The sequence below is a fragment of the Pelecanus crispus genome, chromosome 7, assembly GCF_030463565.1.
Source record: "Pelecanus crispus isolate bPelCri1 chromosome 7, bPelCri1.pri, whole genome shotgun sequence".
NCBI lineage: Eukaryota > Metazoa > Chordata > Aves > Pelecaniformes > Pelecanidae > Pelecanus > Pelecanus crispus.
The window spans coordinates 22,607,665-22,666,355 of NC_134649.1; the positions used below are offsets into that span (position 1 = coordinate 22,607,665).

Below are 58,691 nucleotides of genomic sequence, written 5' to 3' on the forward strand. Positions count from 1 at the left end.
TCTTTGCCATTGCAAATCACCTGAAGTTACACATTTCCTTTGATTTTTGCTGCAATACAAACCCACTTACCAGGTATTTTCTTGTTCAAGTACTTTGATTGCACCATCCCAGTGATTATTGGTATTGAGAAGCTGCTGGAGAGATGTGACTGCTGCTGGAGAGGGCAAGTTTCAACCAGCTCTGGCTTTGCTCTTCATTTCTGCCATTATATTCCTGACACATTTCTGGCATGCTCAGTGTCCCTGTGCATGCACCCGTATGGTAACCATCCCCATGTCCCCATCACGCCAGGCAGGCAGGAGGTGGATGCACTGGAATTAACTGCAGCCTTGATAAGGAGCTGTGTGCAGGTCCTGGCGAGATGTCACCTAGGGCCAAACAACGTGGGACCATGGCTGGCTGGAAGGGCTGCTGTTTTGATGCCCCATGAGGGTGTTGGGGCATGTTGTGGGCACCCCAGTGAGCACCCAGGCAAAGCCGTGGGAGATGCATCAAGCTCTGGCAGTGGAGCAGCAGCCTCCTCTGCTCTCACCCACAGCCAATCAACAGCAGCTATCAACACCAGGAGCTTCATCCCTATCACCCCTGGGGGCTTAGCCTCGCTGATGGTTTGAAAGCTGCTGGGGAACATTGATAATATGGCTATGGAGATGCCTTTGACTTAAGAAATGGGGTCAAAAGCCGTGGAGAGATGGCGTACACACAGCCCCTGGTCTCTGGCTGCTAAAACATAAAGCAGAACCCCTCTCTGCCACCAGAAGGATGCCAGGTCTCCCTGGCGCACTCTTGGGAAACATGATGCCACCCAGGATGGGGAAGTCCACAGACCAGATGCTAACAAAACCCAGATGCACAAGCTTTGTCCTCAGGCAGGCAATTAGTGGGCTGGGCTTTGCTTATGCCGCTTGGAGAAGCTCCATGGCCTCTGCAAGACATGGCAGGTCCTGGGTTTTCCAGACCTTTCATCAGCTGACTGGTGGCATATGTAAATCCCAGCCCAGGGAAATTTGAGTGAGCTCTCCCTGTTCTCCACGGTCACAAAACCCAGCACTTTCCCATCAAAGCTCAGCACCAGCAGAAGAGCTACGCTCAGTACATGGTCCCGTCTGCTCTCCAGAAGGTGATTCCTGTTTCAGAAGCCCACCAGGCCTCCATGGGACCTTCTAGCCCCAACAGAACTTTTCAGCCCCAAGGGACGATGAATTTTTTGGAGAAGGCTCCATTGCCCAGTGTAGCAGTGGCTGTCCCACCACCACTTCATGATACATTTTTTCCCCAACACCCTGCAGCAAGAGGGCAAAATTCCCCATAGCCTTTGGTCTTCCCATCACACCTCAGGGCAGCACCACCTCGGATGCTTCCCGGATGGCCAGTCTGACATCCTCGCTACTCCAAACATCTCTTCCACACGTGCCAAGCCAAGTGGGTCAGAGGGTGGCCTGGGGCTGGGTCACCATGCCCTACTGCATTTGCCTCCAAGGGTTGGGGGATGAGCTGGGAGGAAGCACAGGATGCCCTGTAGCCAACCTCATGGCCATATGGACCAAAGCTTGGAGACACTATCATGGCCTCCACACTAGGCATGGGATGGTCATAAGATGGTGCCACCCCCAATGTCCTCATCATCTTCCTTCCCCCCAAAAAAGCGTGGGCAGCACCTGGGGAGTTCCTCCATGTCACCTGGAAACACATTTTGGCACCACCTGTGAGAAGCAGTTCAGAAGTCCAGGAGAAAAAAGAAATCCCAGAGGCTAAATCAATAAACTGCTCCCAAACATGGTTTTAATTATCATTATTAATGCCAGCTTTGATGGGAGGAAGGAGAGAAGAAGAGCTGGCCATGTGTGATTGGCAAAGCTGGGGGAGCGGACGTAGCTCTGATTTACAGTTAAGCAACATGCATTTGTCCCCAGTTGTTTGCAGGGAGCAAAGATTGAGAAATGGATTGATTGCGCAAAACAGGGGTTAACACATTTGTAACCCAAAAAACATGAACAATCCCCCCCTAAGCCCCCGCATTCCTGCAGTGACACCCATCAGTACCTCCCAAACACACGTGGCCGCTGTTGACACTGGTTCAGTGCGCACGGGCAGGAGCTGGCAGAGGAGCAGGCAAGCCACCCTGCCAGGAAGATGGGCATCAGCCACAGAAACTGGGAGGTTTTTTTGAGCAAACCTGCCTGCCTTGGGCTTCCTAATTTCAGGGGGCTCTTGCCAATGCCAGCTCATCTTGGGTGTGACCCCCCCCCCCCCCCCCTTTATCTGCGGCTTCCCCATCAGCCCTGAGGCTGCTCCTTCCAAGCTCACCCCACTGCTCTGGCTGTGTGGCTGCTCCTTATCCGCATGGGCCAGAGAGCATCGCTTCCCTTCTCCCCTCTGGGGAGGCATGCGGAGTGAGATAAGGATCCACTGGCTCCAGCGCTGGGGTGGCGAGGGAAAGAGGCCCCCCGAACCACACAAGTGCCCCCCAAGGATGAGTTGGAGGACACCGTCTGCCATCAGACACCTGCTCTGCCAGAGACCCTGAGGGCACCTCACGCTGCAGCCATCCGCCTACATGGCTGTCGGGCGCCCATTGCCCGGGCATGCCTGTGAAGGCAGTGCCACAGCTCATGGAAAGGCGAAAATTAACATAAAATGAGATAAAACCAAGAAAGGAGGCACAAGAAGAGCATTGCACTTCGCCAGTTGTTTCCAAAGGCCTTTTCTTTAGAGCTGCAGTGGAAGAAAACTGATTTTCCTCCAAAGCTTTGTGCAGATTGAGACCAGCAGAGAACAGAGACCTTACTACACGCTTGGTAAAAACCAAACTTGTAACCATGGTGTTTTGAATTTCATCCTCTGCTGGGCCTGGCAAGGTGCTCAGGAGAGAGGGAGCCCCAAAAAACAGCTGAGGGGGGTCCATCTCCACCACCTCCACAGCCAGGATGGACCCTGCTCCTGTTTTCCATCAGCCTGCCCACAAGGGAAAGGAAGGGGAGATGTTGGGGTGGTGGACCCTCATCTGGACCATCCCACCCACACACCTGCAAGAGTGTGATGGGAGAGATGCCAGCTCCAGGGGGATTTGGTGATGCCTGTGGAGCGGGGCTGGGAAGGGCTCCTGGGGAAGCACCGAGGCTCACCAGGTGAAGCCGAGGAGCCGGAGCTGAAAGGCAGCCTCCCCCGGCACACCGGCCAGGCTGGGACGCGGACGGCCAGGATTTTCAGCTGCTGAGTGAGCCAGCAAAGCAAACATTAGCAAAGAGCTCCCGAGTCATGTAAACAAACAACCAATTAAAAGATGAAATAAATCTCCCAGGTACATAACCTTTCTATTTAAACACCGGCCAGGCCTGGAAGAGCTCCAGAGCATCTGACCCAGTGACGCCTGTGATCTATCTGCCGAGCTCCTGCGGGATGAAAGCGGTTGAGTTTCAGGGAGTGGTTTTAACTTCCTCCCCCCCCCCCCCCCCCCCCCAATTATACTAGTCTTTCTTTCTTGTGTTGGTTTAATTTGGAGGGAAAGCCCCTATCCCCTTTCCTTCTGCAGCCCCTTCCCCGTGCAGAGCAGGACCTGGCAAGTCACTGCCTCCCTCCTAGTCTCAGTTCCTCTGCCTGTGGAATAGGATCGACTGCGTTGACCTATTAATTATGGAATTTAAGGCTGGTATATAGGAAATGCAGGGGCCAAATTAACCCAGCAGAGTTAATGGATGAGTGGGAAGAGAAAAGCAAGGCTTCAAATGGAGGGCAGACATCCCTGGGGAGAGCTCAGCACGAGGTTTTGCAGGGATGAGGATGCTCCTTCTGCAGCAGGAACAGGCCCTGGGCGTTTTAAAGTCAGAAGTCCTGAAGTAGGCTAAAAACAATGGGTGTATGTGGGAAGGATGGTGTTGTGTCCCCCGCCCCAAGCCCTGTATTTGGGGAATACTTATCTTCGCCTTAAAGGTTTAGGTGGTTTGGCCTTCATGTCTTACACTAGCAGGACAGAGCAAGCAAGGAACCATTGTCTACAACTGGAGCCAGGAAAAATGCCAAGGAAAAAGCAGGGTATTTTGCAAAACTCACCTTTAGGCAAGTCAGGCTGGGAGCACAGCTTCATGGCTGTGCCAACCTGGAGCATCCTCACCAGAGCTGCTCACCCCTCACCATCACTGTGTCCCCATCTGTAACGACGGGGCTGGTGTGAGCAGCCCGCAAACAGCTCCCATTGCAGCAGGGCCAAATAATCATTGTTCACTTAGTTGGTAGCCAAGGGCGATGTTCAGTAGCCACATGTTGGGAGGTGATGGTTAGGGTCCAGGCTCGGGGCTTCTGACCCACCCCAAGGTGCTTGTCCTGATGCTTGCCAGGGTATGTAATAATAAATATATAATAATTCCCCAGCACCCAGGAGAGAAAACAAACCTGGCAGTCTGGAGGGCTGCATCGTCCATCACCAAGGACTTGGTCCAGCCAGTTGTGAATGGCGACACCACCCTAAGGATTTACCCTAAAGATTTTACCATGGTCTCTGTCCTCTACAGCTTAGCTGATGGCTGCAGGGGACCAGCTCACAGCTGGCCATTGAGCCCTGCAACTGGCTCCCTCCTTTCAGCATCCAACATCATGCTCCCTGTGAGCCACCAGACCCCTTGTCCACTCTCAGTCTTCCCCATGCAGCCACTCTGCTGATTCAGGACAGTGGGGGACTCACCCCAGCCAGCTTCAGCACAGCCTCTAATCCCAGGCTTAACTTTAAGCCCAGGTTCAGGTCCCACAGATGACAGCAGGCTTCACCCTGGGCAGAAAGCTGTCAAACACTCCAGCCAAGTCATGGCCAAGTTACACTGACCCTTTCCAGATGTGGTTGTAGAAGGGAATGCACTGTTTTAATTAGAGTTGCTAACTGGGCTTAAATCCATGCACCTGCAGGCTTTCATTGCCCAAAACCAAGCATGGAGGGTGCAGCAATAAGGACGGCTAAGGGGGAGCTGGGGAGCATCCCTGCTTTTCATGGCTGAACACTTATTTTCCACATCAGCCTGATGCCAGGGCCTCTCCATGCCACCAGCACATTGGGTCTTGGCCATCCCTCATGTCTTTTTATTTTTGGAGAAAGAAAACACTTGCTCGACACCAGACTGGAAGATCTTTCAACCCTCAGTGACAGTGTTTCATCTTGAATAAAAATGGTTTTTATTGAGGTGCTTGGTGTAAGGCAGGGCAGCTACTAAAGCACCCTGCTCTGCCCCGCTACCAGGCCTGCAGTCCTGCACAAAATATTTGAGGGCAGGGACCAATGGGAGATACAGTCTGCTTAAAATATTAAAATATCCCCTTATTTAGAGGCCAAGCACACGGATGCAGCCTGTGCACCAGGGATCAGCGGCTGTCCCCCTCCAGAGAGGGGATGGAGGGTGGTGATGCTTGGACACAGTTGCATCTCCAGCAGGGAGCAGGTACCCCCAAAACCTACCACAGCAGGGATGCTCGACAGTACCCCCCAAACCCCACTGCAGCAGGGATGCTCGGCAGTACACCCTAAACCCCCCACTGTGGCAGGGATGCTTGGTGGCCCTTGGCTTCGGTCCTCTCCGAGCCCCCACAGCAGACGGGGCACCCACCTCTGGCAGCACCAACCCCACCCACCCCAGGGAGGAATTTATGAGCAGAGAGCAGGGTAGGGGGAAAAATAGACTGAAGCCAAGAAAACCTGCCCAGACAGGGAAGTGAAAGCCCCAAAGATAGTGCTCCCACTCTTTCACATCGGGGCTTTCAGTAATCACAGCTGCTTTCACTTCTCCTTCGCCCCTCCGCCTGTTCCTCTGCCGGTGGGTTTTGGTTCCTCTCCGCTCCCCCGCCACCTTCCTCATTTTGAGGCCGAGCCTTCAAACCACTTCAGCTTTTATTTCCAGTTTCTAAACCGCAGGGGTGCCGCCGGTTCCCATGTCCCGCGCTGGTCTCTGCCCAGCTCCTGAGCCATGGTCCCCTCCGAGGAGCTGGGGACACAGTGGGGATGGGGGATGATGCTGCACCCATGCCAGGATCTCTCCCTCTGCGGTGGTCCAGCTCGGATTGATGCTCTGGGGGAGGATTCATGCTGGCTAAGGGGAGGCAGAGAGGGTTGAGAAATAAGAAGCAGAGCAGAAGGTGGAGCACTCTTTCTTCATGGCTTTTCCCAGATCTTTGACTTCCAATAAAACCCCAATAAATACAACTATTTTATTTTGGGTTTTTTTTAAAGAGTCAGCGAACAAAGCCAGCACTGGAGGGAAGCGTGGGTCTTTGTTCTGCTTTTGGTAATTTTAGTGCCGAAGCATGCAAACGCTGGCAAAGGGTCAATATTGACTTTCTGCTGAAGCGACCGGCAGGGTTCATTGACTGGAGGTGTACAGGCACTCCAGCTCCGGGCCGCACCCTGGCTGCACCCTGCCTGCACCCTCCCCGCATGGCTGGACCTTTTGCCCTTGCTGTGAAAATCCTCTATTTGAAAGCAATTTTGTATCAATGCGAAAATGCTGCCGTGTGTAATGTCCCCCCCCGGGGCATCTAAGAGCCAAACCTACCCCCAGGGATGTGCAGGATGCAGGCATTCCCTGGGGATGCTGCGAGGGCAAGCTGCAGGCAGGAGCTCCCTGCCCTCGGGCAGGGCCAAGGGGTTATCCCCCAGCAGAGCAAGGGGCAGAGGTCTGCCTGCACCTCGGCACCCCCATCCCGGAGCTGCAGGTCTCTCCGACATGCAAATCCATTCTGCAAGCCCACAGCTTTATCTGCTGTGATCTCCCCTCGCAGTGGTGAGCAGCCAAATTTCGCTGCCTTTATAAAGGGGCCACGTTTGCCAGGTCGAGGCACATTTGCACAGGGGTCGATGTTCGCAAGGGCAGAGGGAACCTGCCCGCAGGCAGCCACCAACTCAGGGCTTTCCCCGCCACCCCCACTACCATCGTCGAAGGAAGCCTCAGCACAGTGTCGGCTTGCCTAGCCACGCGTCCGGCAGGCACATGGCACTGCCCAGCAGAGCGAGGGGATGAAGGGACAATGCTTCCTTCGCTTGCCACTGATGCAAGGTTGCTCCCAGACCCCACGTTGGCTTCTTGTCCTCGGGAAAGCGATGCAGCGGTCTGGAGGGCGGCTGCAGTCCGGGGGGGGGGTGTTGCAGAGCACAGTCAGCACCGTGTAAACGCAACAGCAGCTGTGGCCATAAATTATTCCCTGTTACAAAACATCCCCCGGCTCGGCTGACCCATGCCTGTGGCCTCAGAGCTGCAGCAGATTTGGGGGATGAGAGACCAGGCAAAGCAAGCTGTGCTTTCCTGCAGCAGGGATGGGCAGTTTCCAAGCTATTTTTTCAGGCACATTACCATTTTGCCCCTTTTTATGCCTGATCTCCCCTCCCGGGGCTTCTGCCAGCCACAGGCCAGGCTCTCTACTGGCTGCATTCCTTTGGGTTGACGTGGCTTTTCTTTCTTCCCCCATCCTTATCACGCTTGAGTTCGTGAATCATATTTCTCCAAAGCTATAAACCACCCAAGCGACCCGCGTAAATCAAGCGAGACAGAAAGCAGAGCCAGGCACAGGGGCTCGGGCTGCTCCAGGGGCATGGCTCTCCTGGGGAAAGGCTCTTCCAGCCATGCAAGGAGCCATGTGAAAATCCCTTCAATAAAGGTTTTATTACTGCACTTGGTCCCCCCAAGGCCACATATTCTGCTTTCCCTTGTTTCGGTGGTGGTGACAGGAAGACGGGGTGGCACGCTGCCTGCCCCGGCATGCTTGCCCGCCTCGCCAGCAGCACTGGAGGGAGGATGTGAGGGGGGTTTTCTGGCTACCTCTGCCATCGGCAGGGCTGGTGCCAAGGGGGCTGAGCGGGTCCCTGGGATGCTCATCCCTCTGCGGCCCTGTGTGGGCAGCCCAGAGCTGGCACTGGCTGTCAGTGACTTGCCGGAGGCTGCACCCTATCTGCCCAGGGGCTAGGAGGACACCAGGCTCTCCCGGCTTTGAGGCTGGGGTTTCTTTGCAATTGCACTTGATGGAGCCTGATTTTATGAGTCTCCATGGCAAAGCCCATCTCTCTGTACTGCCTCCAGAGAGCCCAGGAGCCTGCAGTCAGGAGCAGATTGATTTTATCTTAACTGCGATGACTACACGCCTATAAGTCGCCTTTATTCTTCATCTCCCTGGCCAGCATGAAGGCTTTCTGCTGGTTCTGTCTCCTTTATCCTCTGTTTTCTCCCCAGAGAGTTGGAAAAATGAGGTACAACACCAAAGCCAGGATTCCCAGTGAAACAGGTCTGTCTCCATCTGAAGGACAACACGACATCCCAGGAACAAAGACCCAAGCAGGGTGAGACCTAGCAGGGAACGACTGTCCTGATCACATTATTTCTCTCCCCGCTCTGTGCATCTCTGAGCATCTTCAGCCCCTGCATGACTCCTGACAAGTACAGAACCACTGAGCAGCACAGCCCAGGGGAAGTCAAGCTTCTAATTAAGCTCAATTACTCCTGGAAACAATTTTTAAACTATCCACCAAGGCTGCTGGCCAGGGCAAGAACACTGCACCTGCAAGTTTTAATTGCAAGGTTGTCACCGCCGAAGCCAAGCTATCAGCATAGTTGGTGCCAAGGAGTCTGTGTCGAGCGGTGCCGGGTCCTTCAGCACAGTCCTTATCACAGGCTGGGGCAGCTCGGCTGCTTTCTAACGTCTTCTGACTTGGGAGGGCTGGAGAGGCAGAAAAACTGATGCAGATGGAAAACAAAACCATGAAGGCAGGGGCTGGGACCGCCACGATCCCTTCAGATCCCTTCCTCCAGCTCTGCTTGCAGGAGAAACACCTGACACCCAAGGGGAAGCGGAGCAGGAGCCTCGATGAGCCAGCAGAAAGGAGACTGAATCCAAAAACCTCAAACCATCTCCCTGACAGAGATACAGTGCTTACCCCTCAGAGAGCCCAGGAGATCCTCGGGGCTGCCGATGGCATCTGTGGGGCTACGGGACCTGCTGAATGTGACCAGAGAGTCACAGGGAGCAGGACTTGCAGCTACCCCGGGTTTAGTCTAGGAAAAGATGTTGGGGAGATGGGGGCATCATTCCCCTGTTTGACACAAGCAGCTGTCCATGCGATACCATCCCGTTGGGGTAAGACAGCGCTGCTGTATGCCTGAATCAAGGGAGGATCAACGGGGAAGCAAGACGGTGGCTGACACTGTGAAAGGCTCTGCAAAGGCCCTGACTCACCAATGGGCAGGTTAAAATCAAATATAAATGATTTTGGAGTGATCTCTCTCCCGCACCCGGTGCTCACCCTGCATCTTTCTCAGCCCCCTGGCCCTGCCACAGACATCATGGGGTGGCTTTGAATGGGACATGCTATGAGCTCGGGGTGGGCGGGATAAACCCCAAAGCTGGCTTTCTATAACCCAGCAGGTTACAAATAGCTGGATCAGCAGTTCCTTTGCTAACAGCAGCTGTTTGGAGCCTGAGACCTAGGAACGACCTCCCTTTTGCACTAAAAAAGTACTTGCCCATCACTCAGAGAGAGCTTGCGAGTCGCTATGCTGTGGACAGGGAGCAGGGCAGGGCTGGGGGCTGCAGCACCAGTGAACCCTGCAGCTCGCCAAGCTCACCACGGTCCAGCTTTGCAAGAGCATAACACTAATCCCACGCTGCTATAGCCTTGCAATCTCTGTATAATCAATAACTGGTCTTGCAATCACGGTGTAAACTTCACAGGAGGAAGATTCACTTATCAAGGCTTTATTTGGGTATTTTTAATTCTGCCAGAGCAGCAAAAGCCCACCTGTATGAGCACCCCCAACTTCTCACTTGCCGCCACCAATTCATCACCCTCCAGTGGCCACCGCCCTCTCCCAGCACCCGGCCCCGCTGCGGTTGGGGAAGAAAAAACACTTCCTGCCGCCCTGCGCTTTCGAAGATACGAAGCAGGCAGCATCCCCGCTCACCAGGCGGGCAGAGCAGCCGGCAGCACCGCCGAGGTGTGAACCCCGCCACCGGCTCGCTGCAGGCAGGTGTCATATCCGGAGCCCCGGGGTGCGAAGCTGCTGCACGCAGGCTCTCGAAACCAGGCGCATCACAGAGACATGACTGCTTAAAGTCTAAAAGCAGGGAGGTGTTTTGTTTTGTTTTTTTTTTTTGAGTTTTCTCTGCAATCTGTTCACATGCCTTTAACTCTGGCTGCAGACTCCCAGGACAAAGCTGTGGGATGGGACAGGCACATGGGATGACGCAGCTCCCCTCCCAAGTGGCAGTGGGGACCTGACATCTGGGAAGCCAACTACTGACCACAGCACCGCACTCAGAGCCAGACCATCCGGATGCAAGGCAGCACCACGGCATCTCCATCCTCCTCTAGTGCCCCATGAAGCCAAGCAGCAAAGGGATCACATGGAATTTGGGATGGGGGGGAGCAGCCGGAGAAATGGATGCTCAGAGTCACGTCCAAGCCCAGGCGAGGCTGAGTCTAAGTGCAGGAAAGGAGGGCTGCTGCCTTAGCTGAGCTTTTGTCCCAGCTGTTTATCGCTCCCAAGCCAGTGCTGAGAGAAACAGTTTTAAGCAGCATGAATGAAATTGCAACGCAGCAGGTTTCATGGGGATGCTGCCTCGGTCATCAGAGAGTTTCATGGGAAAGCAAAACAAAAAATAAGCATGCAGCTCAAAAAGAAGAGATGAAGGAAAAGAAAAAGCATGCTGGCAGCATCTCGGGCCTCCCCTATGAACCTGAAACACACACAAAACTGCAAGGGATGGAGATGTCAGTCTGCGTGCCTCGAGGAATTCATCACTCGACACCTCCTGGCGACCTCGGTGGCCAAGCGGAGCCCAGCTGTCCTGGTTTGGTGGCAGCGAGGCTGGCAGAGCCTATTTACCGGGCCCGCACAAAGGCCTCGTTTTGATCAGGTCCTTCACTCATTGCCCCAAGCCTCGTCCTAGAAAAGCATTGTCCCAAAGTCCCCTCCTAAAGCTGAACAACTCGTGCAACCGCAGACAGGGTTTCCTCGACTTCTTTTTCTGCCACTTTTCCACAGCAGGCAGCCAGCGAAGCATTCCTGCCTGCAGGCTGCCTGCACCTACCTCGCCGTGGGTGGGGACGCGTGCCTGCGCTAGGGGTGGAAGCTGCTCTTGCTTCAGCCCTCTGCCTCCAAAAAGGAACTTAACTGTTTCTTCTATTTGCCCTGAAGGAAAGGTGGTTTGGGCGTGGGTTTATCCCAACCTGTAACGCTATCACGACCTGCCTCCAGTTAGAAATCACAGCAATTATGCAGAGGATCATTTAGCGGCACAATTGGTATCTGTTTCTGCAGCAGAGATGAGGCAGACCAGGAGCGGTGTCCTCTTAGGAGGAATTTTCTTTGTGGGTTTTTCCGGCCACTGTGAGGTGCTCCCCTCATTCCCTCAGGCTCTTGCTCAGCTATGCATTTCTATTGCTGCCCTATATATTTGCAGGACAAAGAATTAGCTCCCTTTATTCAGGGATCTGCAAGTTCTTTGCAAGCCTTAATTTAAGCCTCTCAACAAGCCTGAGAGGCAACTCTGTAGTCTTAGCAGCCTCTTTCTGCCTTACAGATCAGCCCACTAAGACTGGTGTCAGCTCCGTGTGCTATCAGGTGACCTGGCATAAGTTCTTGATCTAAAAATGCCACGTTACCCCCTTTCCGCTGAATTATCAGCAGTGGACACTGTACACCTCCAATGCCCACTCTCCAGTGCCAGGAGAAGCCATACGACACCTGCCAATGTTTCTGGAGCAGCTTAAGCTAGAAAACCAGATGAACACTCTTTATCAAGGGCATGGTGTTTTGACCTGGTATGAGGAACCTTACTGTTGGATTTTCTGCATTGCCAAATCACAGACTAGGAGGAAGGATAAGCAACTCCAACCACACAAAATATCCACAGCTGAGCCCAAAGTTGAGTTACAGTTGCAACTGCCAGATCATATATTTCTCTGTAAGTTGGAGAAACAACGTTCACTACTAAAGTCATGGAAACAAAGCAGCATCTCTTCTACCGCCTTCAATAAGCTTAAAGTAAGATCCTCCGATAGGTGGATAGCTTTTACCACGCTAAGATCGTGAGCGAACGATGCAGGTCACACCACAAAGACTTCACTGGCAAAATGCAAAGTTCATGACCACGGTACCACTACAGCCCTTCGTGTGAGCCACAAGCTCTGCTCACACAAAGATCCTTCTGACTTGATCCCCAGAAGCTCTGAATCCCCAGATCTCTGTCAGTGGAAGAGCCAAAAATGGGAAAGTTCAGAGGTTTTTATTTGTGTGGAATAGATAAGGAAAGCAAACATACCGCAATAACCTCTTCCCTCGTGCGCAGCAGTCTGAAGGTTGCCCCCACAGGCGGGATGCACATTCTGTACCGAAGCCCTTAAATTTGACTGGGTCTAGTTAAAAATAAACTCTCTGGGTCAGCAGTGCTCTGCTACAGTGACATGTTCGACAACCCCAGTTTGCTCCCATTCCCCTCAGGAGCAGGATCACATTTCCAAGGAAAGGCTGGACTGGGGGAGCCCTGGCTGGTCTGGCCCACGGGGTCACAGGATTTCCCAATTTTTTCATGCCAGTCAGTTAATCTTCAAGCTGAAAAGGACCATCATAGGCGAAGTTTGACTTCACTCCCTTGGGTAACACCCACCCTGGCTTTCTACAAGGGCCCAGCCTGTTCATTTCCTGACTGGAGCACCCAGATTGGCAGGTGTCATTTTGGTTCACAGTTGACGTCTGCATCCCTATCCAGTCAACAGATACAAAAGGGCAAAGGTTAATTAGGGGACTAGATAGCTTCTTTCAGCCAATTTTTACCCCATCTCTCATAAAAACCACATGCAGATGCAACAATTTAGCAATGATGTTAGGTGCAAACACCCCCCCAGAGCAGCTACAAGAGGCAATTCTTCAGGGGCAGAATTAAAAGCTCTCTTTTATTAAAAGTTTCTGGAGGGGAAATGCTTTTTGGACAGTGACTCCTGCTGGAAAGGTGAAGCCAGAACAGCTACGGACCAGGCTTTGGAGACCAGGGATGTCCTCACACCGACATGCTGGAAGAAGCTGGCATTATCTCCATCACCAGGACTTGCACAGCACTCTCCTCTCTAGCAGCTCGTGGGGGAACCACTGGACCTGAAATACACTGGCAATTCCTTCTGCAGCCTCCTCAGAAAGGAGCACATGTGAAATACTGGGGGCCAACTGGCCTAGCGGAACGTTACTCCCTCTCTGCGAGATACCACAGCGTCTTCCCACACTAAAGCAGCATGTTCTTGGCTTTGGTTTCTGAAAGTCTGCAGTGATGTACCACATTTCAGTTTGGCACCAGCTGGAAGACAACCGTTTCACTCCTTCGGTTGAAGGGCACGCTATAGGTATGCATGCCACCTCGACTCAGCTTCCTGTTGGTTTTATCTTCCCATCATCAGGGAGGCACACAAACACAATTTACATGCCAAACCATCAGCTCTGCATTGGCAAGTCCTGTTCTTCAAGGATCCTTTTCACGCTCTCCACAATGGTCCACACTTCTGCCATGGCACCTCGACCTGCAAGGTAAGAGGAAAACCACATGGTGAAATCCAGGTCCCACACAGACAGCACGAGGTATGTGCTTCCCCTGTCCTACCACCTCTCTTCTCCACACGCCGCAGTGCTGCGGAAATATTAGGTGCACAATGGTGGCACAGCACAGCAAAGCTCACCAAGTATCCCCATGTGTTTCCTCATGACTCGCCCAACAGAAAGCAACTGTGGAGGCCAGAGGATCTGCTCAGTCCACCTGATTCTGCAGGGGTTTTGTGGCATGGTTGAATGCCATCAGGGAAGGAGAGCGAGAAGAGTATTCATGCTAACTTAGTTTGGCTTGTAACTCAGAAGTCTAAGCAGGAGCACAACCTCCTCAGACAGTCAATGGAGAGAGGCAGGAAACCTCAAAGGGAACTCATATGACCTTAATAAGTACCTCATGTTCTGAATCATCTCCAGAGGTGTCTGCATCTGACCCTTAACCGCACAGGGAGTTACTCTCTTAAGCTCACAGTGCCCTGGGGGCAAGTGTGCAAAAGTGCCCCCAAAAAGTGTGTGGGTAGCAAAAATACTCTTTCATCTCTGTTCTCCAGTGTAAACACTGTGTGCGTTCAGTATCTTTTTGAAATGGCCCTTGCCTATAAAAAACTTGCTGAATTCATACCATTCCCATGACTCTGCAATTAGACCCACATTAGAGAAAGCTCTCCTGGATTCGCACCAGCTTGAATCTTGGGAGTAATTCTTGGAGAAGAATTACTGGACAGAACAAAATGTAAAAGCTTTTTGTTTTGGACTGGCTAGCTGCCAGATAAACATCTAATCTACACTGTGCTGTTGCTTCTCTCTGAAATACTTTTTAAACTTAGGTTCCGAATTTTAAGGCCATTAAGATCATTAAATAATCTTGTCCAACCTCCTGTACTGAACTCGGCACTCACAACTCAGTCCATTCACTCCTGTAATTTGCTTGGGGCTGAGGAAAGATACTTCTCCCACCAGCATTTGTCTCCATTGGAAGACTGAAAAGATGGAGTCTCTATTGATCTTTTGTCCTGCCGGCTAATTGCTCTAAAAATTTAAAATACGTGCCTCATTGATCATCAGAAATTAGTTCTGGGAGGTTTTGTTTTCCTTTTTTTTTTCTGGTCCACTTCCACAGCTGGGTTAGCGAGCGCACAGATGAAAAACTAAACCAGCAGCCTCCAAAGAACAGTAACAACTTGAGGGCCGGCAAGAGACAGAGGGGAAGGGGAAAGATCATCCTGATCAGCAGGAAGAGGTGCTCTCTTGTGGGCAGATCAACAGCCCTGAATCTGCCCGGACCCTCAGTTTTCCAGTACAGATGAGCCACCCGAGCCTTGCTTGGGAAGGTGTAATTGGATATAACTGAGGATTTGTGATGAAGAATGATTAATTTTGGAAGGTCAAGAAAATTTGGTTTCCCTGCAAAGTAAGACTCATTCTCCACTATGCCTTTTTCAGACCTGTAAATCCCAGGAGGTCTGAAGCATCCTGTGGACAAACTACAGGCAGATTTGCGCCCTTCTGATCTCCTAACCTCGAGGAGAGGACCTGCAGCTGACAGGTCCTGCTAAACAAGAGAAATTCCCTGACTGCCTCTGCATGGTTTGGCAGAGCTACACCCTTCAAGAACATTTCCAAGGCCTGCCTTCATCCTCCACCACCCACTTCTTCAACATCTTTTGGCAATTCACAGCTGGATTTTTAGGTTTAACAGAGCAAAATCTTGCTAAGCAGCCTGTCTTACAGCACAGTTCGTACCTACAGGTAGAAATCTTCCAGTGTGCCAGGCTCTAGAAATCCAGCCAAGGATGATGAAGATACTAGCAGTTTGGAAACATTTTTGCAAAGGCAAATTGCTCCAGGCTCATGTGTGGTACAGCACCTCTCAAAGCTCTCTTTATATCGTGGTACATGGATATCATCAAGGCCAACAGCAGGTAGCTTACATTTAACTATCCAATCAAGGAAACATTTTAACTGTCAACTTGATTTAATTTGTTATTGTAACTCTCTTTTATCTGGACTCTATGCCTAAAAATAGCCATTTACTAAGGAAGAAAAATTAATTGGGTAAAGCTTGTAATGCAGAAACTTGGCGGCAGTCAGGATCTGGCCCGTATCAGGTGAGACCAGCCACATGAGTTGAGGAAGATAAATCTCTTTTACAGCAAGGCAAACCACAATGTCAACAGACAAAACTGGTGCAAACGGAATCTCTTTTCTTCTGCACCAGATGTGTGAGCTTTGCTACCTGCTGCTTGGGTGGAAGCTGTGGATGAAACTCACAAAACCAGCATGAGTGTGGAAGAAGAGGCCTTGGAGTGAAAGGCCTAAAAAAAAGAGGGAAAGAGAGGAAAAAGTCAGTGGTGGAGACTGTCTTGGGTTTTCAGAGACCTGGAGTCCATTACTGCTGTGCTGGTTTTGGCTGGGATAGAGTTAATTTTCTTCACAGTAGCTAGAATGGGGCTATGTTTTGGATTTGTGCTAGAAACAGCATTGATAACACAGGGATGTTTTTGTTGCTGCTGAGCAGTGCTTAACACAGAGTCAAGGCCTTTTCTGCTTCTCACACCACCCCACCAGCAAGTAGGCTGGGGATGCACAAGAAGTTGGGAGGGGACACAGCCGGGACAGGTGACTCCAACTGACCAAAGGGATATTCCATACCATATGACATCATGCTCAGCAACAAAACTAGGGGGGAGGTTGGCAGGGGGGCTGCTGCCTGGGGACTGTCTGGGCATTGGTTGGTTGGTGCTGAGCAGCTGTTTTCATTTGCATCGCTTGTCTTTCCTGGGTTTATTTCTCTCTCTCTGTTATTTTCCTTTTCATTACAATATTATTATTATTTCAATTATTAAACTGTCTTTATCTCAACTCACGAGTTTTCTCACTTTTACCCTTCTGATTCTCTCCTCCCATCCCACTGCGGGGGAGTCAGCGAGTGGCTGTGTGGTGCTTAGTTGTGGTGCTGGGGTTAAACCACGACAACTGCTTTGCCATAATTTTCCTACATACTGGCAGGAAAATCCTGGCGTTTTCCAGCAGGAAAATCGTGTTGTGAATTGACTCACAAACACAAGCGGAGTTGAGTCAGATGTGGCTACTACTGCCCCAGCTGTCTGTACCATCCCTCTCCTACAAGCTCCTTCAGGAGTTTGTTCTCACAGTAGAGACAGCTGAACTGAATATAAAGCAGCTCCCAAATGACTGCTGGTGTAATGAGGTAACTCCCAATCAACATTGGTTTACTTTGCCATCCTGAACTACAAACCACAGCAATTCACATGCTGCTTCTCATGTGGCTCATGCGTCCCTGTCACAAAGGTGGCAACCCCCAGGAAAGGGGCAGGGCAGAGCAGCAGAAGGTGGAAACTGTGTTCACCATCCAACTCTAATCTGTTTGTGCTGGTGAGTCAACTCATGTGGCCCTTTTGCATCTCAGATCCCCATCTGTGAAACAGGGATGACAGCTCTGCCTCAGGTGCAGGAACCTGCAAGAATAAGCACATTACCCATCAGGAGGCACTCAGCTGCTTTCTACAGGAATAGAGATCCTATATATGTACTAAAAAAGATGAAGGGAAAAAAATAAAGGACAAAGAAGCTATGCCAGATGGCCTTTCCACTTCTGCCAAAATGTCTGCGCAGAATGACATCTTTTGGGCGTTTTCCCTTAACATTATTACAAGTATGTAAGAAATTTGATGTAATCAGGTCTAAAATCCCAGTGGAAGCATAATTGTCCAGGATATTTCAAACTGATGCCTGAGTTACTTGACTACACTTACCTAACTAAATATTTCTTAGTCTTCAGCTCCAAGAAAACGTTCTCTATAAGCACTGCGTCTACCTAAGAATTCAGAAACTAAGCCAGCCCTAGAATTTAACCATGAAGAACTTTTTAACATCCTGTCTTTGCTCAAACTGTTTATTGAGCTGACAGAGCAGTTGAAATCCTGCTAGAGTTGGGGTTGTTAAACAAAAGTATGAGTATACTACTATGCAGGTAATAGCACATTTGCTATTATGGCTAGAACTGGGCAACATTTTACAGACAATTTGTCCAAGAAAATTTTGATAAAAAGTGAATCCAGTCACTCAAACTGCTTGTATAAAAACCCTTCTCAAAACCTCCCAAAAGTCAAAATACCTCAATTTAAAGCAGCTCCTAAAATGCAAATGAGACCATTTTAGTAGTATTTCTTAGCTCTGCAAGTTAAGTCTCTTGAAACTGAGTGTCACAACGTTCCCTATCCCCCTCTTTCACTTCACAGATAAGTCTGATGTCAAAACCCCAAATCAAAACTCGATTGGGAAGCTGAAAAGTAACCCAGGCAACAAAGAACAACAAATGTTAAATGCATGTCCAGCTACACCCTCAGCCACGTCTGCAAAGCGCTTATTCTCACCGTCTGCACTCAGGGATAAGATATTATCCCTATGTTAGAGATGAGGAACTGAGGCATGATGAAAACAGCCCACAGTCACAGTAGAGGGCAAGGTCAGGACACCCAAATCCCAGGCTGATAACGCTCACCACAAAGCCTTCCTTCTCTTCGATCTACTCTCTTTTTGAATGAGTGTTTCTTTTAAATATCAGGCCTATCTAACGGCTCATTTGAAAGCCTGGCTTGGATGGTCTCTTAAGACTACTTAAAAATTAATGAACAAGAGTAATAGGTATCAGCTAGCACAGGGCAAAGCTTCAGTTTGTTTGTATAAACCCTGGCAGTGAGCACCTGCTCCCCACAGTTCAACATCTTGAAGGCCACATGGCAAAAGAATGCACATCCCTTCAGGATAAGAGCAGCACTCATGCAGGAAACCAGTCAGAAGACATGCAAAAGGACTGACCTTCATCTCCACACATTAGTTTCTTCACCACACAGGGGATCTCCGTGTAGCCAAAGCCTTTCAGCTGCTCCACCTGCTGAGCTGTGATGGGATGTTCCCACATGGCTGTGTTCATAGCAGGGCAGAAGAGCAGAGGTTTGCTCAGATCCCAAGCACGGATGACACAAGTCTGCCAGAGAAGCCAAGAGGTTCAGCTCTGAGATGGGTTGTCTTTCCTCATTCCTTCTCATCACTTTGCTGCACAGAAGCACTTTCCCAGCCTGGGTGTCATTAGAGGGCCAAAAGCCTCAATCTGTCAGTGCAGCTGGACTAACCCACAGGCAGATCCACAGGGCTGCTACTAATTTGTATTACATTCCAGCAAAGCTCATCTCTGACAGGCAAGAAAGATGGAGGAGGCTACAAAGATGATAGATCCCATCCTACACCGGCTCAGGGCCAAGCAAGCAGCCCAATCGCTGGAGCAAACCAAGCTGGAACACGATGTGTGCAGACTGCCAGCCCATGTGGGAGACTAAGAGAAGCTGAAAGGCGGCCACAGATCATATCAGCTATAGAGAAATCCCCAAGCAACACTTCAGATAAGCCAGCTGTAGAGCTAAACACAAAAAGTTGGCAAGCGAGTCTTTTTTAAATGATACACCAACTGGATCCGTAACTCCTTACAAGGGAAGCACTGCTGCTTCCAGGATACAAACAGAGGATAACATGAACACATCTGGGCTGTTGCAGAAGATGCTGGCAGATTACAAACCATCTAGCAGCTGTGTGCTACAGGGAATCATATCTGACTTCTCAGCAATACAGAACTTCCAGATAATCTAGTATCACCTCATCTCCTTAAAAAGATAAATGCTGGTTGCTCTTAATGCAATGTCCATCAGTTTCCCTAGGCCTAGCAGCATTTAAATCATGTAAAGGGAGCTTCCCAGGTAGTAACAGTCCCTGGTGCAGGGTCTCTGCTCAGACTGTAGAGTACTTACGAGAACCCTGCCCATCCTTTCTTACACACTGCGATTTGAACCCTTCCCAGCACAGGTAAGTCTGCTAGAATCTGTTCTAACTTGCCAGCCAGCACCTCCAGCACTTGCTTTCCTTTGCTGGAGCTACCTCTTACCTCCACAAGGCTCTCTGAAAAGACTGGCAGAAGTTTGTGAAGCCATGCATCCCTAACAACCTTCCTGAGCTCTTCCCTCTCCTACCACCATCATATCTATAGTACCAAGGGGACCCAGGACAAGACACTGCTTGTCCCTGCCACAGCTCTTTCTGGCTTCTCTCAGGTCTCTAGTGATCTGCTCATACAAATGAGGACTGTTGTTCTGGGTGTACTTTGTTCATTTATATGCAATCCCTCTTGCCTGAACAACTAAGTTGGTCATGAAGGGCTCCCTGGCCAGAGCTGATGCGCTGCCCTCCGTTCCTAGTTCTAGCCTCCTTGCATTACTGAAGGGTGATGCACCACAGCCAACATTTGCAGACCTGCAGCTTCCTGGCAGATCTTTGGCGTGGTTAATACTTATGACTTCTAATGAAGACCTAGTGCCTGGACACAAACCATTCAGCCCTGCTGAAGGTCTCCATCACCCAACAGAGAAGCACACTCTCTTTTAATACACTTTTCTGATCAGCCTTTGAGCCACAGCACTTTTAATACCAGAAGAACAAGCCTGAACAAGCAAAATCCCCTGTAGCTGAAACTGGAAGGTAAGTTAAGTGTGAGCATGTTTGAATTTCTGTGCTATGCAGTTAGGTAAGGGAGGAGGTGAGGTAACAGGAAGTAAACAATTTTATCTGATCTCACAGGTGTCTTTCCAGATTGCATCTAAAAAATGCAGAGAGGAACTCAAAAGTGAGTGCAAGTGTGTATGCGCACGCACGTGTGTGTAGATGCATGACGGAGAGAGGGCGGAGGTAGAAAGAAAGAAATACTGCCCATCAGAAAAAGCAGGAAAGGCACAAAGCAGGAAGCAGGGACTGGGAAATAATGGAAGAGACTGACAGAGCCAAGGAGTGGAAAGGGATGTAGGTCAGGGAAGGAAAGAACAACTGTTTGAGAAGGAATAGGTGAACCATACTGGAGGAAGAGAGAGACAAGCATACGAAGTGGGAGCAGAACATGCAAATCTCACTGTTCTCTATGCTGTAGAAGCACAAGAGTTTCCATGAAAGAAAGGTCAGACAGTCTAATGCTGGGAGGTGAGAGAACTCTCAGGCAGAGCTCCGGTTACTCACCAGCAGGTTGTCACAGATGCCATTTGCAAGCTTTGCCAGTGTGTTTGCATCAAGAGGTGCCACCAACATGAGGTCAGCCCACCGTCTGAGCTCAATGTGCAAGACTGGGTCTGAACGTCCTTTCCACAGCTGTGGATGAGAAAAGACGCAGATTACCGAACCCTCACAATGAATGCTGTGAGCAACAGGCACTTTATCAATCCCACATTAGTAACCACCATGTAAACTTAAGGGGAAAGAATTCCTCTCACATCAAGCAAGATCTGACAGCATGGAGAATCAGGGACTGCAGCCACAGTGCTCGTGTTTCTGACTTCCCTTTTCCTCCAGCAAAGGCCGTGTTGCAGCTACATTTAGGAAGCACATTTAACAGACGGCACATATCTCCTTGGTGCTCTACAAATGGGTATCCTTTCCCCACAAAGACAACAACTCACATGTCCCACAACCACAGATTTCAACTCACAGGAAAGAGCTTTCCCCATCCACTTCCCATTCACATCATCCCTCGGCTTCAGAAACGTTCAAAAGAGCTCCCTCAACACGTACCATATCTGAGCAGGGAAAGGAGCTCCATCCTATCAGCCAACTGGCTTCAGCCAGTCAGGACCAAACCAGGGGTCACATTTCCTGAAGGACTCATGCAATTTAGAAGCCTCACATTTCTTTAAAGTGAAACTATCCACTGGCTTTTAACAAGGTATAGACCCCTAAACTGCACAAGTCACTTTTCAATTAGGATGCACATCCCTACACATACTCACAGCAGCAAAGTAAACCCTTGTAACTACAGTACGGAACAGTCCTGTTAGCCTTCCCTAGGATGGATGAGGTTTAACCAGCTGGGCACTTCCCTCCTCTCTTGGCTCTTAAGTGAATATTTCTGTTTTCACTAAAGCTCTGAGTTGCTCAAGAGAGCCCATGTCTTTTCTTAACTGGGAAAGTGTCAAGAGAAGCAGCAAACAGCATCAGGTGCTTAATCCCCAGAGAATACACACAACCACAGGCCAGCAAGAGGTGCATCAGGGCCACAAATTGTTCCTTCTCTGAGTCACTGGAAACCACAACAAAAAGACAGCATCTGGAAAGCTGGTGCTTCCTGACACCTTTCCCAGCTCCTCCACTCACTCCTAGTTTTTTCTAGAAGCACAGAAAATTGTAGTCTTATTTTCAGAATAAAATCTCTCACAAAGAGATGCTGGGACGGGCTTATTTCCCACCCTTCTGTCAGAATGGCATGTCATAAGGGCTCCATGCCTGTGTTCCAGTGTGCCAGCAGACCTCAAAGCCTGACCTGCTCCTCTCCTATCACCCCACCGAGGGTTCCTCAGAAATAACTTTGCCTGAAGCTGTAGCACCCTGGGACCCAGCAGATCTCCACCAATCTCCCAGACCTGCCAGAAAGCTTCCTGGCCATTGCCATTAGCAGGCCTCTCGTGGATACAGGCTAATAAAAGCGATGTTCACATGTGAGTGCATTGGCAAGAGTACTGGTAAAGAGTAGATCACCTTGTACTCAGATCAGTACTGCAAAGTAGAGACAAAATGTATAGAAAAACCATGTTGATGTTTATACAATGAACTTCTCTGTACTCAGGGACTCAAAGCATGTCAGCAAAACTGTAGTCAAGAGAAAAAGCCATTTTACAGGGTCTAGAGATGTTCACAGCCCTGACAACTGAGCTATCCTTTACTGGAATGGCTCTTCTATGTATGCGCATGAGCACAGATGCGGACACCTCCAAGGTAAACGCCACTTCCACCAGGAGAACCTCTCTTAACTTCCAGCCACCAATTACACTGGTGCACAACACCTCCAGGTACTGGTCTTCCTCTGCACCACTACACCAGAGTGGCCTTGCCAACACACGGTTACCCAGTCAGACACCAGTCTGAGTTTTAAAGCAGTGTGGGTAGTTTTGTGAATGTCAGTGATGTCTGCAGATTCAGAACATGTAGTGTTAAGGAGAATTAAGCTGTTGCCTTCATGACAAGTATGACTCATGACAAGCACCCAACACCCTCACTGAGACTCTGCAGCAGCTTTCTTGACATTTCCTGATACTCCTCTCAGAGCTGCGGATAGCGGCTGAGCCCAGGGTGGCAAGAGACCACTTTTACCCTCATTGCCTGCTGCAAGTCTGCTAGGACAGTACAGGATCCTCCAGTATAGCCAGGGCAGCCTTTCTTTTCTTCCTCATTTACAGCACAGTTGGAACCACGTTCTTTGAAAGCCATATTCCAAAGCATCCATTATTAGAAGAAAGAAGTGAGTCTTGGCCCAAGATTAAAAAATAAATCAATGCGGTCTCTTGCAAAGAAACTTAGAGGAACACTTCTATTTGCTGTTCAGCACTTGAAGACCAAGTGAATCTCCCAGGGAGCTTGCTCTTTTTCTGAAGCATGACCCGTTGGCCTTCCAGAAGCAGAAGGCACGAGTGCATGACAGAACTATGTGAATTACAAAACATGTGGCTAGTGGGGATAGGACAGAAGCCCTTGCAGTCTCCAAAGGAAGAACAACTCACCTGCCATTCATCTTCATCGCTGTAGAGGGTGACAGGAATCTCCTGGGCATTGTAGAAATGCTTTGCTCTCTCAGTAGTGACTACCTTCACTTCAAGCTAATCGGAAACGAAAGAGAAAGACAGTCCAATAGTTAGACTTAAGGACAGTCCTGTAAAGCTGGGTATAGGAAGAAGGCTCGAGCGACTAAGATTTTGAAAGCTGGGTGGATTCTCAGAGGACTTTTCCCTACTGTGTGCATGTGCATAACTGCACCTCTTCACAGCTGAAAGACCAGGCTGCTGCAGGTGTTCATAGGAGCCAAAGACTCATTTCACTGCCACCCTAAAACAGGCAGGTGATTAGTCACTGCCTGCCAAACATGTTCACGTGGCCAATTCACAGCAGGGACAGCAGAGAGGACAGAGCAGGTCAGAATGAGATGCAGTTCTGTGCAGAACTTCAGAGAGACAGTAAGAAGCAGCAAACCAAAGCTCTGTGAAAGGTGCCCTTTAAATCTCAAAAGACACCTGCCAAAGGGAGTAGGAGAGCATCTTGCTTCAGTGGATTCCCTTAATCGCAGCACAGAGGAGTGCCGAGGGGTGGCATGCCTACACAGCACTTGCAGGATCACTCTTCCCACACTCAGGGCCAAGAGGAAGCTCTCTGCCATGACAAAGCACAGTGCTGAGTGATCAAAAGTCCTGCTGAGGGACAAGCTGACTAGCTGGGTCTCAGCACCACCAGCACAAAGCAAGCCCACCTCTGCTGCACAAGGGTTCACAAGAAAGAATGGCTTTGGAAGACAGAGTATGATTTCTTGGTGGAATGGACCATGTTGTGCCCCTCTCTCTGTCTCTTTCTGCCCCTGCCTCTCCCTCTCAATGATATCCTGGTGACAAAAGTGGGGAGCTAGCTACAGACTACTGGATACTACAACCATGTTAAATCAGACTTGCTTCAGCAAGGGGTAAAAATACCAGAAGCAAGTCAGGGTTGTGTCTTCCAGCTATCCTTCCTATCAAGGTAAGATGTTGGAAAGAGGAAAACCTCTGTGTAAGTATGTCCATAGCACAAGGTTTCTGTGCAGCCAGAACAGTAAACCAGTGGCTTCCACAAAGGAAAGAGAGACTGGGTGAAAATATACGAAGGTTCTCTTTGAAATCTTAGATACATCTGTCTGCCTTGATGAAAGCCAGTGGAACCTTCAGTTATATGGTATACTGGGGAAATCCTATCCTGTCCCTTGGATGGTTATTTGACATGCACACTTATGAGGTGCTAAGATGCCCTATGACGTGAGATCCTTTCATTTCCTCCTGCAGAAATCTTAACAAGTGGACAAGAGGTTTTTTCCCTGGTTTCTACATGTCTCATGACCTGCTCAAAGCTGTAGCCCTGACAAATGTTGCAAACAGCTGCCTGCCACATGCAGTGAAGCGGAGGTGCTCGGCACACACCGGGATCAGCCACAAAGCAGAACCAGTGTCGGAGTGGCTCTGCATGTGCTGATCACCCGTGCGGCACATGCAGCCATATTTCCATCTGCAATTCCTCACAAGGATGTACCTTAAAACCAGTCAACAGACAGGCCAACACATGGAGGGAGTACTCCGAAAGACTGTTATTGTGGAAGATGCAGCTCAGACCATTGATTCCTGTGAAAAATAACCCTTTTCATTATTGGCCACTTTCAACCACAGTCTGCTCCTTCAAGCAGTTCACAGTGCAACCCACCGCATGGTTCTATTAGCTCAACAGAGAGATGGAGAGAAACCAACCTCATCAACAACTCCTTCCCAACTAGAAAATTGCGGCCTGAGGTACAAAACTGCTGAAGCACTCGGTCTGTGCACTCTGGCTACAACAGACTGCTGAAAACCTCCAACCTCCAAGAAGCTATCTTCAACAGCAGTGGTTGAAGTGACAAAACATGCTAACCTATCTCCTCAACACTATCTATTTGACTGGGAATGGAGCAGTGTTGATTATCTGCACCCTCCATGACTAGAATAACAGCTTGGAGCTGTGGAAAATCCCAGCCTTAGCATATCACGGTCTTTTGGTAATTTTTCCTGTTTCCTGAAGAAAAAATAATGGGAAAATATAGCTGCACATAACACCAGTATTTGGTACTATACATTTGGTTCTTTGCCTCTTCTAAATGTCTGTTCTTTTTCAAGCAACCGTAGCTTGGAATCACAGCTGTGCTTCTAGTGCTTTCGAGTGTGAAGATCATATTCACAGCAATCAACCGTATTGTTTCCATATTAACCTCACCTCACAGGAAGCTGTTTGGAGCCAAGCAGCGACACCCACAAAGGTGCTAACGCTGCTCTCTGCTATGCCATGGGCTTCAAGGAGGTGTTAACCTCGCAGTCTGCAAGATACTATTTATTTGGTGATTTTAAGGAGCAACACGCAGTTTAAAGGGCCACATCTGCTTTCTGAAATGGTACCGGCAGGCCAGGTCTGCACAAAAAGTTTTCAGCAGTAGTGTTTGTTAGTGGTATTCTTATTTTACAGTTAGCCATAAAGATACAAGGATTTGTTAGGTGATCCAATTCTGTTTACCTTATGACATATTTTGTCACTTGCTGCTTCAATTGCATCATTATTCAAAATTTTCTAATCTAGACCAGAAATACCTATCTAAAGCTAAAGGATACACAAAAGCCCCCAAAAGACACTCTGCTTTTTGTCATTTTTTTAAGATAGTTTCATAACCATCTCCAATCTTAAAAAAAAATACGTATTTCTTCAAAGCATCAGCTCAGGAACGGGGAATAGCTGGCTATCGAGTACTGCATCCAACCCACTACAAGCTAGAGTGTACCAGAGGGATATGTTCAAGGACTCTGAGTGGTGGTGACTCCACCACTGCCCCAAGAAACTCTAATAGTTAGAACTCTATTAGTTAAATATTCTCCCTAATTAAGGTTTTCTGCTGGGGTGGGCTCCTGGATCCCTTGTTCTGAGCAAGTCCTTCAAGTCCCTCCAGCTATATTGGAAAGAGATCAGTGTTCTCAAGATCACTTTAGCCTACATAGTTTTTGCCTTCTATTTACCTGGCACACCCTCTGTTTGCTTGTGGTTATATCTCTGCTTAAACAGTAAAGTCAGTCTAGCCACACTCAAACTCCTTTACTGGAGACAGTTTATACTAGTTAAGAGTTCTTTTACTTGGACCACTTCAGCCATTTCTCCAGAATCAACTTTACTGCAAAACTGCTCTCCTGTGTTCACGCAATATTGTTGGTCTCTGTTAGATGATTCTCCTGTCACAGCCATTTCTGCTTGGGGCAAGGGTGTGCATATGATTTTTTTCCCCAGAACTTTCTCAGTTTTGACAACAAAATCTTTACAGACAGACCAAGCTTCGGTAACAACTGCTGCAGAAGAGAATGAGTAGCTCCTCTTTTAAATGGCACCTACAAGCTGACGTAGATGCTACCCGGCAGGACCGCAATGAAATGACATGACAATGTGAAGTCCAGATGACATCCTGTAGCTTCAAGAGCAATACATTTCACCCACAGAAAAGGCTGCCGTTTCCTTTCTTTATGACTAACCAATATCCTGCCAATGTGATTTTTGTCATTGTATTCCTGCCAGGACATTCAAAAATCCTAGGAATCAGCCTGAGACAACGTGTGTGAGTCTAGCCCAACCACAAGAGTTACCCACAGTGTTCTGATGTGACACTATGTGCTGTCTCCCCACAATGCCAGGTGCAAGGGTAATAACCTGAAAGGCGTAAGCTGATGCCGCATAAATTTCCTAGATCTTCAAAGAGGTTAAACAAAAGGTAGTAAGATGTAGTCACATCCATTACCACCCTCAAGGAGATGTTAAAGTTTAATGAGTGCAAAATCACACTGCCAAATTGTTCACTGAGGATCATCTTAGCCAAAACATCAATTTAAACAAACCACTCCAGTTTCAAGCCTCTGACCACATCTCCTTTGGTATCAAAGCCTTCCTCTGCTCCTGCCCTGCTTCTGCAGATGGCTTTTTAATGTTCTGTTCCATCAGTAAAGAAATTGATGCAACAGGCTTGTGCAGGACTTAAACTCAATGGAAAAGTTACACTGACTCAGCAGACTTTAGATCAGACCTTGAAATCACATCAGAAACAAGTAGATAAATAATTTTAATTAACAAATTAAGGACTGGCTGCTTACTTTCACTTTTTATGCAACAAAAGCCTAAAACCCGTGAGTGCAAAGCCTGCAACAGATGTCAGAGAACGTATGGGCCTTCACAGAGAATTCAGGTCCAACCATCTGCAGTTTTTAATCATGAATCAAATGCTCAGAGAAAAGGAACATGTTTGACCTAGATTGCTACACTGGATCATTTGCATTCTTCCTGTCATCTGCGGAGAAGGATGTTCCAAGCACCAAGAGCAAAGGAAAAGAGACAACAGCAAAGTCAATCCAAGAGATGGAGGACCAGAAGATGCACATCCTGCATCCCTCACTAACAAGAACACAACTGCTGGGGCTGGCCCTTACCTTGTTACCCCCCCGTCCTTGGCATCGTTTGTCTTTGGCCTTCTCACTCCAGGCTAGGACCTTTGGTCTCACTAATCATTTCAGGTCAAGCAATAAATTAACTGAGGCCCCTCCTTGCAACCCACAAGGCCAGCCCAACTGGCAGAACAGGTGCCCAACAGCTCGCCACATCTTCAGTACCCTTTCCAACTTGGATATCAGCATCAACCAGATACTTCAGAGTTACTTGGGGATTGCATCTCTTCTGGCTCTGTGTTAATGTATCTACAGGTAAAACCTCCTAAATCATCCATAAGTATATTTGTTAAGCAATCTAACAAATATATCTGGATATGCAAATGCACCCTCTTGCTCCTGCAACTTTTTCATTTCACTGCTCCAGAACATTTGCTTCATTTCTTAAAAGCTAAAGGTTTTCTATGTTTTCCTCTAACTTTATCCTACAGCAAAAGTTAGCAAATTTCCCTCCCTGATTCTAGTTACTAGTGGCCTCTGCTGGACACCTCTGTTACTCCAGACAATAAACTTTTTTTTTTTTTTTAAAAAAAAACAAAAAGCACAGACACACATAGCAGCTTGTTTTTTCTCTTTCTGTTTTTACAAGATCTGGTTTCCCTTTGCTGGTCAGACAGCAGTGTCCATCTTTGCAAACTCCACACCTATGGAAAACTGCAAGGTCCCAGTTAGAGATTTCAAGTTCCTGAAAGCATCCACCTGTGTCTGTAGCCATATCTGATTAAGCTGACTGATAAGGATGTATTCCGAAAAAAAAAAAAAAAAACCAAAGCAAGGACCTATTCAATCATTTTTGAGAGAATGAAGCAAGCTGAACTGAACAATTTCATATTCCAGAATCTAAATGTTTGCCTACGGAAATATCCAGGAACAGTTACTGCCCTCAAGACCTGATTTAAAGCTAACTCTTAAGTATAAAGTAGTATGAAACGATAGGAAAAAGTATGAATTGATTTTTTTAAAACAGAAGGACCCCTTCTCCAAAACATTTTCAAACTAAAGGGCTGAAAGCCAGAAAGAACTTTTCATTTCAACAGAAGCCATGTAATCTCTCCTCGAAATGAGAAACAGGGTAACACTAACTTTATGGGACTTCTACCAACAGATTTACTTACCCCAGGGATTTTCAGCAATTCGGCAATGAGGAGAGGTAGCTTCAGTGCAGCCACGCTTCCAGTCACACCCACCAGGACATGGGATTTTTTCTGTGGCACAGATGAGCTCTTTTCTGCAGAAAACCCTGGTTCTGGCGGTGAGAAGGGTTCCATGCTCTGATCAAACTCTACAAGCACAGAAAAAGAAAGCCGCTTGACTAATGGCGCATCCAACCGAGCCTAGCATAGCAGGGCTCCAACGGCAATGTATTCCCGAGGGCGTGCATTTAAGCCTGGACTATGCAGAACCCGGAGTAATTCAGTCTGAGTACCCGCAAAGCTCTCAAGCATCAGCAGACCTTTAAGCATAGCAGTAGCCTACTCCTCCCATTTAATTGCAACTTTCTCTGGGATACTGGTAAACAGAATGCTGAAACCTGCACAAAAGTGTTCTGGTAAAGCCCATGGCCCCCAAAACAAAGATACACTCTCAAACATTGAACATGGCCCAGAATTTACAATAAACGTACCTTTCACGCTGACTGCTGGGAAGACACGCACCGCCCGGGCAGGTCAGTGTCCCTTCACACTCCCTGGTGAATAATAAATACAGGGAGACATTTCAATAATTAAAAATTTTGGGGCCCTGAGGCAAGCATTATCATCTTACTTCTTATCATATCACTACATGTGTACAGCAGTGCTAGAAATGACTCCCTAGCAGATGGGGAAAAAACCAAAACAGTGAATAAGATGCAGAACACAACAGCCACTGAGTGAAAACACCTCCTCAGGGACTTGAAAGTTAGAACTGCTCACTTCCCCACCAGCGCCAAGCAAAGCAATCCGCAGGCTGAGGTGGCCGCTTCCAAAGCGGGCTGAGCCGACAGCTTTATTTCAGGTCTCCTGCCTCCTCCCAGCTACCCTTCACTGCTGCCACGCCAATAAGTCACAAATAACTGTTCTGGTGAGGAAAAGCGTTCCTCCGCAGAATCAACACGAACATCTCTGCTTAACGAGTAATTAGCAAAGAATAAATCCACTTCTTAAAAAATCTGAAAAATGTGCTTCTGGCAAAGACACTACACTGGGATTCAGTAAAGTTTGTTCAATGTTACCAACATCCATGTTATTCAGAGGAAGTTACTTGGAAGCATTTTGGGTGGAACAAAAAGGAAGAGAGAGATGCTTACACTGCCCTTACTTTCGGTACCAACTCAGATGTTGGAGTGAGGGGGCTGGATTCCTGAGAGAGAGGAATTTACCTCTTTGGTCACTTCCTGGCATGATTCGGCAGCGGGTTTAATTTAGGACCCTTCATGGGGGTGTGATTCAGATCACGCTTGTACAGCAGTTACGTGTCAGTCTGACCTCTGCACCCAGCCACCGAGACACAAGAGCACAAACGTCCTTTCTAACCTCCTCACACCCGTCAGCTGCAACACAAAAGCAATAACATGTTCTTTTTCCATGCTCGGCTTGCAATTAATACATTTAACTCAGCCCATGAGGTTTCTTAGTGTGTTTGTAAAAAATTGCTAGGATAGGATCACGTTACCAGCTTGGACTTCTGTGCACTGATTAGCAAGAGTAATTAGAGGCAAGGCAATCCAGCATGCATATTTGCTAGGCGATTTCAATGCTACTGTAGCACTTCACATGTTTATCTATAGCTAATTAGAATTAAGTTAACGCCATCACAGCAAGGAAAACACCCACTTCCCTTATGATTACTAATGGACAATTAATTCACCGAAGCATCCACATCTTAAAGCCTGGAGACTAAGGCATAATTTTTTAATAGGCAGCTTTCAAAAAAGGCTATTAGTGACAAAACAAAAGCACGATATTCTGGGCCGTGCTTTCCTCTTACCCGAACACAGCTCTGGGGAATCAGGTAAGAAGCCATTAGAAAGCAAGCAGTCTACAGGCCTACTTATTTTATTAGCTTTTTAACTCCGCAGTTACGCTGAAAACAGCTTCAAAAGGCCGCTGAGACAGAAAACAGAACCAAGACACCCCGGAGACTTCCAAAACGTACACAAGTAACGTTTATATACCGGCAGAGGCACGACGGAGCCCGGTCAGGAGAGCGATAATCCCCTGAGCTCAAGCCCCGGCGACCGCAGGGGCCGGGCCGCGACCTGCTCCCGTGGAGGCCTCGACAAGATCCGCCGTCGCCTAGCAACGGGGGCGCGACCCCTCCACGGCCCGGAAGGCAAAGGGCACGCTGGGAAACGCTGCCCCGCCCTGCGCTGATTGGTGCCCGTCGCGCATGCGCGCCGTGGCGGGCGGCGCTGTCCTGGGGCGGCGGCCTTCCTGCCCGGACAGCCCCTGCCCGCCCCAGGGCCCTTCCCGCCACCCCGCCTTGCCCCTCAGGCACCGCCAGCCCCGGAGCTCCGCTGCCGGCGCCTCAAGCACTGCGAGGCAGCCCCAGAGGGGCTCGTAGGCCTTGCATCGGGGGTGCTTGTTCCCCTTCGCACCCCAGCAACGCCCGCTCCGCAGCGCTGGGGAGAAAAAGCCCATGCAAAGGATCTCTGCAAGGGTAGGCAGGTGGTTTCGGGCTCCTCAGAAAGCTGTTTAAGGAAGGATCCTAGCTCATGACACGGTTTTAGAGATGTCAGAGGGCAACAGAAAACTCACTGCTAGGGGGAAAAAAGCATGGGGGTGGAATAGGGTTGAACATCCCAGGGGTGCAGGGCCATTGGCTACGCCTGGATCCACACGAGAGGGCAGGCAGCTCCCAGTGACAGATGAGTCCAGGGAGGCATTACAGACCAGGAGCGAAACCTTTCCTACAGAGAGCTGGTGGGGAAAAGCAGGTTAGAGGACTGCTTGCTTAGTGTCTGAAGCAGAAGCATGACAGATCTAGGGCAGCACATGGTGGGTAGTCCCCAGCCCTTCCCAGGATGCTCTCTGGGCATCCCCCAAATGTTGTCAGCTACAAATGGGCAAGAAAGACAAGAGGCAGAGGGCTCTGCCTTGCCGACTCAGGGACATGAAAAGCAACAGCAGGACCTCACTAAAGCAGCAGAGGCCATCAGTAAAACCTCAAGCATGCTCTAGCCCAGAGCTGCCTCCTCACCCAGCCACGGAAACACCCAGCATCGGCTCTCCCACCCTGCAGATCTGTGTGTTTCACAACCAAGGCAGTCCCCACCTAATACGGTCGCAGATTAAAAATAAATGCGGTGAGAATGGGGGTATGGTATCCTGCCCGGTCTCTGCCGGCAGGGCAGGAAGGCTGGAGCCACAGGAGCACGTTTTGGTGGTCAGCACTCACACTCGCACATTCAGGAGACACACCGGAGAGGAGGGTTAGATGCTGAAGCAATGTCTGTTAGTTATAGCTTGTTACAGTTATCGTTTATGCATCTTGATTGTAAATGCAAAAGGTGAAGTCACTTAATCCATCATTTCTCAGACATGGATGACAGAGCACATGATTTGGCATAGTAAGTTTTAGGCTAGCTATAAATTAATTGCACAATATTTAAACCTGATTAAGTACATAATAGGCTCAGCAAAGGATTACTTTTCTCCTTACATTTTATACATATATATATATACACACACACACACACAGAGGCATTTTATCATTAAATGCATTTTAGTCTTATCAAGAGACAACTGCCTACTGCAGAATGACTGAAGTGATACCCTTAAAAAGGAAACTATTCTTGGTGTGCTTTGCTGGAAAAGAGAAGTTCCTCTTTGGGGTGATTCTTGTGGGTACGAGTCACAGACAAGCATCACCAGACAGCTAGAGGGGACAGGGGGGCGAGGGGCTGGGGACTGACACAGCTCTGGCAAGCTGTGGGCATGAGTGGTGGCACGCTGAGCTCGTTGCCTGCAGCGGGCAGGAGATACTTGAGCCAAGGGGCCGGATTGGATTATGTTTGGTCTGCTTTTCTAGGACTTGGAGAAAAATTTGGCTTATTTAAAGTGCATTTAGAGTCTGAAAAGCATCTCTGAGAAGGAGCTTTCCCTACTGCCCTGCAGCGTCCATCAGCTCCCATTTATGAACTGATCTTTTCCAGGGTCTGCCAGTCACCTTCCCCGGCTGCCACAGCCCAAGAGGTGTTAGTCGGAGCTCAGCTGCCTCCTGCTAAGGTGCAAGATCATTATTTAAAAGCCTGACCTCCCCTAACTGGGCAAGGATTCGGGGCTGACAGGAGCAGCGATCTCTGCACCAGGAAAATACACGGCCACATTTCACTGTGCTGTTAGAAGTGCAAGTGAGCGGGAATCCTTCCCACCAGCCTGGAGGTTTCCTAAAAGAGCCTTAAATTAGTGCACACCTCAAAAGCTAACAGGGACAAATCTTGGCCTTGCTATTTACATGGTCAGTGAGACTGGTTGTATGTGCTTGCATACAGGGTGGCAAGATTTGACCTGGAGCCCTACCCAAGAATAGGTCCTCTGAGAAATGCTCTGCCAATTTTACAGCCACTTTTCAAAATAGAAGCCTTTTGAAAAAAAAAAAAAAAACAAAACAAACCCACAACAGACTCAGGATGCAGAATCTGCAACGGGACGGTTGCGTCCCTCAGGGAAAATCTGTTCTCACTCCCCAACACACGCACACACACAGTGCGCCGGGACTCCTGCCCACAGTCACGCACGAACGCTGGCTTTCTACAACAAAACGTGAACTACTCATTTGTAACACCACACGCTGAGAGAAGTTGTAGATCCTGAGCCAGGGTTAGGAATCTCTTGGCTTCCAGCATATCAACAGCAGGAATTAGGGTTTCTTTTTTTTCTTTTCCTCCTCTTTTTTTTTTTAAATGCTAAATCAGCCAGCCACCTGCTAGTTAAAAAGCAAAAGAAAAGAGAGAATCCCTGGGATTGCTTGCCCTTGCCGAGACAGTGGCAAGTGGCTGGACACTACTAACTGAAAGAGAAAACTCACACACATCGGAAACCTGTGGTTCAGCACTTATTCCAAGAGGGGAGATGAGTGCTGGTTGCTATTTTTATCTTTCCCTTTTGCAAGGAGGCAGGGAGGGGCTGGCTTTTGGCTGATGTAGTTCTAACATACACCTATCACCACACAAATTAAAAAACCACCACTGTACACTATTTCACAGGGAAAAAGAAGACATGTGAACTTACACTTACTACCACACACAACAAGAGCCCTGCAGGTCAACTCATGGCCTCTTCAAAATGAAAAATAGAAAAGAAGAGCTCAAGACAATAATGGGGGGGGGGGGGGGAGAGAGAGAAAAAATCCAAAACGATCTCGTTACAAAGATTGGGAAAAGAAGAACCATTATGGTACACTCCAACTTTCTGAAATAGCTGCAGAAACTCAACTCAGCCATCCTCCTCCTCCCTCCCCACCCCAGCTCTTTCACCCGAGGACACAGTCCTGCTGCTCACATCTCGTTGGAGTAGGTGTAGTTTGGGGTGGCAGAGTACTGCGTCTCGTGCTGCATCATGGCCCCCTGCGCCGCCCCCATCGCTGCGCTCTGTGCTGCCTGCTGGACATGGGGGTTCTTCCATGCCCCTGTGGTCCACTCCTCCTGGGCTTTGCTGAAGCTCCCCCCGCTCCCCCGGTAAAACTTATGCACCTGTAGCAGGTTGGAAAAGAGAAAATCCAGAGGTGTTGCGCGACTGCAGCTCACGCTCACCCTCCAGGGTAGTGGCAAGGGCTCCCTGAAGCAACGCGGTACCGCCCTCTCCTCCCGTACCATGGTGAGAGCGATGAAGGAGAAGACCGCCATCCCCGTGAACAGGACAGTGGGGATCAGCATCACCACGGCCGACCCCACGTTGGTCCCAAAGAAGGAAATCGCTGCAATCCAGCCGCTGTAAGGAGATGAAAACAACCGGTCCATTCAGCAGCCTGAGGCTTTCCTGGCTGGCTCTGCACACCACAGCCTGCCAGCATGCCTCCCCTACAACCCTCCCAGCTCCTCAAACTGCCTTCCCCAAGGAGAGAGGCTACTGAAGTACTGAGGATGTTAAAATACCACAAGGCCACAGCACCAGCTCAACAGTGACTGTCCTTGCACCCAACAGGAGAGCAGCATCTTCCTTACCAGACACCCCAGCCAGGGATTCCCACTGCCTGGATAATGCTGATCACCAGCTGGGCCATGAAGGTGAAGAAGAAGGCCATGAAGCTGAAGGAACTGTCTGTCCTGCAAGAGAAGGCTCAGTCACTCCCTACACCTCCATCCCTGCTGCATTGCAAGGGAAGGGAGACGGTCCCATGTCTCAGACCTTTTCAGGGCAGAAGCAGATGTCGTTTAGCGAGAGGGTGGTGAGAAGCAGAGCTGCCTGCAGACAGCAGGCACCAGAGCAGAACTACAGGCAAGGGAGAATCTGCGAGAGACTGAAGGTGGTGAAGGGGCACCTGGGAAAGCCACGGGGCATCAGACCCTCCCCATGGCTCAGCCAGCTCTGCGCATCAGGCAAGAGGGCATCTGTGTTCAGACACGGCTCTCGGCTCACACCACCCCACCATCACTCAACCTTCCTGCTTGGGGAAGAAATACACCCCCAGCTTTCTAGATGTGGGGGTGCTGCACTGGGGATTGACCTCAGCAGCACAGATAATCAATGTAAGCACCTCGAGGACTCATGGAAAAATATGAAAGAAGCCTCAAGGATGAGCAGGAGGGGAGGGAAGGTTGGCAACCCAACTACATCCTCACCACTCCCCCTGACGCAGCGCAGAGACATAAGTAGGGTGTCTTTATATCGCATGGTTGGGGTTTTGGCCCTCAGAAAATCCCAAACACCCTCGCTTTGAAGGTTAGAAAGTAAAGCTAAAGGGCTGGACAGAAAGAGCAGAAATTCCCCCAAATATTCAGGCAATGCCCCAAGCTAAGCACTAACTGTTTAGGAAGGAAAACAAAACAAAAAAAAAGACCATGAGAAGCCGGGCTCAGGTGCGACCACTTACTTGAAAGCTTTGTAAATAGGTCTAAACCAGCAGACATAGGAGCAGGGCGTAAAGAGAATGAGCCAGAGAATTGCCAGTCCAAAATTAACAGCTCCACCGCCTCCAATCAGCCATGCGAGGCAGCCAACGAGATTCACTGCCAAGGTGATGCTGTTCACTGCAAACACACACACACACACACAGAGGGAGCACAGTAGCGTGTATGCAAGGACGTCGGTGCAATACAAGAGACCCCAACCCCAGGGATGCCCATGCAGGGCTGACCTCCAGCAGGTTTGGCCAGCAATGTGTTACTCTAGCTGGATTTCCCTTAACTTAAATTAAGCTCACTGAGTCCAGGGAACATCCCCAGGCTGGCTCAGCCAAAGGGGGTCTAACCTCAGCTGAGGAGCAGGAGGGGGGAAAAAAAAAAAAAAAATTACTCGGAGTTGTAATGTCTTAAGTAGGTCTGGGGCTCATGGGACTCTGAGAACGGGGAAGAGCTGTATCCTCCCACTGCCGGTGAGCCGGGGCACACTTACACCAAGGAAGGAAACTGGAGGAATAGAAACAAAGCTTTTTCGCTTGCCTCCAGCTACAGTTTTGCTGAAGGAGTTGTGCAAGAATTCCCTGAGCGTTATAACACCCCCTGAGCTGAAAGCTGAAGTCCTGAACTCCCGGCCCCTGCCTCACCAGTTCAGGGGGATGGCATGTTTGCTTCTCCCACCCTTGCTCGGGGTTAAGCAATACAAGGGCTATTACTATGAAGCTCAGCTTAGCAGACACAGGACAAAGCAGAGAAGGCTCATCTGCATTCTGACGCCTCCAATTTTTGAGAATGATTCATTATTCCAACGAGAATTAAAACCCTCCCACCACCGCCTGCAAGAGAGCTGCAGCTGGCAAGAAAGGGAGCTCAGTTGACTGGGCACTCGCTACTCCCTAAAGCCCCCAAGGACACCGAGGGGACCTTTCAGCCTCTCTGTGCTTGCATCTGGCTGGGTGTTTGTGGGGGAGTTGGGGAGAAAATGATCCAGACAGGAGCTCCAGAGACAGAACCAACAGACAGGCGACTGGCTCAGAGAGCTGGTGCTTCTGCTGTGGGAGAAGCTGGAGCAAGAACTGAGCTCTATTAAATTACGCAGAGCAAGAGCAGCCAGATTGAGATGGGGAGGGGATTTAACACCCCCAAGACAGCTTCTCCAGGGAAGCACAACTTTTTTTTCCTCCTCCTTCACAGAAAAGTTACACTAACCCTCCTGACACGATGGGGGAAGTTACCCCAGGGTCACCTTCCTGATGGGATGCAGTCCCCAAAAGCTACAGCAAAGCACCGCCCCAGGGGTGCCAGCCTGGCACCATGCCGAAAGACAGAAACGCCCAGCCTCTCTGGTGCCAGCTCAGCTCCCCATAACCTGCCTCCAAAGCACAAGGCACTCCCTGGGCACTGATATGCTTCCAAAGTTCAGGGAAAAGCCCCGATTAAGGAACTAAGTTCTGCTAAATAAAAATAACATGATGGTGCCAGCTTGCCCCGAGCTGCACACAGCAATTAGCATCATCTTCAGTAATGTTTCCACATGTGTCAGGATGCTATCTGTCCCTCTGGCTCTTCTTCCCACCCGGGGTTGGTAAGGAAGAGAGACCCAGGCTAGTTTTAAGAGTCAGAAGACGGTGACAGCTCTGTTAGCACAGCACGGCACACAGAGGCATGCAAGAGGAGCAGGCAAGACCCGGCTTTGGGGGAGGCCCCAGGCTCCCCTGTTTCAGGGAGCAGGCACCCTGGCCCTCCAGTCCTACTGGCATCTCAGCCTCAGGCTGCTGCCGAAGGGCTCACGAGGAGCTTGGGGTGGCAGAGAAAGCCCTTCCCCAGCCTGGCTGCCAAAGAAACCCAGCTGAGTCCTAGCAGCTCTCTGGCAGGGTGAAGCCAGCAGCCAAGCGAGACAAAGAGGGGAGTAAATCCTTCGGCAGGAGGACGCACTAGTGCTGAGCCATCTCCTCCTTGTAGCGGGCTCCAGTTGGACATCAAGGTCACCACTGATGGCCCTCAGACACCAAGCCAGCTCCACACCTCCATCCTGGAGGCTGGAAGGGCTGAAACCCACAGCATGCTGCAGCCCCCATCCCATCCCCAACAGGTTTTAATAGGAGACACTAAGGCCTGGAGGGGCAGAAGGACTTCCCCTGATCTTGCTCTGCTCTTTCAACTGGTGCCTGCCAGAGGAGCAGCCTTCGGAGAGGCAAACACAAACCCACCAGAGCCCTTCCCTGCCCAGCAACTCACACATCCAGAGGTAGTAAAGCCGCTTGGCCATGGTGCGGTGCTGTGGCGGGATCTCTGCATCGAAGTCCTGGTAGAAACATGGCTTCAAGGGGATGAACCTCGGCAGGGGAGGGAAGTTATTCACTTTTTCTGCAATAAAAACTTTCATCAGCATTAGGAACTACACAGAGCTGAATGTAAATCAAAAGTCTTCCTAATTAGTCTTGTTCAGCCCCAAGAATTGATGAGTTTCATGCAGGAATTAAGGATTTCCCTTGTAACCATCAACAACTCACCCACAAGCAACAAGACAAATTTAGCCCTCACTGGCCACATGGATCCTGCAAGCATGGACACCCACAACCCCAGTGGTAACTGATGAGGTGACATTATGGCCAGTAAAGCCCCCGATGGGCTTCAGAGGCGAGGGGCAGCCCCACCGGAGACCTGGCCCCTACCCCCCCAGCCACCGTACCTGCCATGCCAGCACACGCTCAGCTTCTTGTTCCACAGGAAAAGTAGAGAAAAAAACTGGGAGCTTTACCAAAGCTGGAGGAAAATGAGAGAAAAAGTGATGTGGCCAGGTACCTCCCTGAAGAGCCTTCACCTTCCCACTGCTCCAAAATAGCTCAAGGACAGCACTGTAACAGGGCAGTTTGCTTTATTTATGCAGACACTTCCCTCTACATCATTCACACATCCAGGCTTACTGCTGGCACCTGGCTGGCAGCAGAATAAATCCTGGCTCCTATGGCCCAAGGCTTACACACTAGTTAAGGCGGAAGATTAAGAGAAGATCCAGCAATGTGGGGCAGGGCGCAGGCTTAACCTCCCACTCCCAACTGACCTACATCCAGCCCTGCGAGAGGGGCCAGGCTGGATGGGAGGGATGCAGCTCCACCAGAGGCAGCTGTGGGTAGTCTGAAATCCTCAAGTTCATTACCTGGCCCAAACCTTTTTTTTTTTTTTTTTTTAGTTTTTCTTTTTGCAAAGAGTTCCAGCACAGGGAACTACCTGGCTGCTTCCTGACAGCATTACAGCTCCCAACTCTGCAAGCCCAAGCCAGAAACCAGGCCGAAAGGGAGCAGGGAAATCAGCTGGAAAAAAAAAAAATCAGTCAGTGGTGATTGTCACTAATGAGTCACTTGAGTGCTGGCTTAATGATTACTCATGTCGTTTAGCACCTTGTGTGGTATCTTGCAGGTGGGAGAGGGGGGAGTTCAGCATGCCAGGATAGTCCCAGACCATGCCATGCCCTGTCCCAGCAGCAAAAGTTAGGCAAAATTTAAGCAAAAATTAACAGCCGAGGTTTTAAATACAAGCGTGAAGACGGCCACTCTGCATATCCCCACCTGCTTGCACAGCTCTGCGGATGCTGCCTGCAGGTTTTGCCCTCTCCCAGGCAGAGGAATGGCAGCGGTGAACACGTTTCTCATGACATAGGGTCCCAGTGGCCAGCGCTTCGGGCTCTCCGGAGGATTTGGGGATCTCTGTCAGGGCAGCCCCCCCTACAACCATCACCCAGCACCGAAGACACCGGCCAGGCAAAGCAAACGCCCACGGCTCGCTGGTGTGCCGTCTCCCGACGCCCGTCGGCCCACGGGAGACCCCATCCCCCCGGCGCCGTGAATCCAGGCTGCCCCCCCCCGCCCGCCCGACGTTCCCCCAGGCAGCGGCTGGGCGACGCGGCCCCCACGCACGTGCGCCGGGAGCGGGGACAGGGGCCGGGCGCGCCCCCCGACCCGACACCTGCCCTGGTGCTGCAGGCGCTTTGCAAAAACAAGGGGTTTCTGCAAAATCTGGGGAGCGCTTGCAAGATTGGGGGAGGGCTGCAAATTGGGGAGGCTTTTGCAAAATGGGGGGGGGGGGGGGGGGGGAGCTTTTGTAATGCACCACCACGTAACGCCGAGGAGAAACCCCAACATCCCCTCCGGGTACCTGGGGTGCCAGCCCCGCGGTGCGACGCTGTCCCCCTCCCCACGGCCCCGGGACTCACCCGCGCGGCGTGGCGTGGCGTGACCCGTCCCGCGGCGGGTGGCGGCGGCCGCCCGCCCGCCTGGCGCTGCTCCTGCCGCAGCGGCCGCGTTCTCGCGAGACTGCGGCGCCGCCGCCGGCCCGCCTATGGGCAGCCCCGAGATCTCGCGAGAGCAGCCGCCGCTGTCCAGGGTCCTGCCGCCGCCGCCGCCGCTGAGCGGGGCCGACGGGAGGGGGCGGGGCCCCCCAGGGTTGGGGGGGCTCTTTGGGCGGCGGGGGTCGCTACGGGGCAGGGGTGCAGCGATCCCTCCCTGGGGCAGGGCAGGGCAGACCCTCCGTTGGGCGTGGGTTTGGTGAGCTCCACGTGGGTAGGAGGAGACCCTCTGTGGGGCAGACCCTGGCAGGCCAGGCGGGCCCGGGTCAGCGTCGGCGCAGGCTGCCTCTACCCTGGAGGCTAAGGGGAGCCTGCAGGTCCCACCAGCAGGACCAAATTTAGGGGACCCCATGTCCACACCCTGCTGCACGCCAGGCCGTGGATCCCATAGGGCCAGCGTCGGCCCACACTGCTCTGCTCTCAGCTGTGTGTCACAGCTGTCACACCGGCCAGCATGCTGGGACTACTACTACTCTACAACTACCTGAAAGGAGGTTGTAGTGAGGTGGCTGTTGGTCTCTTCCCCCATGTAGTTAGCGATAGGACAAGAGGAAATGGGCTCAAGCTGCGCCAGGGGAGGTTTAGGTTGGAAATTAGGAGAAATTTCTTCACGGAAAGGGTGGTCAAGCATTGGAACAGGCTGCCCAGAGAGATGGTGGAGTCACAGTCCCTGGAAGTGTTCAAAAAACGGGTAGATGTGGCACTTCGGGACATGGTTTAGTCTAGTCTACCTTGATTAGTTTAGCGTGGACTTGGTAGTGTAGGCTAATGGTTGGACTGGATGATCTTAAAGGTCTTTTCCAACCTAAACAATTCTATGATTCTATGATCCTTTAACCACACACGACGGAGCTGCAGCAGCAGGTAATGCGCCCGCACACAGCTCACACATGTGCACCCTGCCAAACATACAGGAGCTGGGCTTGCAGGGTGCAGGCTGTTTGCCATTGCCTGCAAGTGAGGTCAGGGAAGTTGGTATTTTAATGAGAAAAGAGTCTAAGAAAACGCAGGCACTGCAGCGTGCATCCTGGCAATACAACAGGAGTTATTTCTCCCTCTGGGTTGCCACCAGTCCCACTCCCAGGGCTGCTGGAAGAGCTGCTGTGCTGCTGTTTTGCCCATCTCTCAGCTCAGCATGCAGATGCAGGGCTGCTCGCTGGGATATCAGAAAATCACACATCACTTTCTGAGAGCAGGAAGTTTCCCACTGTCCCAGGTAAGTCTGAAGCCCCCGTCCCCATCACCCTGACTGGGTTCCCATGGTGGTCTGCCATGGCTTGCATGAAGGGCAGAGGATGTTGATTGCTTTTGCCAGCAATGCCAAGGTTGGGAGGCAAAGGGCAGGGGAAGGGACTGATTGACTCACAGGTGGGCTAAGACAGGGACAAAAACCTCCTACAAGGGCCATAAATCCCAAATCAGCCTGAGGACTCCAAGCAATACGAGGAGGACACTGTAGGCAGTGTCCTTTGTCCTCAGTGCCATCACAAGTAGCCCTGTGCAGACCACTTGGACCCCCTGCCTTGGTGCTTGTAAGCATGTCAGCGCAGTGTCATGAAACTAGCTTTATTTGCAACTAAACTGTCCCCCCTTCCCGGGGTCTAACCTTGAGCATCAGCACACTATCATGCTTTATTGGGCACAGAGGGTCAGCGAGGACAATGTTCCACCATGGGAAGGTGTGAAGAGCAGGACAGGGAAGCAGCTAAATCTCTCTGTACACCAGCGAGCCCTGGTCACCAAACACCCTTGGCAGATGACAGCACTGCTCTGTGGGGATGCTAGGAAGTAAACCTGGCAGAAATGGGGAAAACACCTATTTCACAGATGGTAAAATAGAGGGAAGCAGGAAAATGAGCATGCCACAGATGACCCCATATCTGAGGGCCCAGCTGTCCACTCTAAGCACCTTCTGGGTCTCGGACCCTGAGCTGCTGATCCCTGCAGAGAGCAGGACCCCCATGCACCCAGCTCCATCCCCTGCACAACAGCAGGAAAACAAGGGGCAGGAACACAAACAGCGAGGGGAGAAGGGGACGTGGTTGTGGATCCCCACTCTTGCCAAGCGCCGCCGCTCACCCGTGCGTGAGACCTCACGGGGGTGCTCTGAGACTTGGAGTGCTGCGCTGGCTCTGCCTGCAGGCATCTGCGTACCCTGCAGGCACCGAGCACCCCGGGGAAACGGAGCTGGCCACTAACCCCAGCCCCGCCCCCTGGGCAGGGTTTCTCGGCAGGCTCAACTCAGTCGCAATTTTACCATCCTTATTTCTTCTCTCTTGAGCTTTCTCTGATCCAGATTTCCTCCCTGCCTGCTTCAGGTCCCTCAGCACCTTCCGATCTCATTGATACTTCCAGGATAGCCAACTGCAGAGCTGTTCTTTGCCCTCAGCACCATCATGTTTCCATCTGCCTGTAGGATTTACAAGCAGAGATACTCAGAAATCAAATGGATATGTGCTCCCCTTGCTAATGGGGGATATCTGTGGAGCCAAGGGGATAACACAAGGCCAGAGCAAGACCCTCACTGCCCAGTACCCATCCCAGACTACCTGAGTAGGGCAGGCTGAGGAAGATGGTCAGGTTCAACCAAGAATCCAGATCAACCTAAGCAGACAGGTTTAAAGCCAAGCCATTAAATCAATCTGCAGGTTAGGTCCAGGGTCAGTCCATGTGTTGGGGTCCAGAGTGGCAGTGACCAGGCATGAGGATGGCTGTAGCTGAGCCAGAGCCCAGCAACAACATAGCTTAAGCTAGGACTAAGTGCCCTGGGCTGAGCTTAAATAGAGCTCCTGGGCCACAGGCAGGGTGTGGGTGGGGGGTCCCAGGTGGGGCTGGCCAGGACCATCAGGGTTTATTAATGCCCTCAGGGCCCCTACAATGTTCTCCTGCTCATTATGCTGTGGTCTTGCAAAGGGACTTGTCCCATAAAAGGGGGGTTTTTTTGCCTTTTCTTTTACTGTCTGCCCACTCAAAATGAAGATTATCTTGAGCTCTACTGTTCTCTGTTTATGGTAGCAACAAGGGGCTTCTCTTGCTGGCTCAGCTAGTGGAGAGCTGGTGCCACCCTAGGATGCTCCTAGGGTTCCTCCGGCATCTTGAGACAGCCCCTGCACCCTGGGGCAACTGGGGTTGCATCCTCTGGGGGCTGGTCCTGGGAAGCAGCAGCTCCCAGGCCCTGGTTAGGATCAGGGCAAGGGGTCCCTGCAGCTGTGGCAAGCCAGGGATCCATCAGCATCCCTCCCTAGGGCTGCAATCAGCCTGGGCATCAGCGTGCCGCTGAGTGCAATGTGATGAGTGCCTGAGACCCGAGCTGGGCCGATGTGACGCAGAGATGGACGGTGGCGCTGAGACTTTCCTTGTATCAGATACTTTGACTTTCCGACCCATTCCCATGCAGGGCCACCTCGGATGAAAGAAAATATAGAGAGGGCAGGTGGAGGACAGGAGATCAGGTTACTATTCCTCTCCAGCTGCCCTGCTCTCTGTTGGGAATGTGTTTCTGGGTTTTTTTTCCCCCTGCTTTCCCAGGCTTGGCTGGGGCTGCTGTTAGCTCTGGCTCCGCGCTGTGCCCTGCAGCCTTATCCATGCCCACCACCGCCAGCCCTCCTCTCTCGGCTCCTCTGCCAAATGGCCCTTCCAGGCTCACACCTCCTGCAGGGTCAGGGCCAGGCAAGGTGGTCTGGCAGGGATGGGCAACCCCCATGGGATGGGACTCCCAGCCCTGTGGGGTGCTGGCAGCCTGTGGCACTGGGACATGGGGTGCTCAGAGAGAAACTGTAATGGCGAAAGGGAGGAAGAAACTGGTCCCTGGGTCCCTGTGTGACCGGAATGGATGCTCAGGGAGGACAGACAGATGATATGCAGGGTGTAATTGCTTTATTGCTATTTTTTCCTCCATTCCTGCCTTTACCATTTGCCGCTTCTCCATTTCACATGACTACACATCCTCTTTCCCAGTGGTTTTCTCCCAGTCCCCCCATGCCTGGGGCTGTCTGTGCCTTTGTCCCCCCCATCCCCGCTCTCCTCCCTCTCCCACCCCGCTGTTTCCTGTGGCTGAGCTCATTTCAGCTATTCCTTCACTTGGAATAACTGATCCATTCTGTTGTCCTCCAACAAATAAGCTGACAGGCTAATGAATGGCTTCAGATGGTAATTAGCAATGGAGTTGCTAATAATGAATTTAATTTACATTTTAAGCACTGCAGAGGAAAAGCAAGACCCTGTCATTAATGCCCCCCCCCCCCCCCCCCCCCCCGCCACAGCCTTTGCCTTGGGGGGAGCACACCCTCCGCAGCCCTTTCAGGGATGCAGAAAGGCTTGGCTGTGATTGCACCTTGTCTGCCTCCATTTCAGAGTCTGCAATAAGCAGAGTTTGTTAAGCAGCAATTGGGGGCGGGGGGGCAGAAGCTGCTGCCGCTTCCATTATCCATGGGTGGGGAAGGTGCCCCGATGCTGTGAAAAATGGGCCACGGGAGGCAGGAGCTGGTCCTGGGCCAGGAAAGAAGGGCTGGATAGTTCACCCAGCACCAGTAATTCATCCAGCTGCAGGCTCAGCACCGAGCAGTCCTGGCTTGCCTGGAGCCCCAGCACTGCTGGCCCTCGGTGGCCACGTAACCCTCCTGTGCTGCTGGCGGCTGTTTGCACACCTGAGTAATGACTTGGAGGGATTTCTCAGCTCCCTTGACCGCACACGCTCTGCGAATGGTTGCTAAAATCCTTCCCGACTATTTTCCTAGGGTTTTACCATCTTTTGAAAGCAGCAATTTCCTTGAGAGGCTTAATCCATCCCTGCCTGCCCAAGGAAGGAGCCAAGCGCCTTCCACAAGGATGCCACAAATAGTCATCAAGCAGAGAGGGAGAAAAATGATGTTGTTTTGTCTTGTACAAGTGAGGGATTTGTGGCGGAAGCGCAGCAACTAGGCACGCTCGCTACCGCAGAGCACCGGCTGGGACTTGGGGGATGCTCAAAGCCTGAATCCGCCACCAGTGCTGGGGGTGAGCCTGGCAGCGTTGCATGCCCTGCCTCAGCTTCCCCCTCTGTGCCAAAGGGGCCTCAGGGGGTCTAGGCTGGATCAGGAAAAGATGCTCTCCATCCCCTTGGGTTTTCTAGCGCAGCAGAGCACTGCTGTTAGATGGAGCATCCATCCCATGTGAGTGAGACACCAGTGCTGTCCCCCATCACCCACAGACCCCCCAGACTCCAGTCTGGTGGTCGGATCAGGGGGTGTCCATTACCCGCTCCCTGTTTAGGGCAGCGGTACCCACAGAAAGCTGCTTTGGGGACCACAGGGAGGCAGGGATTTGCCCCAGCCAGGAGGGGACGGCTGCATCCTGCCTTGCCAGAGCCTTCACCTCTGCGGGCATCAGATCAATTGATTTATTTATGTATTTTTTCAAGCCCTGCTCAGACTGAAAACAATCCAGGGGCCTCCAGAGGCCGATAAGATTTGACTGCAAGTCAATACTGGGCATGTCTTTCCACTGTGCAATGATCCCTCAGCCAGCAGGGAGGGAGGCTGGGGGTGCCGGGGATGGGCAGGGGACAGGCAGGTGACAGGGGCAGGCAGAGGGCCAGCCTGGGGCAGGGATATTGCCTCTGCCCAGGGAAGAAATGGGGGGCAGAAAGGGGAGATCTTCTGGCCTGTAACAGGGATCTCCTGGGATGTTTGGCTAGTAAACATGATGGTGACTCCATGGTGGGCAGCTCCACGTTGGGAGATGAGCAAGGAACAGGGTCTGGGAGAGCAGCGGGGAGAGGGAGGGATGGGGAAGGAGGAGGTGGAGGGAAAGAAATCACCCGTGAAATTCTCCTGCCTATGAGTCCCAGTAGCTTCTCTGATGGCTAATAAAGGTTGAGCTCAGGCTGCCAGCTTTCCCAAGGTACCTCCTGTATCTCTGCGCCATCCCCGGGTGCACCATGGCCGGGACTCCTCATGCCCTCTGGGGATGCTGCTGGGGAGAGGGTGCAGGGGAGGAAGGCAGGCAGGCAGGCAGGCATGCAGGCTGCCCGCACTCTGCTGACATTCGCAGTTAGCATTTGGCGTCCTTGAGCGGAACAAGTGCCGAGAGAAGGGACCAGGTTCTCTTTAAGGGGGCAGGACTCCGGGAGCATCATGAAGGCAAGAGTGAGCTTCTCCCTCTGCCTTCCACTTCCCTTCCCGCACACTCCCTGCCGGGGACCTGGGCTCCCTGCCCTCCCCTTCACCTTCCGCGGCTCTCGGTGCTGGAAGGGATGAAGGCAGGAGCTGGGTGCTGGGATGGGAGGCTGAGCGAGGGGAGGAGGAGGAGAAGGAGGAGGGGAGGAGGGAGAGGGGGAGGATCTGCTAATTACACAGAACAGCTCTGGGGGCTGCTGAAGTCCAGAATGAAGCAAAAAGCAGCAGAAGCGAGTGCTGCAGTGGGAGCGGAGGAGCCCAAGCATCACCGAGAGCCGGAGCCAGCCATCGTCCCTGCTGGGAGCGACCGGGGGTACCCAGGGGATCCTGCAGCCCCGTCCCCCCCGGGGGACAGCCTCCAGCACAGCCACCTCCTCCGCAGCCAGCCCCGGGCAAGGAGCGGGGAAGGGGCTGGTGGTCCTGGGAACGCAGGGTTAAACTCAGCCCTCCTGCGGGCTGGGCTGGAGCGCAGTGGAGTCAGTCCTGCCATGGTCCTGGGGGGCTAGGAGCCCAAGTGGATCCATCGGGAAGGGGCAAGGGATGACTGCCGAAGGAGGGGGAGCCAAGCCCATCACCCAGTCCAGGATGGAGAACTTCCGAAAGGTGAGGACCTCAGAGGAGGAGAGCCCCTTGCCCTTCCCCGACCTGCCCCCAGATGTGGTGGAGATGAAAGTGAAGGAGGGCAGCAAGATCAGGAACCTGATGAACTTCGCCATGGCCCAGATGGAGCTGAAGGGCAGCAGGCAGATCGTCTTCAGTGGTTGCGGCAGGGCTGTCACCAAGACCATCACCTGCGTGGAGATCATGAAGCGCAAGCTGGGAGGTCTTCACCAGGTCACCAAGGTGCGCTACAAAACCTTGCTGGAGGTCTGGGAGAACCAGGACCCGCTGCCTGGCAGCCCGGCACAGAACCTGACCGTCCACAAGAATGTCCCCTCCATCTGCATCCTCCTGTCCCGAGACCCCCTGGATCCCAACCAGACGGGCTACCAGCCCCCGGAGCCCCGGCATGGGCTGGGGACGCAACTCAGCGAGGCCGGGGAAGACGCATCCAGCTCCTCCACCAAGGGGCTGAAGCGGCCCCTGCCACCTCCCCACGAGGAGCTGCTGACCAAGAAGTTGCAGGCACAGGTACCGGACAGTCCAAGGGGCTCAGGGTCCACAGACCACCAGCCAGACCACCACCACTGACCCCACCACCTCTTGCCCTGACCAGCCATACGCCGGGTATATAGGCAGGGATATGACCTTATATAGGCAGGAGATTGTATGGTGGAGAAACTCTGGGATTTTTAGCTGCTTTGCTGTGGATAAAGGCAGTGCCGTGCTTGCTCTGGGGTCACTGGTGTGCTGCAGGCTCCCCCCGACATGCTGCTGCTGCTCTAGGTAACCCCCGTGCATGGAGGCTTGCTGCTGGGGGTGGGCATGATGTCCCCAGGTTTGGGGTGAGGGTTAAAGGGGTAAATCTGCCAGCCCTTGGTTATGGTCTGAAGCGGGGTGGGGCGGGGACAGGAGGTGTTGGGGGGAGCTGCTGACCCTGCATTCAGCCACCCAGAGGCAATGACTCCCAGAGCCAGAGCACCCGTTGCCTTTCAGCGAGGTGTGCCTGGACCAGGGAAGGCAGCTGTACATCATCGCTCCCCATTGCGATCTCTCAGCCATCAGGAGAGATGGTTTTGCCCCAAGCCTGTTGGAGTAATACCTTCATTATCAAACTGCTGCAATTACGCCCGGCAAGGAGCTGTCAGGTTTATTAATGCCGGGCTCAGCACCCCACGGCGTCGTGATTCATCCCAAATAAAACACACAAACAGCAGACGGATCACTCCCTCCCCGTGCTCACAGAGCTGAGCACTGTGTTGCCTGCCTATGGGACAGCAGAAGAAAATAAACCAACCCTTGTTCTTCTTCCCGCATCAGATATTCTGGGCTTTGCTCTCCCGGAGGTGTTTATAGGGTTTGGAGCCGGGGTGAAGCCCTGACGTCCGGAGCTGGGGGCAGTGGGAGCGTTAGGTGGGTTGTCGTTGTGACTGGATGCGCTGCCCGGTGCAGGACAGGGAGGTTTTGGGGTCGTGGACTTGGCTGCAGAGGCCTTGCCGTGGGCTGGCTCCCTGGAAAAGCCCTTCGGAGCAAAATCCCTGCTTCTTTCAGGGGGTAGAAGAGAACGAATGCAAAATAAAAGCTCTTTAGAAGTAATTGAAATATGGCTATGGGAAAATGGGGGGATCATCTTGGCTGCCAACCACGGCACAGCGAGGGTGGGACTGTCGCTGCTGCTGCGCCAGGGCAAGGGGATCCCGGCCAAACCCTGTCCCAAGGGGGGACAGGATCGGGACCAGTTTCTTCTGCGTACTCTGGCAGCAGCTTGGCCCCCACCAGCATGGCAGAGCCTGCCAAAGCCCCTGTGCCAGCCCCTCTGGCCAGCACAGCGGGGACCGGGGCGATGCGAGGAGGGCAGGAGACAGGTTATAGGAGCCAAGCAAGCCCTCCTGGTTCCCCTTGACCCAGCCCACACAGCCCCCAGGGGCACTGCAGGGTGAATTAAATCGGTATTAATGAACATACCCTTCCCAAAAGCCATGCGGGAGGGATGCTCCGGCTGCAGCTGCATTATCTCCCCGCCTCGTTCCCACTCTCTGGGGACTGCGAGCATCCCCTTTTGTCAAGGGCTTGCTTGGCAAGTGCTTTGCTTGGCTGGGAGCCGGAATGAAAGGAGACGAGGGGAGCGAGGAAGAGGAGGAGGCAGGGGGCTGTTTTGTTTGGCAATGACCTTGTTATCTCCCTCAGCAGGCAGCTGCTCCTCCAGGCCAGAGGCTCGCGCTTATCTGCCCTGCCGCAGACTGATTCACTTATCTACCGCCATGTAGTTGAATATTAATTTCCAATTGGTTTTTTTTATGATTATTTTTTGTGAGTTTGGGGCTGAGAAAGCTTTGGGGTCCATCCCACCCAGCGATTGCTCTTGCCAGCCTCCTCTCTCCGGTGCAGACACCATTCAGGTTCAACCCTCCACCCCGCACATGAGGGGAGCACCAGCTACAGGCTCCTATCCCAAATGTACTAAAAGTCATGCTAATAAATAAAACCCTCTGTAAACGCTCTGATCGGAGCCTAAAGACTGTCACGGCCATGCACCTGAGAACCAATAGCACTTAACCTCCCTGCCCCTGCCCTGCTGTTGCCATCTCACATTGCTCCCAGCCAGGAGAAAAAGAGGAAAAAAAGATCAGTCATTTCTCCTTATTATTTTGTTAATGTGCAAAATTATTTTAAATTGATTTTTATATGCAGGCAATTTCCAATCTTGGAGGCAACAGGAGCCTTGGGACTTTGCACTCCTTGCTTTGTTGGCTGCAGACCAAGGATTTCCTGCATGAGAAAATGGTTAAAAAAAAAAAAGACTAACCCCAAATATAAAGCATTTAAAATAGCATGATGGCATCTGGCTCCACAGAGTCCTAAGGGGATATTGTGAGCAAAATTACCATGATGATCTTGCGCTGCATTGCTGAGGCACAGCCCCAGGTGCCTTTGAAATACAATTTCGGGGTCATTTTATGAGCCCAGTGGTGTCCCGAGAGCTGGTGGCTGGGTCAGCCCTACCCTCCTGCTGGCATGGGCAGCTGAAGGCAGCATCTACGAGGTCTGGGGACAAGGATGTGACGGGGGCCGTCTTGCCGGGTGCCAGGGCTGGCACTGGGGCAGAGCCACAGAAAGCTTTGGAGAGCTGCTGGATACTGCGGCCAGAGCCAAGCTCGGTCCCATTTTCCCCTCACTCACTAGGATAAAGTCAGGCAATTTTGCCTTGCTAGAGGTGATGGCAAACAGTGATCACAAGCAGGGACAGGGAAGGGACCCCCCTCACTTCCTACCGTCACGATCCATACGTGGGAGCCCACAGTGGGGCCATGCCCGCATAAGCTCGGTTAACGGGGCTGCCAGGCCGCACACCGGCACCAGCAGCAGAGCACGCACCACACCACCTCAGGCACAAACCCCAGGACACCCCGAGGGCCGCGGCTAACGGCCTTTTATGAGGCGGGAGAGGCCGACAGCAGCCCAGCGCCCTCCCCGTCCCCGCCACAAAATGGCGGCCGGCACCTCCCCAAGGGCGACGTGCTAAGCCCCGCCCACTAGAGCCTTCCCGCCGTCTGGCGCGGCGCGGTGTGTCCCTGCGGCGCCGCCGTAGCTGCCGCCTCCATCTCCCTCCTCCCTGCCCACAGCGCGCGCGGTCCGGTGCCAGGAGCGAGCGGCGCGCGCCCCCGCTGCCCGGTGCTGCCTCCCCGCCGCCATGCTGGCCGTCGCCGCGCTCCTCCGCCGCTGCACCGTCTCCGGCCTCCGCGCCGCCGTCCGCCGGCCCGCCGGCCCCGCAGGTGAGCGGCCGCCCGCGTCCTTCCTGCCCGCCGCCGCCGCCGCCTGCCCTGCCCCGGTTCGGCTCGGCCCCGAGGGGCCCGGCCTCGGCGGGTGGGGGGCGGCAGGGCTCGGCCCGGCCGGTGGCGCCGTGTCCTTGTAATGACCCGCCGGCGTCACTTGAGGGCAGGCCGCGCCTGCGGCCTAGTGCGCGCCGCCCCCGCCGGGCCCGGCCGCTGCTGCGCTCCCGCCGCCCCCGGGGACCCCCCGCCGTTACCGGCCCCGCCGCCTCTTGGGGGGCGCCGGGCCCCTTCCCGGGGGCTGTAGCGGGGAGCTGGCGGCCCCCTCCCCGGCCCTTCCTCGAAGGTGACATTGACGGAGGTCGGCGGTGACCTCTGCAGCCGGGCAGCTCAGCCTCGGCCTCGGGGGGCACCGAGCCTCCCCCCGGCCCCGGCGGCGATCGGGGCGGGTCAGCCCTGCTCCCGCTCCTGGCCTCCTCTCGCTTTCCTTATTAATACCCTAATTATTGGAAGAGGAAGAAAAGCCGCCGCAGACAGTGCGGTGTGAATGCTGACCAGGGAACCAGAACTAAAATACCGAGACTGCAGAGAAAACAGTGACTGTGCATCTCAATTAATAGCTAATTAACAGGCAGTGATCACGTTTAAAACGCTCGGAGACCTGTGTGTGCTTCTCCTGTAGCACATGTGAATTAAACAGTTGGCGTGGGGAGTGGATTGCTGCATCTTTTAAAAATGCAGAGTAATAGGTGGTGGTCATTCTCTTTGAATGCTCGGGTTTCTTGGATACTTCTTAAAAACTTTTTTTTTTTTTTTTAAAAATATCCGTTAAAATTCTTTGCTCGCGGTGCCATTGTACTCCTGCTGAAGCCTGGCTGCTCATGGCCCTTGCTTCTCCACGCCTTTGCTAAGGAGCAGCCTCCATGTTCTTCTTTTCCAAGGTCTTGTATTACAAATGCCCCACTTAACACTTCTGACCCGATTTGCCTTTGTGGGTGGCCTCGGGGGTTTGTGTTTCGGCAAATCTAGTGCACTGGGTTCATCTTGTGAGCTTGTGTTCTGCTATTCTCCCTCTGGGTTCAGGTTTATGTTAGATAATGCTGCAAAATGTTCTGCATATAATGCACATGCAGCCCTGGGCTTGTCATTGCCAGTCTGGCCTTTTTCAGTAAATTAATGCTGCTCTTAATGCATGTTTTTTCTTTTGTGCTCATTAACACGGAAAGCTGAGAAATTCTGGCACTCAGGGAAGATTTAACATGTTTGTATAATGTTAGATGATTTTAGGCTTCTCGGACTCTCGAAGCTTGTTAAGTTCTCTTGAAAATGTGCCTCTGCAAACATACGTGCCCTTTGCCTTTTCCTTGAGTTGGAAACCTCCACACGGATGTGTTGGCGTGGTTTGGCTGTCTCTGTGGCATTTACTTTCTGTTTAGGAAAAAAAAGTATTCTCCCCCAGGCGACCAGCATCCGAGGGCTTTTCAGCAGTGTCGTCTCACTCCCTGCCTGGGTGCAGGAGCATTTACAGAGGAGTACTCTTGCTCTGAGCTCAGCTGTGCATGTGATTTGTTGGAGAAAGCAGGGTCAAAGATCTGTTTTGGAGCTGGGGAGAGGATGGGGAATCTCCCTACAGAATGGCAAAAGAGTATTATAATTCTGGCTTGGCCTGTCATTTACTCTTCCCTTACCTAGTTATGTAGATAAAACAAGGGAAAACGTTTTAATTGTATGGGAAGCATTGCATGCACCAGAATTGCAGCCGAAATGTTGGACCACGTTAAATTCTGGTAAAAATCTAGATAACATTCTGATTGGGCTGTCATTTAATAAGACTAAAGATATTCCTTGAAATTTTTGTGGTTTGTTCCATTATACTCTATGTAGAATTAGGATGCTGCTTCGCAGTGTGATCTTCGAACTAGAAAAATATATCTGGGAAGGATGCAAAAATGCAACCCAGTCTGATATCTTGTGCACAGAATGCAAGATACATGGTTTGGGGGTTTCTTCTTTTAAATAAAACTTTGTAGTTGGTCAGCCTGAGTGGTTCATGCTAGATTAAAAAAAAATGACTAGCTATATCTGACTTCCTCTTAACTGGAGCTTCAAACTGGCAAGGTCGTATCTGGTGTATGACCTCTCTGCAAATATTAGTGGAGTGAAATTACCAGCAGGGAAAAGGAAGCAGGCCTCAGCCAGGCTGTGCTCTGCTGGTAAGGCAGCTTGTAAAGTGCTCAGACTTTGCAGAGAGGACCCAGTACAGCTCAGCTGTGGGTGGAGCTGGCTGTACCCTGGTTTTAGTTCCTTTTGGAAAACTCTTTGTGGATTAAAAAACAGACCAGCAAAAAAGCAATTTGTGATAGAGTAGTGTTGAGGGAAGACATATCAACATTATTTGACCATTGGAGTACAATCCACTTTTGTGCTTTATTAATTATGAAATATTAATGCAATTAGAACCTTGAGATCCAGGAGTTTTATCTTGGATAGACACAGAGACAGGAGTAATTTTGTTTTCTCCTTCAACTCTTCAATAGCCTGTAATAGCTCTTGTCCCTTGTGCTCTTGAGAGACGTTATAATTGGGCTCAGATCGTTTTGCACAGACTCCTAAAACCACTTTGATTCCACCACTAGTTCAGAGCTGTGTTTCAAAGACCTGCACCTCGTTGCTGTTGAGTCATCCATCACAGTCAGTCTGTTGGTTGGGAAATCTGCTTTTCCTGGATTACAAAATTGGTTATGGAGCAATTTCAGGAACTGTCTACAGTGGGAAGTTACTCCAGAAGAAACCAGTGTATTCATCTTAAGTGGATAACAGTATAACTAATAGGATATAGGGTTTTGTTCCTGGAAGGAATGCCACTGAAAAACTGATTCACATAGCTAAACTCACTGCATAGACAAGTCCTGTAGTTTTGAGAAGGGTCAAATGTGGGGAACAGAACGATTGTGCTACTTCAGAGTGTCTGTTGAAGTACATGTATGTTATGTTTCTCTGGCTTACTTGGTTCTTGGAAGAGGGAAGGTTCCTGTATCTTAGGGAAACAGGGCTCACAGAAAAACTTCTCTTAAGGACTGGTTATATAGAATTGTTTCTCTCTTGCATTTCCCCATCTCTCTTAAATAATCCTGCTCTGACCAAAGGGTCTGGGAACACTTCAGAATTCTGTGTATTTTCTGTTTTACATGACTTTGCCACAAAACAAACAGGTATTTAATAAGCTATTTTCATCCAGTGCTTATCCAGGCTGAGGACTGATCTGGATTGACTGTAGTGAGTGAAATACATATTTTATGGCTTTTGGTCTCTTGATCAGGACTAAAGTACACCTATTTTTCTACTTGCTCAAAGCCTCTTCCTTTCTTTTTACATTCAGCTGTACTGCATGCCCGCTGCTACTCTCATGGGTCACAAGAATCAGATGAAGAATTTGATGCTCGCTGGGTGACATATTTCAACAAGCCAGATATTGATGCCTGGGAGCTCAGGAAAGGTATGTTGAATGAAAAGGGAAGAGTAACATGGAGTAAATATAACTGCTTTGTAATAGTTTTGTGACCAGAAATAACAGCTTTTTTTACTTCTCTGTTGGAGAGCAAAAATAGTTCAATTTATAGAAGTGATACAGGCAAGAACCCACTGTTCTTGCAAACCATGAAAACTGGGAGTTTGGTGTAGGAGAGCAATCCTGTAAATACCCAGTTGGGGCAAGGCAGTATGTGAGCCTTTCTTTATCTGTTCTGAGTCATCTGGCTGCTCTGTGTGTGCCTGTGGTTGGCGTGCTGCTGTTTGCTCAGTTCTGAGCCTGTTGCAGCAGGTGATGGCAACTCACCAACCAAACAAGTGTGCTGGAAGGAAGCACGGCATGCAGAATGAGGGAGAGTGGGGGTACAAGGCAGTGGGAGTCAAGGCTTTGTAAATTTTAGTGCCCTAGAATACACATTTTAACACCTGGGTGGGAGGGAGAGAAACATTTTCTCTAAGTAAGTATATTTGAGCTCAGCTGTTGCTTAGTGTATAACCACACACATTTTTCTTTGGACTTTGAATTAATGGCTTGGCCATAGCTCACTGTAGACTGTTTGATTGTTTCCAGTTATTTGCTGTGGAGTTGCCAGTTCCTATTAAAGTACCCCAATTAGGGGTTAAAAATGTGTTTGCATAACTGCCAGAGGGGTTGTTCCAGCATCACCTGGATGACTAGGTGTTGGGCTCTTCCCTTTGAAAGGAGAGGAAGGGAATAGGCAGCAGCTCAAGTTCTAATTTCACTACACCTGTAGGAATGAACTCATTTGGATTTCTTAATGCTTCCATAACTGATGTGCCATGGTACAGACAATGACTGCTTTTGGGAGCATGAATGAAACTGGCCCACTGGGATTTCGTGAAATCCACTTAAAACCTTAAAATCTATGGTAGTGAGCAACAGTGAGAGGGAGAAGAGCAAAAGAAAACCCTTGGCTGTGTGTGGGTCCCCTCAAAATAGCAGTGAAAACTGTAATCAGCTTCTAATGGCAACCGGTGTCCTGGTGATACTTATTTCTTTCATGAGGTGGAGCAAAATAATGTTGAGCAGGTTCCTTTTGATAGCATGATGAGCTGATGCCAAGTTTCTGTTGGTGTTTCCTTATATTCACAGGCATAAACACGCTTGTGGGTTATGACCTGGTTCCGGAACCAAAAATCATCGATGCAGCTCTGAGGGCATGCAGACGGTTAAATGACTTTGCAAGTGCTGTCCGCATCTTAGAAGTTGTAAAGGTGAGTGGAATGGCAGCCTAGGGTGTAACTGCTGTGCTTGCATTGCTGAGAGCCCAGGAGCGGAAGAGTTTTTCTTTGCTTACTGTTGGTGGTGCAAAGGGAAACCACTATTTCCTGCTGCCAGAATCAATAGCTTCATTATGAGTACGTGCTCAGTGGCTTGAAATAGTTGTTTTAAGGTAAGAGTACTCAGCAGCACAGCTTCACAAGTATAATGTTCTTACTTTCATATTTTCCTTTCCTGATGCTGACTGTGATGGGAAAGTCTTTAAGGATTTTTCTTCCTTGTTTTTTTAATAAGCATTACTAGAAATATCTCAAGTGAAGGCAGCTTACTGGCTGAATAGTAGTAAGTATTGAAGTACTGAATACTGAGCTGGCTGGGAGTAGTAACTCAGGAAGCTGCATAGGCTTGAAAAACAACATAAACCAGCACCTTGAAACCTGAGTCCAATCTTTACTTAACAGGGAGCTAAAATGGGTGGGGATGGAGGCAAGAGTTCTTCTATTTCAGTCATAGAAGCCAGCAGCTATGCTCTTCTGACTTTTTTTGCCACAACTGAGGAGGACTGGCATGGAGGTCTTTGCTGCTAGCTGTTAAATCTACTTGCTTCAAACTCCACAATCAGTTGCTTCTTGGGTTACCATTTCTGTTTTCTGCATTCTTCTGTAGAACTGAAACTCTTTCAGTGGTTGGTTTTAGAGACATGAGACCAATGGAAGAATCTTTGTATGTTTTCCTTCTCTTCTTCTTTTTTTCTTTTCTTTTGTCCCCATCATCTAGGGGACAGTTTGGTTTATCAGCACAAGTGTATGCTCTTCCTGGAACTCTACCTAAATAATTCTGAAGGGGTGGTATTTTCCCCTGATTTCCAAGCAAGTTAAACTTTCTCTCAGGTCTGCCCAAAAGCTGATTTAATTTTTCCTGTTTTACTGATTGGATAATATTTTCATTCTGCTTCCTAAGGTATAAGTGATCTTTGGGCTGGTTTGCAAGGCATACCTTGTTCAAGGAGCTTGGCTTAGTTTTTAGTTTTGTGTGGTGCGACACACATGTCATGGGTCGCATCAGCCTGATGATAAATGAGAGAAAGGTGTCAAGTGTTAAGAATAATCTGCAAATTCCCTCCAGGGGAGTTCAGCATTATTCTGGGGTGCTTTTCAGCCATGATCATTTGGTAGGAGGACTTTACAGTATAGCTGTATGCAAGCCTTGTTTACTTGACATGCAGATGAAGCTGGGCTGTGCTCTCCTGTCCTCATGAGCAGTAGGTGGATCAGGCCACGGACCCTTTTGCGAGCACACATCTTGATTGCGAACCTGGCTGGTGTAAGGTGGACCTTGACAACATCTTGCTGTTGAAGTAACGCAATTCTTTTTCGTTTAGGACAAGGCAGGACCTCACAAGGAAATCTATCCTTACGTTATCCAGGAACTTAGACCAACTTTGAGTGAACTGGGAATCTCCACTCCAGAGGAACTGGGCCTGGACAAAGCATAAATCTTATTGGTAAGGGATGCAGTCACTACCGAGACTCTTGGCATGGGACTCCTGTACCCTAAAACTCTCCTGACAAAGACAGAGTCCTCTTCCTTGTCTTCATGGGTCTGTGAAAGACAAGTTCAGGCTTGTAACATGATTCTCCAAATATCTCTGTAACTACAGGTCTCCTAGAAAAGGTAGTAACCCTTTTCAAAGAAAGCTTGAAAAAAGAACAGCGCAGTTGCTTGAGAAGGGATAGGGTGGCTGGCAACCGTACCCAACCTCCCAGAAATTTCTAGATAGCAGTTGCCAAGACAACGGGTATTGCAGCACTTTGCTGGCAGCATGTTGACCTTTGTTCCTCATCAGCTTTTCCCCAGAAGCATTTTTAGCAAATGGCAGGATCATTTCCTTTGGAAATGCACAAACTTTCATTTTATTGTCACAGTGTAGCCAATGTGGAAAACTGGAAGTCACTAATTACTAGCTTATGCTAGAGAATGGGCCCCACTGATGGTAGTCGTCCAAAGATACTGAAGTTTCTTCATGTTACACTTAAAATAGAATCTTTTTTTGTAATTAAACACTAATTTGGAGGGTTCCTTGCTTACAGAATAAACAGATCAGCTGTAGCATAGCTAGAGCTTAACTGCTCTGTGTGCAGAACACTCATGAGCCTCAGTAGATAATTTCAGGAGCAGTGCATATAGTATTTCATCCTGACTGCCGTGGCCTCAAGTCTTGGAAAGCCACTTGTTTCACTGTCTCTTTAGAGCTGAACTTCTGAGTACTTTCTAAACTTGAAAACAACTATAACCAAGATGTTTAGATATACATCATAAATACCAGGCTCCTGCATGAACTGCAGCGTACGAAGGTGTTGTTACTAAGCAGCAGTTTCTCTGGTTAATGAGGATCTGTCATTATGTATAGGCAAGACCTAATGTGCTATAATCCCAGACTAAAATGAAGCCCTAAATAAAAATCTTCATGGAAATGAAGTTATGTAAAGGTAGTCTCTTAACTCAGTTCCTTCAGGAGATGGCCAGTGTTACATTCCAGCCTCTTTCTTTTTTTTTAATATTATGCTTGGAATAGAGCTATCAGGTGTCAGACTGCAAATATTACTTAATTCTGGATCTTTAAGTCCCTGCCCTTCTTACCCTGCGATATTAAGTTGGGAATGCAGTAATTGCATTTGGAAGCTGTGCATGGTTAAATTTGGCTTTGGGTGTAAAAGGAAGCAATGAAAATAACACATCTGAGACCCCATGGAAACTTTGTGGAGATAATGGGCTGCTGCTTTAATGGCTTTTCTGTTCTTTTCTGTTCCAGGTGCATTACCTGAGCATTTTACTGATGCTACCTGATTGTACACAGTCGCCTGGAGACACAAATGTTAAAATATTATGTTATTTGAAATAACTTCTTCCTTTATTGAGTCACAATGTATGTGATGCAAAGTTGGACCTAATAAAGGAAAAACTGGTTTGACTGATGTGGTAGCGGTGGCTTGTGTGATTATTTATTTTTGCTTGGGGAAAAGAAAGAAACAAACTGTAAACATGCTCTCCCAAGAGAGTACTACATGTAAGAGCTTATAAACCATTATTTGCCTGGCAAAGCATGGCCCGTGGCCTTGCCCAAGCACCTAGCTCCACCTTGGGGAAGGGAAAGGTAATGACCTTATCTGGAGGGCATGGTGACCCTCTCTCCCTGCCCTTGGAGCAGTAATTTCCCGGTGATGAGGTCGGGGCCTAAGGAAGCCTCCAAGGTGGACGTGAGGGGCATGCTCTTGCTGCAGTGCTGGCACAGGCTATTGTCTAGCAGGGCTGGGAATTTGCTCTGGGACAGATGTTGCTTTGAT

At 50.6% G+C, this 58,691-nt stretch overlaps 4 protein-coding genes across 7 annotated transcripts; 2 read left to right on the forward strand and 2 right to left on the reverse strand.

Moving 5' to 3' along the window:
• Nucleotides 1–12,548: 12,548 nt before the first annotated feature.
• On the reverse strand, nucleotides 12,549–28,936 carry PPCDC (phosphopantothenoylcysteine decarboxylase). 4 transcript variants are annotated; one of them, XM_009484047.2, is made up of 5 exons: nucleotides 28,784–28,936; nucleotides 23,160–23,255; nucleotides 20,632–20,760; nucleotides 18,397–18,565; nucleotides 12,549–13,532 (listed from the first exon to the last, which is right to left on the reverse strand). In XM_009484047.2, exons 1-5 carry the CDS (start codon nucleotides 28,934–28,936, stop codon nucleotides 13,447–13,449), a joined length of 633 nt encoding a protein of 210 aa, XP_009482322.1. In that variant the 3' UTR covers nucleotides 12,549–13,446. The 4 variants fall into 4 exon arrangements, with proteins under 4 accessions (XP_009482322.1, XP_075569765.1, XP_075569766.1 ...); XM_075713650.1 differs by lacking the exon at nucleotides 23,160–23,255; XM_075713651.1 differs by lacking the exon at nucleotides 20,632–20,760.
• SCAMP5 (secretory carrier membrane protein 5) lies at nucleotides 28,919–38,098 on the reverse strand. Its single transcript, XM_075714192.1, has 7 exons — nucleotides 37,945–38,098; nucleotides 35,682–35,838; nucleotides 34,813–34,914; nucleotides 34,462–34,579; nucleotides 34,151–34,341; nucleotides 29,293–29,355; nucleotides 28,919–28,950 (listed from the first exon to the last, which is right to left on the reverse strand). Exons 1-7 carry the CDS (start codon nucleotides 38,096–38,098, stop codon nucleotides 28,944–28,946), a joined length of 792 nt encoding a protein of 263 aa, XP_075570307.1. The 3' UTR covers nucleotides 28,919–28,943.
• An 8,648-nt stretch (nucleotides 38,099–46,746) lies between these two features.
• On the forward strand, nucleotides 46,747–47,397 carry RPP25 (ribonuclease P/MRP subunit p25). Its single transcript, XM_009488651.2, has one exon. It carries the CDS (start codon nucleotides 46,747–46,749, stop codon nucleotides 47,395–47,397), a length of 651 nt encoding a protein of 216 aa, XP_009486926.2.
• A 2,896-nt stretch (nucleotides 47,398–50,293) lies between these two features.
• COX5A (cytochrome c oxidase subunit 5A) lies at nucleotides 50,294–58,313 on the forward strand. The gene is given in 8 exon segments (XM_075714281.1): nucleotides 50,294–50,359; nucleotides 50,361–50,426; nucleotides 50,428–50,457; nucleotides 50,459–50,579; nucleotides 53,956–54,072; nucleotides 55,219–55,340; nucleotides 56,729–56,851; nucleotides 58,160–58,313. Coding segments are annotated over 7 exon segments (636 nt in total). The 3' UTR covers nucleotides 56,843–56,851; nucleotides 58,160–58,313.
• The last annotated feature ends 378 nt before the right edge of the window (nucleotides 58,314–58,691 follow it).

Bases quoted from the DNA above. Each gene is read 5' to 3' on its own strand.
- PPCDC (XM_009484047.2), bottom strand. From the start codon at position 28,936: ATGGAACCCTTCTCACCGCCAGAACCAGGGTTTTCTGCAGAAAAGAGC. The intron at 20,761-23,159 runs GTGAGTTGTTCT...TCTCATCCACAG, and splicing joins GCGATGAAGATGAATGGCAG to CTGTGGAAAGGACGTTCAGA. The intron at 13,533-18,396 runs GTCAGTCCTTTT...CTTACCTTGCAG, and splicing joins ACTAATGTGTGGAGATGAAG to GTCGAGGTGCCATGGCAGAA.
- SCAMP5 (XM_075714192.1), bottom strand. From the start codon at position 38,098: ATGCTGATGAAAGTTTTTATTGCAGAAAAAGTGAATAACTTCCCTCCC. The intron at 34,342-34,461 runs GTACGGGAGGAG...AACCTGCTACAG, and splicing joins CCTTCATCGCTCTCACCATG to GTGCATAAGTTTTACCGGGG. The intron at 29,356-34,150 runs GTGAGCAGCAGG...ATTATTCACCAG, and splicing joins TACACCTACTCCAACGAGAT to GGAGTGTGAAGGGACACTGA.
- RPP25 (XM_009488651.2), top strand. From the start codon at position 46,747: ATGACTGCCGAAGGAGGGGGAGCCAAGCCCATCACCCAGTCCAGGATG.